At 44.4% G+C, this 72089-nt stretch overlaps 1 protein-coding gene and 1 non-coding gene across 3 annotated transcripts in view; both read left to right on the forward strand.

Annotated features, from left to right (window-relative positions):
• The first annotated feature begins 47847 nt into the window (after positions 1–47847).
• TRNAY-GUA (transfer RNA tyrosine (anticodon GUA)) lies at positions 47848–47919 on the forward strand. The gene has a single exon. It is a non-coding gene; the product is annotated as a tRNA-Tyr (tRNA).
• Positions 47920–63143: 15224 nt separating this feature from the next.
• EEF1E1 (eukaryotic translation elongation factor 1 epsilon 1) overlaps positions 63144–72089 on the forward strand; it is a 14741-nt gene continuing 5795 nt past the window's right edge. For both annotated transcript variants that reach the window (XM_088831442.1, XM_088831443.1), the window contains exons 1-2: positions 63144–63262; positions 67520–67720. In XM_088831442.1, the coding sequence (XP_088687568.1) occupies positions 63176–63262; positions 67520–67720 (288 nt within the window). In that variant the 5' untranslated portion in view covers positions 63144–63175. The remainder of the gene's footprint in view (positions 63263–67519; positions 67721–72089) is intronic.

A 72089-nucleotide genomic window follows, 5' to 3' on the forward strand; every position in this document is an offset into this window, starting at 1 on the left:
TATGCTCTGGTTGGCACTTCTTTATTTAAATAAATGATTTAAAACAAATCAGATTATTCAACCTTGTTTTACAGGAAGGACATGAATTATTATTCGTACTTTACCTATGATCAAACTGAGGCTCCAAACGATTATAATTTACTTACTCTCATGCTGCCCATCAGATTACAAACAAGCCTGATTTTCTGATTGCTAGTGGAGCACCAATTCTATCAGACCAGAGATGCCCTCCACTGTCACTAATGATCACACACAGGTGGTGAGCAAAGCGTTCCCCTGGATGCTGTGAGAGAGAAAAGGACCACCAGAAGGTCTCCATCCCAGAGCATCTGGAATCTAATTGAGAGAATAAGGCACTTCATTTGTAAGAAAAAAAAAAAAAATTTTAAGCATGTAATAGCTGTGAAGAGTTGACTCACTGGAAAAGACTCTGATGCTGGGAGGGATTGGGGGCAGGAGGAGAAGGGGATGACAGAGAATGAGATGGCTGGATGGCATCACCGACTCGATGGAGGTGAGTTTGAGTGAACTCCGGGAGTTGGTGATGGACAGGGAGGCCTGGCGTGCTGTGATTCATGGGGTCGCAGAGAGTCGGACACGACTGAGCGACTGAACTGAACTGCACTGACTGAATAGCTGTGTTAAATGTTGAAAAATAGATAATGAGAGACAGTCTCATAAATAAAAACCACAGGACCTGGTGTCTCAAGCTCAACAAAAGGGAAGATTCTTTCAACAAATACTTCTTTACTATATTTACTGAGCACCTGTTGTGTCTCAGCTACTTTTGTCCAAGACTGAAGACCCTGCACTTTTCCTAACTAGCTTCTCACAGCATTTGGAGAATCTGCATAGGAAAGAGACTCCAGAATGCACCCAGATGTCTTTGGAGGCCCCTGGGGTGCAGAATTGATGGGGTCTCTAGGGCCAGTATGTGGCAGTGGGCTGGGACCCAGGATGTCATGCCAAATTTCACGTGGCCAGATGGCTATCTCATCCCCCTACCCTGCCCCTGTCTTGTCAAGCAATCTGTACTTTGAGAAAACTACTGAAAAAAATCCTGGGACCATATTAGTTTTCAGATCTACCTAGTTCAGTTCAGTTGCTCAGTCGTATCCGACTTTTTGCGACCCCATGGACTGCAGCACGTCAGGCTTCCCTGTCCATCACCAACTCCCAGAGCTTGCTCAAGCTCATGTCAGATCTACCTAATGGGCCGTGAAATGTGTTGTGTTGGCTTCAGCCATCACAGGCCATGTAAACCACTCTGCTTTGTAGCCATGCTGACTGGTCAGGCTCTGGAGCACATTCTTCTGGCCTTTATCCTTTCGAGTCTTTGGGGGAAGAGAAATCTCCCCGCCGGTCCTTCTGGCTTGTCTTCCCTGTTCACTGGCTCACACACACGTCTTTGTTTTTCTGTTTTGCTGGGGAACTTTCTCCCACGCCCCAGTCTTAGCCAGCTCCCAACCAGAATAGCTAATGAGGGATATTATTTTTAAGAAGAACTGAGTTTATTTTTTAAAATATGTTTGATTTGTTTCTTGGTGATAAGACTTACTGCAGGGAGAGTTGCATGCTTCACACCGGCTGTAAACTGGTTTTGTTTTGTTGTTGTCTTGAGGGCTTTTTTTTTTTCACGATAATTTTTCTTTTTTCGGCCGCGCTGCACGGCACGATATTAGCTCCCCTTGTTATTGACGTTGTTCGGTTGTTCAGGCGTGTCCGACTCTTTGCAGTCCCGTGGACTGCAGCACATCAGGCTTCCCTGTCCTTCTCTATCACCTGGAGTTTGCTCAAAGTCATGTCCACTGAGTTGGTGATGCCATCCAGGGATCAAACCCATGCCCGCTGCAGTGGACGAGCATAGTCCTGGCAGTCTCTGGACTGCCAGGGAGTCTAGAGTGAAAGTCACTTAGTCACGTCCAACTCTTTGAGACCAACCCCGTAGACTGTAACCCACCAGGTTTCTCTGTCCGTGGGATTCTCCAGGCAAGAATACTGGAGTGGGCTGCCATTTCATTCTCCAGGGGATCTCCCCAACTAGGAGATTGAACTTGGGTCTCCTGCCTTGGAGGCAGATTCTTTACCGTCTGAGCTATAAGGAAAGCCCGGACTCCCAGGGAAGTCCCTTAATTTTTATTTGAATTGAAGTGTACTTGACTTATAATATTGTGCCGATCTCTGCTGTACAACAAAGTGACCCACTCACATACATGCATGCATTCTTTTATATGAGCATATTATTTTCCATTATGATTTATCCCAGGAGACTGGATATGATTCCCTGTGCTATACAGTAGACCTTGTTGTTTATCCTGAGCTGGTTTTACAGTTAATGAGTTACATTAACTCATTAATGTAATGAAACAACTGTCATCTGCCTACTATGTGCTAGAATTTCAGGAAGAAAAAACTGATATCTTTAACATACAGTAATTTTTCAAGGTGGTTATTACTAGATCCTTTTAAGCAGAGGCTTCCCCTGTGGCTCAGCTGGTAAAGAATCCACCTGTAATGCGGGAGACCTGGGTTCAATCCCTGGGTTGGGAAGATCCCCTGGAGAAGGGAACAGCTACCCACTCCAGGATTCTGGGCTGGAGAATTTCAGGGACTGATAGTCCATGGGGTCGAAGAGTCGGACACGGCTGAGAGACTTTCACTTTCACTTTAAGCAGATAGCAAAGAATGAAAGAGGCTGATCTCTGCTTTGGGTTTCATTACCCCGTTTTATCCTTACCTCCCACCACCTCAGCACAGACCCTCTGCTCTCCCAGGCCAGGCTCCTCGCACATGGCTCCTCGCCCCCTGAGTCCTGTCCATCACCCTGACCGCAGTGTCCTCTTAAATACTGATTCGTAGTCCACATACCCTTGTGGCCAAGGTGGTTCCCAAATACCACAAAAGTATTCCTGGCCACTCCATCCTCACAGCTCTGTCTCTCCTCAGAACTCCACTCTACAGCAGCCGTAGGTAGAATCTAACTGGTACCATTTCTTCAAAATGCGGGAACTTCGACAGCTGGTGTCAGATGCTACGGCTGGTGCCATTCCCAGCGTTGAGCGTGGAGGTGACGGAGTAGCTGACTCTGAACAGGTCTCCTGTGTTAGAGAATCTAGAAAGAAAAGGTGGGTCCTATAGGTGTTTGTTTTCCAATCAGTCTGCTTTTATATTTTTAGGTTAGAAGGCAGTAATTTAACCTGCCTCGTTTTTGCCCACCACCTTTCGGCACATTTCCCCCAGAAGCCTCAGTTCTAAATTATTCTTTGTTCTTATGTCCCTCTTTTCATGCCGTCAGTCAAAATTTAACCATTTTCATTTCTCAAGACAAAACATAAAAACTGAATTTGGTGATTCCAATTAATTAGAGGCTATTCTTACTAAACAAATCAGGAGCAAAAAGCTGGTTAAAAAAAAAAAAGTCTTAAAAATCTACCGAACAGATCTGCAGCTTCTTAGACCATGCAGTCCCTCATCTCATCTCAGCAACAGTCCGAACCGAATTGTCCCGGTTCCCTTGGAAACTGCCCGCTGACCCCTGTCAGAGGCGTTCACGTGTCCACAGCGTTAGGTAGAGCAGAACCTGGAAGATTTCTGCACGTGCCTCTTTGTGCAGCATACCTCTACATGATTTTCAAGATCTTAACCCACCTCTCCTTCTCCCTGCCCCCCAGAACTAATCTATATGCTAATTTGCACTTGATCATGCCGCCCCACAATATGGTAATTGCTATAATGTTTTCCAGAGAGAAAAAAAAAAGAAGAAATTGAGCCGTGCCTCCATCTCTGAAGTGTGCATTCATGAGGACCTCGGCCCAAATAGCAAGTGGAGAGCCTGAGTCCACGCGGGTGCTTTGCCCCATCCAGGTCAACGTGAAATTGCTCTGGAAAAATGGGAGATGTTCTCCTAGGCTGCCTTATTTGGAAACAATCCCCAGAAGTCCCAGGTGTCTGGGGAGGCAGTGACTTAAGGTGACTGCCTTCCCCTACCTGAGAGGGTCTCTAGATTTATAAGAAACCTGAAAGCTCTCACTTAACAGTGCGCCCTCTGAAGGCTGGCCAAGTGGCCCAGGCTTCCGGCCTCTCTGCTTCGCCTATGTCCATGCAGGGGTCCCTCCCTTCTTGTCCTGTTTCAGACCGTGTGCCCTCCGACGCTATTAAGATGTCAAATGCTGGAGTGACAACAAGAGAGCCCTAATTAAACAGCATCAAAGAGGGCCCTCGAAGGAACAGGCTGAGCCCAAACAAGAGGAGCTTGGGACCGGAAACGGGGAAGAAAGGCGATGGGGGCTTGGTAATCAGCTGGGTCTCAAGCCGCGGGTTTGTTGTGTGTATTTAAAGGGCCCAACGCCACAAAGAGCTCCCCGTGGTGTCAGGCCGGAGACCCAGTGCAGATGCGCCGAGACAGAAGGGGTAATGCTCCCTGAGTCCTGTGACCAGAATCGCATCGTAATCGGCCTCCGAGATCACTTATGGCAATCAGGGAAGTAATATACTTCTGAATAATTATGAATAATTAGGCACATTTATGAATAATTACACTGATAATAACTATCCGACTCATTCCATTTTAAAATTGTAATTCAGTCATTATGTGTGGGGTAGTCATCGCCTCCCTCCTGCCTTCTGCATATTCATGGTCTGATCCAACTGCCAATCTCGCAGAGTCTGGAGCTTCTCTGCAGGTCAGGGTGGTTACAGCAACAGCCAGATCCTGGACTCATCCTGGGGACCAGAGAACACACTGGTGGGCAGGGTCGGAGCCTCACAGCCTGCACGATTGACTTGGAAGCATCTGAACAGTAGAAAGCAGCAGAAAGGACACAGGAAACACATTCCTGAAACGCTGGAGCTCTGCCAGCCTGTGACTCATTTATCAGCCCAGGACTTCACAGAAACGGCCCGGAGCTCACCGGTGCTGTCAATGCTGACAGTAAAAAGAAGCTGTTGTTTCCACCACGTGTTATTGTAAAGAGCACTAGTAAACTGTACAAGAGCTGTCTCTTCATGGTATCTTCTGATCACGGTTCTAGGCTGCTTAGAAATCAGAAGTCCCAGCTGGAAGACGGAACTCAAATAACGGGCGTTTCCTCGGGTTAAAGCGAAATGTGCACTGGTGGTCTTGCCTTCCTCTTGCTTCCTCTCACCCTACTTTTTCTTTCTTTCTCTGTCTCTCTCTCCCTCCTGCATCTTTGCCAACTTCTCTGTCAGCTCCGTGCCTTTTTCTGTTCCAGTCTTAACAATGACAATCATAAAAGTAAGCTTGTTGTTGTTTCATTGCTCAGTCATGTCTGACTCTGTGTGACCCCATGGACTGTAGCCCACCAGGCTCCTCTGTCCATGGGATTCTCCAGGCAAGAATACTGGAGTCGGTTGCCATTTCCTCCTCCTGGGGATCTTCCCGACCCAGGAACTGGAATCACCTGAGTCTTCTGCACGGCAGGCAAGTTCTCTACCACTGAGCCACCAGGGAAGCCCCAAAAGTAAGCCTATTATTTCCCCAATGCCAAAAGTAATATGTGTTAACTCGGAAATTTGGAAAGGATTGGGGCATAAGGAAAATGGAATTTAAAAAGTCAATATTTCAACACCTGAGAGAACCAATATGAATTTAATATTATGAGGGGTTTTTTTATGCATATTTTATACAACCAAGGTTATATTACAAAACCTACTTTGCATTCCGAAATTTTCTTTAACATTTTGCATAGAATTGTATTCCCATATTATTAAACCATAAGCATTTTCTGTGTTATTAAAATTTATGTTTTAAGAGTTTCAAGTTTGATATGGCCAAATGAAATTATATGAAAATGTATATGACAGTCATTTACTGACGCTTTGGATATCCATACGTCCCATTTTTGCTAGTTTGCCATATAATCGTGTGGGGAAGTCTTTTCGTTCTTATTTCTCACCCTATTATTTCCATGTTCCCCTCCTCTTAGATTAAGACTTGATGTGGGCGTAAGGAAGTACAAGGCTCCAGAAATGAGACAGGGGAACAATGTCACTGGTTTAGCACCCAGACAGGCTTATAACAAACACACGATCTTCTGAGGGAGGAGCAACAATAATATCCTGCAGTTTAACTCTAAACAAAACTTTCTGTGCAGAATTAACCATAACAGGATTCGTCTTGGACCTTAACCAAGGGGACTTGGTAACTGAAACACCTTCTAACGCCTCCTTTCCTGAGACTTGATTACAGAAAAACAGAGGCCTGAATGGCATCTGTTGAGCTTCTGAACAGTCGCTTGCAAGGACGACTTCAGATGCATCAGCGCTGCCCGGTGAGCTTTGTGAAAATGCGTGTTCCTGGGTCCACCGTTGAGACCCTGATTGAGTGGAGCTGGGGGTGAGGATCAAAGTGGGAAGTGAAGCAGGCGGCAGAGGTGAGGTGTGTGTGTCATGCCAAGAGCCCTGGACTGCACCCTAGAAGCGACATGATTCATGTGAGCGACCCAGACAAGGGGTCACAAAAGAAGGAGAAGGCTGAGCCCGGTGCGAGGGAGCAGAACAAGCTGAGTGGCTGTGAGGCAGGCAGGCAGAGGTCCAGCCTGAGGGGGGCTTTTCTTTCCTTCGTGAGGCAGGCAGCACCCCTCTGTAAGCTGCCACCACGCACACCATCAGCCTCTCGGAAAACAGCTTGAGTCCCAAGTGTCAGCAAGCCCCCACCCCTTCCCCCTGCCTTCGCCCTCCACACAAAGAGGCCATTATCTCCCGCCACCCCCCCCGTTTTTTTTTTTTGAACGAGGTATTTGGATAATGATTCTGATGCCCAGCCAACCTCTCCTCCCCCACTTTCCCCGCTGCCAGCTAAATTCCAGTGATTGATGGGGGCAATACTTGGAAACTTTGAGATGTGGGGAGGGGTAGAGGGGAGGACCACCGTGGACGGGGGGACGGGGAGGAGCTGCTGGAGCACCCGGGGCATTAGAACGTTTGGGGGCTGGTAAATGCTTCATTGAGGTGATGATGATAAACATTTATCTCTGAGTACATACATGCGTTTTACCCAACGATCTCAGGCGTCCATAGGAAATCACAGGAACAGGCCCTACATGAGAATCTCTTAGGAGGGGGATCTGAATTGTAAATGCCTGCCAGAGTCTCGCACACCAAATTACAATAAGCAGAATGATATTTTAAGCAGCTTAGTACTTAAAGGATAGAAGGTGGGTCTTCCCTGGTGGCTCAGACAGGGAATTTAAAGAATCTCCTTGAAATGCTGGAGACCCCAGTTCGATCCCTGGGTCGGGAACATCCCCTGGAGAAAAAAATGGCCACCCACTCCAGTATTCTTACCTGGGAAATCCCATGGACAGAGGAGCCTGGCGGGCTACAGTCCACGGGGGTTGCAAAGAGTCGAACATAACTTAGCGACTAAACAACAACCACCACAAATAATCATACAATCCCTAATATCACTTTCTCTAAGAATTCAAGATTGAATCCCGGGCAGTCCAGTGGTTAGGACTCCACACTTCCACTGCAAGGGGCACACGTTCGCTCCCTGGTGAGGGAACTCAGTTCCCCCAAGCCACATGGTGTAGTCAACACAAAACAAAAAAGAATTCAAGATAGTTCAGCATTTTCCAATGCCCTGTGATCATTTAGGATGTCACTTATTTTAGGGAGAGGCGTCATTTTTCTGTGACAAACACTTACAGATGAACAATCTTGAATAACAGAGAGCTTGTCCAGTAGAGTAATACCAGGAATAATAAGAAACAACACGCGGTGACAGGAGGCCCAGCTCATCCTTCACTTTCTCCCCACACCCACCCTAACAGGCTCCTCCAGGTCCCCCTTTCACACTTGAATAGAGCTTTCAAGAGGCCAGGAAGCCTGCCCAGGTCAGGCAGCCTGTAAAAGGCAGAAACAGGAATTTGAACCCTGACCTACCTATCTGTTTACCCCTAAGCTCTTTTACTGAAGGCTCGGGAGCTTACACCAAGGTTCAACTTACCAAGAACTCAAAAAAGAAAAAAAAAAAAAAGAACACTATTGAGAAACAAGTAGAAAAATAGCCCATTTTATAAAAGGAAAACCACAAGGCTAAAACTTAGTATTAAAATACTTAGTGTAACAAGTATATATGTGTGTGTGCTTAGTCACTCAGTCGTGTCCGACTCTCGCAACCCCATAGACTGTAGCCCGCCAGGCTCCTCTGTCCATGGGATTCTCCAGGCAAGAATACTGGAGTGGGTTACCATTTCCTTCTCCAGGGGATCTTGCCAACCCAGAAATCAAACCCAGGTCACCTGCATTGCAGGCAAATTCTTTACCAACTGAGCTACGAGGGAACCCCCCAGAAAAATTATATAAAAATTTATTAAGAAAAAACAGCTAAAAGAAAACCAGGTTCTAATGGAAACAATGTTAAAAATAAAAGTATTTTATTATCAAGACATTAGGAACATAATGTGTTATTCAGTCTATTTGAAACTGATATGGAATTTATAATTTTATTTATTGTTAACAAACTGGAGATGAAATAGTGGTAACCACTCTTCAAGTTTATATGTATATATATTTTTGGCCCACCACGAAGCATGTGGGATCTTAGTTTCCCAACAGGGGTTCAAACCCACACCCCCTGCAGTGGAAGCATGGAGTCTTAACCACTAGACCTCCAGAGAAGTCCCTCGAGTTTGTATTTCTAATACAATGGCTAAACTTCATTTTCCTGTAACTTCTATCTTCCTATGTCCACAGGCTGATGGACTAAGATGAATTGTAATAGGATTGGTAGGGCTCCAAGTAATGTCAAATAAAACGTCTTATGTGTTGTTTCTGTTTTAATTGTACAGCATCTTATAGGTTTTGGTCTCTACCAGAATGATCAACCTGTCACTTGCATTGTTTGACTATTGATTAAGTTTCAGAACTGTGTTGACATAAGTCTGACTGTAAAAAGAAAGTCAGCTCCCCTGCCTCCTGCCTCCAGGATTCCCAGTCTCATGCCGTTGCCTTTTTGCATGATTAATGTTGTTCTGAAATAGCTACAGAATCAATAAACATTTTCTGAAGCAGAGATATCTACATCCCTGAAGAGGGGTGCCTATTTAGTTTCCCACTCAACCTACAAAATGCATTACCCTTTGGAGTGGAAGGGTCAGTCTTAGCTGCTGGATAAGAATCAGGAATTTTGCTTAGATTTATTTCTTCTTTTCAGAGTGAAAGTCCTATGGCTAGGAGGACACCAAATAGTCTCCCGAGTGGCCGGGAGGACTAACCACACTTACTCTGGTTTACGAACACCCCTGAATGACCCAAGTTAGACACAGGAGGGATCAGATCCTTTGGAGCTTCTGCTTTGAATGCTTCTTGAAAGAACAAAGCTGAGGGCTTCCCAGGTGGCTCAGTGGTAATGAATCCTCCTGCCAATGCAGGAGACTCCGATTCGACCCCTGATCCGGGAAGATCCCACAAGGCCCGGATCAACTGAGCCTGCCATGCCCCACAACTACTAAGGCTGTGTTCTAGAGCCTGAGATCCGCAACTACTGAGCGTACAGGCCTTAACTACTGAAGCCCAAGCACTCTAGAGCCCGTGCTCCAGAACAAAAGAAGCCAGCACAATTGGAAGCCCGTGCACTGCAGCTAGAGAATAGCCCCTACTCACCACGACTACCAGAAAGCCCACAGAGCAGCGAAGACCCAGCACAGCCAACAATAAATAAATATATTTTAGAAAACCTCTTTATTAAAAAAAAATTGTCTCTATCTCTCTCTCCTACCCCTCACCTCCTGCACCCTTTCCCTCTCTCTCTCTCTGGAATATAAGATTCTTGGGAATAAACAGCATCATCTCCAAGTGTTTAGAAACCTACCTTGTTCTGCCAGACATCATTCCATTAGGCTGAGAAAAATCCTCTTCTCTACTGAGGCTGTATAGTGTGATGCCCCTGCCCCCTTCCACTGGGGAAAGATGTCCACAAACCCAGCTGCTGCAGACAAACCCAACTGCGTCCAACACACACAGGTCCAGGGAGGCACGGAGCTGTCAGAGCAGCAGACGTGGACGAGATTCAGGTTCTCTGGAATCCTCTTTCTCCCACGCCATTACATAGCATTGCCATCAAGGAGAAAGTCTTGACTTCAGGTCTTTTCAAGGTAAGGGCTCCTTTCTAAGTAAAATGAATGAAATAATTTGGAACCAAGGTTCAACTGTATAAAGGGAAAAAAAGAACTCCCTACCGAGGTCAGGTACTCCTGGCTCTCCCCCGCCCAACCCACCGCCTTCCACGTACTCAATCCCCCTGCCCCATGGCCAGGAGGTCCCGCCTTGAGTCACATCTGACACTGAGCCCCTGTCTTGCTACATGTCACTCCGGAACCACGGAAGGATAAGGAAGAATGGATGGAAGGTGGAAGGCCTTTGTCTCATACTGATGGGATTCTTGTTGGGATTCTGGTCTATTGAGTCAGAGCTGACTCGAAAAAATAAAGCCAAACCAGGCGATGCCATGTGACAAGCTGAGAAATGACTGCCAGTTCCCCCAGCCTCAGGGAGGCTCCTTCAGGACCCTGTCCACACAGGGTCAACATGCTGGATCTTATCTCAGGGTTGCAACAAAATCTTTCCCCGTGCTCAGTCACGCTCACCAGCTCAGAGAGGAAGAATGGGAAGACTAAATCTTCCTGAAGAGGACACCGTGGCCCTTCCTTCCATGCAGCAAGGATTCCCCAATCAGCAAGCTTCTGAGGCTATTTGGGGCACAGGTCTTCAGTGAGAATTCTCTCCGTGCCTGGAAAGAATGAAAATCAGCAGTCCAACCACGTCATGGAAACAACCTGGGACATTACTGAATAGATCTAATTACATGAGAATAATTTCATTAGCACCAGCTTTCAGTTGAATATGCTACAAATGGTCCCCAAAATGTGTGCCTCCTTCCTGGAACCTATCCATAATGAGACTTTTGTGGCTGAGAGTTTATTCCATACCAAGGCACCCAATTTTGAGCTAGATGTACACATTGATCAACCAGGCGTGCTCGGGTTTGTATCTGTCATTATTTACAAAGTCTTCCTATAAACACCAGGATAATGTCATTGAAGTCATGTGGGCAGTGTTAGAGAGACTGTCTAAGTGGTGGACACATTTGCAGAGGCCAGGAATTCTGGCTCCTCATTGACCATCCTTCTCTCCCGAGGTGGGAAATAGGGGAGCCCCAGGCATCCTCCAGGGCCCCTCACAGGGCCAGGGAGCACTTCCTCTCATTAGGATGCAATGACCTGAGTTTCCCGCTATGAACAGGCTTCAGATGAAACCTAACCAATAAGATCTTTCTTCCTCTCCTTCCTCTTCCCTCCTTTCATATCTTCCTTCTTCTTTTCAATTTCTCCCTTCCTTTTTTTTCCCTTTCTTTCACTACCTCTCTCCCTCTCCTGCCCTCCAACTCTCAACATATTGGAGATTAAACATTCAATAATGAATCTTGTACATATATATATATATATATAATGGAATATTAGTCATAAAAAAGAATGAAACGGTGTCAAACATCAACATGGATGGACCCAAAGATGATCATATTAAGTGAAGTAAGTCAGACAAAGGCAAATGTCATATAACACCACTTATGTGTGGGATCGAAAAAAACAAATACAAATCAACTTATTTATAAAACAGAAACAGAGTCGCAGATGTAGAAAACAAACATGGCTACCAAAGAGCAATGGGAAGGAAAGGAGAAACTGGGAGGCTGGGATGGGCATACACATAGCACTACATATAGAATAGGTAACAAATAAGGACCTACTGCAGACTACAGGGAACGTAACTCAATACTCTGCAATGACCCCTATGGGGAAAGAATCTAAAACACAGTGGCTATCCTTTTATGTATAACTGATTCACTTTGCTATACAGCAGAAACTAACACAACATTGTAAATCCAATATGCTCCAATAAAGTAAATTTTAAAGTGATACCCCAAAAATGAATCTTACTATCTGATAATAAAAGATTTTTATTTCAATTTCAGCCCAGTCCAGAGTCTTCAAAGATGTAGCAAAGACTTACTTATGGAGAATCAGATCATCCCAAGACTCCTTAAAGATTGATCAATAAATGTGAAAATACAGCTTCTACAGCATCAAATTGCCAGCCGAGGAAATCGGCACTAGCATCACCTTCCTTTAACTTTCTGTGATTCCTCTGAGCTGCCATCGGCCTCTTCTGTTACCAGCATTCCTCTGTGTTTTACTTTGCTTTTGCACCAGCTAGAAGCACGGGCCTCTGTAAACTGCCACCAAGTCCCTAATTACTAAACCGTGTCCGGTCTCCAGTAACAGTGAAATGCCACTCTGCTGGAATCAGCAGGAAGGGGTTGATGTTCCGGATGAAAGCGGGCCACCAATACAACCTCATTAATACCTGCAGCTTTAGAGAAAGAACACGGGCCACCGCCACGCTTCGAGAATGTCCAGAGTAGAGAATGACAAACGACGCCTCCCCCCTGCTCCCCAAGCCCACCCCCCAAGGACAGACAGTGTTCTAACCAGGCTGAGAGAGGACAAGGCATTCCCAAAAAGAAGCCCAAGAGGGGAAAAATGCACTAAATTCAGTCTTTTCCCCTCCGTAAGTCAACTGCCTCCAGAAGTATGTTCGTCCCCGCAGTCTCTCGTAGAGCAAAAAAATAGAGAGCTTCAGGTGAAAGGTTACCTACATTTATAATGTCAGGCACGGGGCCTGCCAAGGTAAAAGGTAAATGGTAATTTTATCATTAGCATGCCTGACCCCTGGCCGCCCCATATCTCACAGGAAACGTTACCAACAGCTCACCTGTCAAGACGCAAATGCTTAAAGGTCAATGAGCACAGAAATCTTCCAGAGCTCACAGCTGAATTGCTGACACCTTTTTATTATTGCCGCTTAAATAAATGATTCAAGGAGCAAGATAAGGAAAGACCAGCTTCCTGGGGAGGTTCCATGATGGCTTCTTGGGGGTTTTGTTTCAAAACTCTAAAACTCTTTGCTGTGCATTGGCATCGTGGAGCAAGCCAGGCTTCAAGGCTTCATAAACATTCCTGGACTTGAAGGATTTTCAGTATTCCTCAAAAAGACACCATCCATTTGTAATGGAATTTGGCAAGGAAGTTCCCTTCGTGTTTTGCTTTTTATTCTATAGAAATTCAACATTTTCTCCTCCTTTCTATTAGCAGTAGCAGGACAGATAGTAAGTCTGCTTTTCACAGTGTCGTGTGAATATTGCCCAGTTGGAAAAGCAAGAGGGGTGAATGGAGATTTGAAAGGTTGTTCACTTATTTTTTCACAATTAAAATCATGGGTAAAAATACATTGTTTAAAAGTAAGCATGGCAGTCCCTCATATGGTTCCAAATGGAGCTGCCAAGTGGTTCAGCAACACATACCACTTCCGGGGTTCTACCCAAGAGAATCAAAAGCTAAGACTCGAACAGACACTGCTACACCGTGTTCACAGCAGCATTATTCACAGTAGTCACAAGGTAGAAATAGCTCAAGTGTCCGTTCGTGAACAAATGGACAAACGCAACCTGATATGCACATTCAATGGAATATTATTCAGCCTTAAAAAGCAGCTCAATCAGTTCAGTTCAGTCGCTCAGTCTTGTCCGACTCTTTGCAACCCCATGGACTGCAGCAAAGCAGGCCTCCCTGTCCATCACCAACTCCCGGAGTTTACTCAAACTCATGTTCATCGAGTTGGTGATGCCATCTAACCGTCTCATCCTCTGTTGGCCCTTTCTCCTCCTGCCTTCAATCTAAGTCATTTCTTCGCATCAGGTGGCCAAAGTATTGGAGTTTCAGCTTCAGCATCAGTCCTTCCAATGAATATTCGGGGCTGATTTCCTTTAGAAGTTAAATTCTGATAAATGATACAACATGGATGAATCTTGAAAACATGTAAAGTGAAAGAAGTCAGACACAGGACAGACCCTGTTATCACTCCACTTGTATGAGATGTCCAGAAGAGGGCGCGCCATAGGGACAAAAGTAGGCTGGTAGTAACCTCAGACTCAGGAAGAGGGAGGGAATTGGGGAGGGGGTCACTCACGGGAGGGGAGCACTCTCTTGGGCTGACCAAAACGCGCTATGTCATCACAGAGCACCGAGCTGAGCTCCCTGTGCTATACGGCAGGTTCCCAGGAGCTATCTGTTTTACGCATGGTAATATATTTACAGGCTTCCTTGGTAAGCTCAGCTGATAAAGAATCTGCCTGCAATGTAGGAAACCCAGGTTCGACTCAGATGATCCCCAGAAGGAATAGGCTACCCACTCCAGTATTCTTGGGCTCCCCTGATGGCTCAGCTGGTAAAGAATCTGCCTGTAACGTGGGAGAACTCAGTTCCATCCCTGGGTTGGGAAGATGCCCCAGAGAAGGGAAAGGCTACCCACTCCAGGATTCTGGCCTGGAGAATTCCATGGACTATATAGTCCATGGGGTCGCCAAGAGTCGGACATGACTGAGCGACTTGCACTTTCCAGTATTCTTGGGCTTCCCTGGGGGCTCAGACAGTAAAGAATACGCCTGCAATGTGGGAGACCTGGGTTTGACCCTGGGTTGGGGAGATCCCCTGGAAATGGCAACCCACTCCAGTATTCTTGCCTGGGAAATCCCATGGACAGAGGAGCCTGGCGGGCTACAGTCCGTGGGGTCGCAAAGAATCGGACGTGACTGAGCAAGTGAGCACAGCACGGTGTATATTTGTCAAACTTCACCTCCCAGCGCATCCCACCCTCCCCTTCCTCCTCCGTGCCCACTTGTCCATTCCCTATGCCTGTGTCTCTTCCTGCCCTGGACATGGGGGGTGGAGGGAGGGGGTACATGTACACATATAACCGATTCCCTTTGCTGTGCAGCAGAAACTAACACAACATTATGAAGCAATTATACTCCAATAAAAAAATTAAAATAAATTTCAGATTGCTACATACTATCTTAATGCTCTAAAACTGAATGTGGTGATGAATGTACAATTCCTTAGCATAATAAAATCCCAGAATTCTGTATTTTAAATGGGTGAATTGTCTGATATGTGAGTCTTATCTCAATAAAACTTTTTAAAAAGAAAACAAGATGTATTTGGATGTAAATGCTAATGTCAGTGATGGAATAAAGATAGAACTGCAAGATAAAACACTGGTCCTTTTGATCTGATAAATCTCATTTCCCTATGCTGTTCTAAGCACTGCCAAAAAATACCTTGAAATTATATCCTATGTACTATGTACACAGTACTATGCCTGTTTGATTCATTCAACACAAGGATCAGCATTTAGAATAACTGACAATCCCTCTGAACTTGTGCTTGCTCAGGTAGACCAACCATGGCCGTCACATGTTTCCAGCTCTCCACCAGGGCCAAGCTGCAGGCTCGAGTTAGGGGTTTCCCTTTGAAATGTTCCTGATGAGCCCCCAAAATTTGGGCTTTCTACCCTTCTGGAATTTGAGGGGAACCTGAGCTCCCTTTCCCTGGTCCCACGAAAGAAGGAGTGACATCTAAATGAGGAGCTTAGGGAGGGGTTCTGAGCATTTCAGCGCTGTCTGGGCCCACTTTCTCAGTCTTAACTTGCCTACAGCCCACGCACCTTCTTCCCCAGTAGAAAGCAACCTGTACCTGCCAGGAGGCCCATAGATCCCCAGCTGGCCGGCACACAACTAGCTAGTTAAACCCATGCAATTCAAACAGGAAAAACAGAAAATTTTCCTTCCGGCTTTCCACTGGGTGATCTTTATCAGACCCTTCGTCTCAACTGATTCAGAACCCATGTGGGAAAGGACAGTCACCACTTGTTTCCTCCAAAACCCAACAGACTTTCAGCTCAGTTCAGTTGCTCAGTCATGTCCGACTTTTTGTGACCCCATAGACTGTAGTATGCCAGGCTTCCCTGTCCATCACCAATTCCTAGAGTTTACTCAAACTCATGTCCATTGAGTCAGTGATGCCATCCAATCATCTCATCCTCTGTCGTCCCCTTCTCCTCCTGCCTTCGATCTTTCCCAGCACCAGGGTCTTTTCAAATGAGTCAGCTCTTCGCATCAGGTGGCCAAAGGATTGGAGTTTCAACTTCAACATCAGTACTTCCAACAGACTTTACTGGTCAGGAAAAATAGCCATCACACTTGGAGCAGTCCCCTGCCTTGTATTTAAATAAAACCTCACTCTCTTTCAAGCTGCTTTATCACAGCCACATTGCTGGAGCCCGAGGCCATGCTAACAAAAAGATCACCAGAATGCCAAGTGAAAGATGGGGTTGGTCATTCCAAGCTTTATTTTTCAAGCTTCAGAGGATCATAAAAATGGGCTCAAGGAAAGAAAATACACAGAAGGGAAATCTACAAATGGTCTTAAATATAAAGTTACTAAAAATTGATTTTTAAGGCCATCAGAATTTTATCTTCTAATTTTATCTTGAAAAACTAACATAAGTTTTAGTTGCTCAGACGTGTCCGACTCTTTGCAACCCCATGGACTGCAGCCTGCTGGGCTCCTCTGTCCATGGGATTCTCCAGGCAAGAATACTGGAGTGGGTTGCCATGTCCTTCTCCAGGGGATCTTCCTGACTCAGGGATGGAACCCAGGTCTCTTGCACAGCAGGCAGATTCTTTACCTTCTGAGACTTCAGGGAATTTTGTCTTAAAAAATTAAAAGCAGAAGAAAATATCAACCATAAAACTTCCATCTGAGCACCTTTTCACAAATCTAGTGGCAGCGTCTACCTTCATAGACCTCAGTGGCCATTCCATGGTGCATCGTCTGGATGCACGACCATCTAGATGATGGGGAGAAAGGACACTTGTGTGTGGTTTTGTATGTTCATTTTTTTAAACTGAAGTATAGTTTATTCACAGTGTTGTATTAATCTCTGCTGCACAGCAAAGTGATTCAGTTATATATATATATATATATATTCTATTTTATAGTCTTTCCATTATGGTTTATCCCAGGACATTGAATATAGTTCTCTGTGCTGTACAGTAGGACCTGCTATCCATCCATTCTATATGTAATGGTTTGCATCTGCCAACCCCAGACCCCCAGTGCATCCCTCCCCCACCCCTCACCCCTTTGGCAACCACAAGTCTATTCTCTACGTCTGTGAGTCTGTTTCTGCCTTGGAGATGGGGTCATTTGTGTCATATTTTAGATTTCGCATGTAAGTGATGTCATATAGTAGTTGTCTTTCTCTTTCTGACTTATTTCACGTTGTACAATAATCTTTAGGTCCATCCATGTTGTCGAAAATGGTATTATTCCATCCTTTTTTTGTAGCCAAGTGCTGTTCGACTTGTGTGTTTTTGAGGGGGGAATGATCCCAATAAACAAGGCATCAGCCTAAGTCTTCTCAGGGATTTCCCCCCCAGAACAGTAGCTTTTTGCTCTAATAACTGTTTCACCTTCATCTACCAGACGGTCCCTTGGTCTTAGAGCTTCCACTGGACCTTCCCATTGGTTATGCACTGGAAGTGACTCAGGTCATTTCTAGAACTAAACTGAAGACTCCTACCACCCCACGACTGCAGGATCCAGAGAGAGACTCCAGCAGGAACTGGGGCTGCAGGCCAGCTGTCCTCTCCCTGACTCCCCTCCTTTTTCCTTCCCCTCATCATCCATCATTCTCCCCTTTCTCTCCCTGTCCAGCCCTCCACCCTACCAACCCAAATTCCCACATGAGTTATATTGTTCCTCGAGGACCGTTGGTCAAGAAGCTCCTGGATGAAGTGGCAGTTAGGACAAGCGTGTGTGTTAGTTGCTCAGTTCAGTTCAGTCGCTCAGTCGTGTCCGACTCTTTGCGACCCCATGAATCACAGCACTCCAGGCCTCCCTGTCCATCACCAACTCCCGGAGTTTACCCAAATCCATGTCCATCGAGTCGGTGATGCCATCCAGCCATCTCATCCTCTGTCGTCCCCTTCTCCTCCCACCCCTAATCCCTCCCAGCATCAGAGTCTTTTCCAGTGAGTCAACTCTTCACATGAGGTGGCCACAGTATTGCAGTTTCAGCTTTAGCATCAGTCTTTCCAAGGAACACCCAGGACTGATCTCCCTTAGAATGGACTGGTTGGATCTCCTTGCAGTCCAAGGGACTCTCAAGAGTCTTCTCCAACACCACACTTCAAAAGCATCAATTCTTCGGCGCTCAGCTTTCTTCACAGTCCAACTCTCACATCCATACATGACCACGGGAAAAACCATAGCCTTGACTAGATGGACCTTGGTTGGCAAAGTATCTAGGTTGGTCATAACTTGCCTTCCAAGGAGAAAGCGTCTTTTAATTTCCTGGCTGCAATCAGCATCTACAGTGATTTTGGAGCCCAAAAAAATAAAGTCTGACACTGTTTCCACTGTTTCCCCTTCTATTTCCCATGAAGTGATGGGACCAGATGCCATGATCTTCGTTTTCTGAATGTTGAGCTTCAAGCCAACTTTTTCACGCTCCTCTTTCACTTTCATCAAGAGGGTTTTGAGTTCCTCTTCTATTTCTGCTATAAGGGTGGTGTCATCTGCACATCTGAGGTTATTGATATTTCTCCCGGCAATCTTGATTCCAGCTTGTGTTTCTTCCAGCCCAGCGTTCCTCGTGATGTACTCTGCATAGAAGTTAAATAAGCAGTGTGACAATATACAACCTTGACGTACTCCTTTTCCTATTTGGAACCAGTCTGTTGTTCCATGTCCAGTTCTAACTGTTGCTTCCTGACCTGTATATGTTTCTCAAGAGGCAGGTCAGGTGGTGTGGTGTTCCCATCTCTTTCAGAATTTTCCACAGTTTATTGTGATCCACACAATCAAAGCCTTTGGCATAGTCAATAAAACATAAATAGATGTTTTTCTGGAACTCTCTTGCTTTTTTGATGATCCAGCGGATGTTGGCAATTTGATCTCCGGTTCCTCTGCCTTTTCTAAAACCAGCTTGAATATCTGGAAGTTCACGGTTCACGTATTGCTGAAGCCTGCTCAGTTGTGTTCAACTCTTGGCAACCCCATGGACTGTAGCCTGCCAGGCTCCTCTGTCCAGGGGATTCTCCAGGCAAGAATACTGGAGTGGGTTGCCATTCCCTTCTCCAGGGGATCCTCCGAATCCAGGGATTGAACCCATGTCTCCTGAATTACAGGCAGATTCTTTACCATCTTAGCCACCAGGGAAACCCCATAGTTAGGACAAGACCCTTCAACAACTAGCATTCTTCCTAAATTCTTACTGCTCTTGGGGTACCAAGAGCCTATGAATAAGATGAATTTTCTATGGACCCTCTCAAGAGCGTCCTTGCTTTGTTAGCTGTGTGATTAATCATCAGGCACCGAGAAATGGGAGGCCTGATTGTAAGCAGCAGCGGCAAGTTCAGGCTCTTTAAAGTTTTGCCCTTTGCTGTGGGTGTGGGGAAGCTGGAGGTGGGCTTGCAAGAAGTGGGGCAACCCCTGTGATTGGGTAGGGGTGCATTTTTTTTTTTTTTTTTGGCTTGGCTCTAAGTTGGAGGTGGGGACAAAAATTAGGGAAGCTGTCAGTTATTCAGTTCTGACCATTTGGGGATGATCGTCACAGGGGTTATTGTTCAGCTTCCTGGATAGTAGTCTGACATAAACCTGTCTTAGAGACAGCAGGCTGGCAGCCAGGGCTGACTACTGCAGATAATGGATGGATTTCCTGGGCTGGTTGCTGCAGCTCTGTTTTCCTATATGCCCTGGAGACCATCCACTTGTATTTACCAGCTCTCCGTCCATATACGTGAAATAAGAACTGACTTCTGGATTCCTGGCTGGCACTAAGAGTAAGGTCTGTTCGGTAAACACACAAGCGTTTGGGATGAAAAGGTGCAGGAGGAGTTGCATGAGGGTGGACATGTGCAAGGTCAAGGTCGGCCAGGTGCTCACAGCGGCGTTAACAGGCTGGAGCGGGGCGGAGGTCCAGGCTGCTGCCCCGAGGGACTGAACCCTCTGGAGGAAAGGACACCTTTTCAAGGTTCAGGGTGTGGATGGGACATCCTTGGACGTGTCCTATAGAGTGTTGGCCTCTACGTGCCTTTGATAGACAGTCGTATAGACACCACCTCAATCTCTGATAGTCGTGCGGACACCATCTCAATAAAATGCCTGGCTTCTCTCATGTGGGAGCCAGGAGCAGAATCCCTTATAGAAGCTATTGGAAATAAAGCATGAGAAGCAAAGAGACTTAAAATTTTATTTTTTAGGGACTTCCCCAGCGAGCCAGTGGTTAAGACTCCATGCTTCCAATGCAGGGGGCACGGGTTCAATTCCTGGTCAGGGAACTAAGATCCCACATACTACACCGCATGGCCAAAAAATAAAAAATAAATTAAATCAAGTTCAGGTATGCAGCACATCAGTTTAACATTAGCCTGCACTACAGAATGCTCCCCGCTGCGAAGACTCTGCTCTGACAAAACAGACGTGACCCTCGTGTCACTTTAATAAAAAAGAGACTTGTTTCTTCCCAACCCTCCGCTGGATTCTAAAAGGCTTGACTGGAAAGGCAAATCTTCCCCCCCGCCCCTTGACTAGTATCAGGTGTCCTACTCAGGTAGTTGGGTAAAATAGTCAAAATATTTTTATAAAGGCTATAAATGGTTTTACAATATACTTACTCTTTATGAGAGAGGCCGACGTACTGGGAGTTTTCACAGCTGTGACAGACACACAGCAAAACGGCCAGGGTTTCTTATGGAGTTTTGTTAAAATGCATTAATCCTACCCACAAAGCCAAGTGTAAAATTTTAGTGGCTTCTGAAACTGTCACCTTATTTTATGTTCCTCGTCTGAAGCTCTCTGGAAAACAATGGAATCTGACACAGCCAAACATATTTGCTTCTGTGAAACGTGTTCACCAGGTTGCATTCGCTTACTGACACAGGGAAGATGACCGGGGGAATGGAGGTGTAAATGTCACCTTTTAAATAATTACAGCACGAAATAAAACAGTATTATGAATGTCTTGAAAAACTTTTTCACTTAACCTGAAAGCCTTTTCCCCCGATTAAATGGTCTCTGTTTACACAGAAAAGTTCAACTGAAAACTTGAAAAAATTATTGGAAGATAAGGATGTCCAGTTTTTAAAAAGGCGAGAATGAAAGTAAAATGAACTGGGACACATCAACCTTTTTTTTTTTTTCAGAATCAGAGAGTAAGTTTAAGTTATTAGCATTCTCTTTAATAGACAATAGCAAATAAACAGAGTTTAATGGTCTTAATGATATAAATTCTTTTGAATTAACAATGTGCTAGAAAATTATAAGGAGATTCTCATTAGACTCCCACAACCAATATTGAGAGATGACTACAATTTGGCAGATGTTCTTTTTTTTAATTGAAATACAGTTAATTTACAATTCGTGTTAGTTTCAAGTGTACAGCAAAGTGATTCCGTTATCTGCCTGTCCTCTTTTCCATTATATGTGAATGTGTGTGTGAACGCAGTCATGCCTGTCTGTGACCCCATGGACTGTATGTAGCCCACCCGGCTCCTCTGTCCACGGAATTCCCCAGGCAAGAATACTAGAGTGGGCTGCCAGTTTTTCCTGCAGGGATCTTCCATCCCCTGCATTGGCAAGAAAGTTCTTTATCACTGAGCCATCTGGGAAGCCCCTTTCCATTATCAGTCAGTTCAGTCGCTCAGTCGTGTCTGACTCTCCGCGACCCCGTGAATCACAGCACGCCAGGCCTCCCTGTCCATCACCAACTCCCGGAGTTCACTCAAACTCATGTCCATCGAGTCAGTGATGCCATCCAGCCATCTCATTCTCTGTTGTCCCCGTCTCCTCCCGCCCTCAATCCTTCCTAGCATCAGACTCTTTTCCAGTGAGTCAACTCATCGCATGAGGTGGCCAAAGTATTGCAGTTTCAGCTTTAGCATCAGTCCTTCCAATGAACACCCAGGATTGACCTCCTTTAGAATGGACTGGTTGGATCTCCTTGCAGTCCAAGGGACTCTCAAGAGTCTTCTCCAACACCACACTTCAAAAGCATCAATTCTTCGGCGATCAGCTTTCTTCACAGTCCAACTCTCACATCCATACATGACCACGGGAAAAACCATAGCCTTGACTAGGCGGACCTTTGTTGGCAAAATAATGTCTCTGCTTTTTAAGATGCTATCTAGGTTGGTCATAACTTTCCTTCCAAGGAGTAAGTGTCTTTTAATTTCATGGCTGCAATCAGCATCTGCAGTGATTTTGGAGCCCAAAAAAATAAAGTCTGACACTCTTTCCCCATCTGTTTCCCATGAAGTGACGGGACCAGATGCCATGATCTTCGTTTTCCATTATAGGTTATTACAAAATATTGAGCCTAGCTCCCTGTGCTCTCCAGGAGGTTAAGGAGGGAGGGAAGACGGAAGTCTTTGTATCAGTTGTTTCCTGCATAAACCCTCTCTCTTTCGGGTGCCATTTCTGTTCAGACACACCTAATAACTCTGCAGTCAGATTCCAGGGCATATAAACTGCCCCTAATAGAACCGAATGAGCCTGCTTCCCCAAATCAGTAGGACAGCCACCCTTCTTCTTAGCGCAGTAGCCGGGCGGTCATACCTAGATTAAAACTCAACACTGTCCTGTGCTCCTCTCGAAACCCCCTGAACCCTCCCTCGGCCTCTGTCACAGAACAAGGACACCCACTCAGAGGACCATTTGTTGCGCTTGTTCAGTCGCTCAGCCGTGGCTGACTCCCTGCGACCCCATGGATGGTAGCCCTCCAGGCTCCTCCGTCATGGGCTTCTCCGGCCAAGAACACTGGAGTGGGTTGCCCATTTCCTCCTCCAGGGGATCTTCCCGATCTAGGGATTGAACCTGCATCTCGTGCACTGGTGAGCGGGTGCTTTTCCACTGAGCCACCGGGAGAGCCCCCAGAGGGCCGTGAGTGCACATCTGAATGAGACAAGTAGGTCAAATTCTGCCACATAAGGGGCAGTTCATTTTTTCCTCCACATTGATTTTCTCATTTTATTTGGGCATCTGAGATCAGAATCCAGCAGCCCTGGTTGGGTAGGTTCTGCATCGCCGCAAGCACCCAGTCACACAAATTAGTGATCATTCTTCCTCTAGAGGAGGCCAGAGTTTAAAAGCTTTGATATTTTTGATCATTGACGACTCCAAAATAGGAAGTTACATTCTCAGGCAAATCCATTACCACGGAGATGCTCGGAGAGGAAACCCTGCTCAGGGCTGTAGCCTTAGAAACACACTTCTCCTCCGATCTTGGTGTCCCCTCATCCATCCTCCCCTACTCCTCTCTCCATGTTGGGACAAAGGTGGCCCAGACACAGCTGGACAGACACAAGCCTCTGAAAGAGCTGCTCTGCATTCCAGGGAGCTGAAAGAGCTGCTCAGCATTCTGCTTTTTCTTCCAGTAAAAGCAGAAACATTGCCCGAGGTAAGGATAAGAGCAAAGAGTCATGGGGGCAGGAAAGAGGCTGTTCATATGACTTCCAGAGAAGAGAGAACCCAGGGTTCAAAGGGCAGCTTCTGTGACCTCGCCCCTCTCCTGCAGGTCCTGCCTGCTCCCTGGCTTTACTTACAGTGGCCGCCATCAAAGCAAAGGATGACAAGTGGTTTTCAGCAGTTTGGGAGGCGGGGAGGGGGCAGGAAAGTAGGAGGGAGAGAGAGGAGAGGTAGTACCAGTGGAGAGAAAAAGAGTTAAAATTGCATAAAATCAGACAGGGGGGAACTCTACCAGGAAACCATAGGACTGAGAGCCATGAAGGCTCCAGAGAGAAGCTCGATGTTAATCTGAGCAGGTGAGGTTCACCTGGTGCCCTTTCCAAACTCTCCGTGTGGGGTTATCGTCCATGGAATGAGCTCAGCAAGGCAGAAAGACCGAGGGCTGGAAGGAGCCGTGATCACAGGTCACTGAACACCAGCGTCAGTCTCTCTGACATTTGCACACCTGGGAGCAGAGCTGCAAAGATGCGAGCAGGCTTCTTTAAAGACCGAAGAAGTGTGGTGTGAAATCTATCAGCTTCCACCCTGAGACTGCCTTCCTCCCACCCTCTCCTGGAAGGGGGCACAGACGCAAGCTCAGACAGAGCCCCTCTGGTTCAGCTTAGGCTGACTTCATTTGCAGACTCTCCCCAGGACTGATATACATAGCAGTCCCAGCAGGCGGAGGCAGCAAACCATCTCACTTGGATTCTGAGCCAGTGGACTCTGCAGGGAAAGGGACCCAAAGTTGTCAACACAACACCAAGCACAGCCAGAGACTCACAAGCCTCCAGGAACCCTGGCCAAGATCCTGTGTCACCTTTTGAAGCCTGACTTGACCCAGCAGAGCCAAATCTTCTCCCTTCTGTGTCCCCACACCCTGTAATTCATACCCAAATTATATCATGGTGGTGGTTTAGTCACTAAGTCGCTAAGTCTGACTCTTTGTGACCCCATGGACTGTAGCCCACCAGGCTCCTCTGTCCATGGGATTTCCCAGGCAAGAATACTGGAGCGGGTTGCCATTTCCTTCTCCAGGGGATCTTCCCAACCCAGGGATCAAACCCAAATCTCCTGGATTGGCACGCAGATTCTTTACTGTTGGGCCATCAGGGAAGCCCCTATTACATCATAAATCATGTTTATTAGACTCTGTAGACATACATCTCTGTCTGCCCAATACACTGTGAGCCGCTCAAAGGCAGGGAGCAAGCCTCGTTCAGTGTTTATACCTTTAGAGTTTAACACAGTGTCTGATACGCTATAGATACTCAGCCAATGTCTGGTGTGTAAATGGATTAAATTTAACAAATTCTAAAAGAGAGAATCTTCCGTGGCGGATTCACGTCAATGTATGGCAAAACCACGACAATACTGTAAAGTAATTAGCCTCCAGTTAAATAAATGTATGAAAAAAAAAAAAGAAGAGAATCTTCCTCAATTGGTCCCCACCGACACCAAAAGTGATAGGAATGAAGAAACCAATAATCAATCCACTTTCACATTTCCCCCTTACAACTTGTGTTATACTGACTAAAGGCTTCCAACATAATTTTTAAAGTAAACTGCAAATATCAACAAGTTTTCAAAAGAGATAGTAAATTTTTTCACTTTTTATTCTTGCTGCTCCCCAAAGCATCTGGGATTTCTAGAACTTTAATCAAGAATCCCAGGGTGGGTAGATGGATGAAATGAATGAGGAAGATTAAAAGGTACAAACTTCCAGTTATAAAATGAATAAGTCACAGCATGTTAGGTTCAGCACAAGAAATACAGTCAATAACTTTGTAATAACTTTGCATGACAGATGGTAGCGTGATTTATCAGGCTGATTATTTTGTAATATATAAAAAGTATTGAATCACTATGTTGTACACATGAAACTAATATAATGTCAATTATACTTCGATTTTTTAAAAAGTCAAAGATAATTTTCAGATACAAAAGTCTCTACTAATTTTCTAAAAGGCTGGTCTTGAAACTACAGAGTCTGGGTACTGCCTTAGAGTTGACAAGAGAATGACTTAGGAATACATGTTTTTAAAAAGACCAGCCAGCAGAGCCATTGTTAGGATCAGAGGCAAAGCTATAAGAAAGTGATAACGTGCTGGAAAAGCGTCATTCTTATGATGAATTCTGTCTCAATTCTAATCATCCAGCTTATTCAGAAATGTACCTTTGGGGACTTCCCTGGTGGTCCAGTGGTTAAATTCTGAGCTTCCACTGCAGGGGGCATTGGTTTGATCCCTGGTCCAGGAACTGAGATCCCGATAGCTACACGGTTCAACCAAGAAAAAAAAAAAAGAAAAGAAATACAACTTCTTCTGGTTCCAAGCGAGCATAATCTCTCCAAGAGCCCAAAGACCAATAAGTGGGCTTGTAAATCTCAATAACACAGAAAGAGGACAGAAGCAGCAGACCAGTGAGAGGCCTTGCCCTTCTAGAACCTTCCCAAGGCCTGCCCAGCTGAGCAGTGAGGGGCCAGCTCTGCCGTGATGGAAAGTGCAGCCATCTGTGCTCTGCAGGCGCGGGGTGAGGGGCAGAGGTTCCTTCTCTGTTCACACACTGGCCATCTGTGGCGCATTCCAACTGGGAATTACCCGAGTAAGTCACTGCACTTGGTCTGGTTGGGGAACATGTGAAACAAGGTGATCGTCCTCCTCACCTTCGGTTTCAGCTGAGCTGCAGATAAACTGTTGATACAGTGGGTCAGTCTCTCCATCTTTGACTCTCCATGCAGTTCTCCAAAGTCCGTTTCAGTGGCTTGTTCCTAGGTCTGCTTGCGGCTGACACCCAGTGAAGTTGAGTGCGTTTTGCTGTATCGGCACCAGGAGTTTCAGTTCTGAGAAAGCTGTTTTCCGGGAACAGTTAGGGCTGCACAAGCAGCTAGAGGGACTGGAGCACAGCTAGGGTGACACTGCACAGGACAGGTGTCACAGGCAGGGATAAAAGTCACTGCAGACAGAGATCCTAACAAGGTTAGCCTGTGAGGAGTAATTTTATAGCAACTAGATTTGCCAGATACAGCAAATAAAAATACGGGACACTCGTGAAATCTGAATTTCTGATAAATTTGTAATTATTTAGCTTGTGTATGCTCCAAGTAATATTTGGTATACAGAATTTTACTAAAATTATTCATCAGCTACCAGATTTAACTGAGTCCTGGATTTTATCCAGACAATCTCGATAGTAACAGTGAGTTCTATTTCTTTCTCTGGTGGCTCTCAGCTTTGATTGCCCATTAGTAGCATCTAAAGAAAAATATCTATTTCTGCTTCATTGACTATGCCAAAGCCTTTGACTGTGTGGATCACAATAAACTGTGGAAAATTCTGAGAGAGATGGGAATACCAGACCACCCGACCTGCCTCTTGAGAAACCTGTATGCAGGTCAGGAAGCAACAATTAGAACTGGACATGGAACAACAGACTGGTTCCAAATAGGAAAAGGAGTACGTCAAGGCTGTATATTGTCACCCTGCTTATTTAACTTATATGCAGAGTACATCATGAGGAACGCTGGGCTGGAAGAAGCACAAGCTGGAATCAAGATTGACAGAGAAATATCAATAACCTCAGATATGCAGATGACACCACCCTTATGGCAGAAAGTGAAGAGGAACTAAAGAGCCTCTTGATGAAAGTGAAAGAGGAGAGTGAAAAGGTTGGCTTGAAGCTCAACATTCAGAAAACTAAGATCACGGCATCTGGTCCTATCACTTCATGGGAAATAGATGAGGAAACAGTGGAAACAGTGTCAGACTTTATTTTTTTGGGCTCCAAAATCACTGCAGATGCTGATTGCAGCCAGGAAATTAAAAGACGCTTACTCCTTGGAAGGAAAGTTATGACCAACCTTGATAGCATATTAAAAAGCAGAGACATTACTTTGCCAACAAAGGTCCATCTTGTCAAGGCTATGGTTTTTCTAGTGGTCATGTATGGATGTGAGAGTTGGACTATGAAGAAAACTGATCGCTGAAGAATTGACGTTTTTGAACTGTGGTGTTGGAGAAGACTCTTGAGAGTCCCTTGGACTGCAAGGAGATCCAACCAGTCCATCCTAAAGGAGACCAGTCCTGGGTGTTCATTGGAAGGACTGATGCTGAAGCTGAAACTCCAATACTTTGGCCACCTCATGCGAAGAGTTGACTCACTGGAAAAGACTCTGACGCTGGGAGTGATTGGGGGAGGGAGGAGGTGGGGACGACAGAGAATGAGATGGCTGGATGGCATCAGCAACTCGATGGACGTGAGTTTGAGTGAACTCCGGGAGTTGGTGATGGACAGGGAGGCCTGGAGTGCTATGATTCATGGGGTCGCAAAGAGTCGGACACGACTGAGTGACTGAACTGAACTGAAAGAAATTTGAAAAAAATTCCTGAGGCCAGATCAGTGAAACAGAATCCTTACACATGGGATCCAGGAAACTTCTGTGTTTTTAAAACTTCCACGGAATCACAAACCTCAGCCAAAGTTGACTGCCACTGTCAGACTTTTATTTTTTAACTAAAGAAGGATACACTATCACTGCTAATATTTCTTTCGAGCTTTCTCGAATTGTGATAAAGTTTGAGCACCTCATCGAAGTCCTTATTACCAGGAAGCTATGAGCTGTGAGCTCTTCAATAAGCAAGCACTAATTGAGTGCCATGCACAGAACTAGAGAAGCAGAAATGGGCACGACACAGCTCCTGCCATCCTATAGTAGACTTTTACCAGAAACCTTCCCAGAAAAAGCTCTTTCTTTTCAAGGAAGAACTAAGTAAAGAAGTTCAGAGCGGAATCTGAAGCATGGTAGAATGATGTCCTCAAGTATTTGTGGACACGTTTCATCGGAAGCAGGAGGTCTTGGTTGCTCAGCATGTGGGATCTTAGGTCCCCAACCAGGGACCAAACCTGTGTCTCCTACATTTCAAGGTGGATTCTTAACCACTGGACCACCAGGGAAGAACTCAGGTCTACTCGTGTTTCAATGCCACATTCACCAGTAACTTTTTTTTGCCTAACACTTTAGCCTAAAATTAGCCTAACATTTAGCCTGTCATTTCACCAAGAATCATGAAAATGAAAGTGTTCCTAGAAATTACACATTCTAGTTCAACCGTTTTATTGTATTAAGGAGGATGTTGGAGCCCAAAGAGGTGACAGGGTTCCCCTGACACCTACCAGAGAATAATCTGGTAACCAAGCCAGCACCAAGCCCATGGATCCTGATTCCCTCCCAAATGAACGTTTTGGCTTCAGTGTAAATAAGTTGAATGAGGTATTTCCTAAGAGCGGAGTGAGAGAGATGCCAAGAAGGTATTGGATTCCTGAAATAGGCAGAGAGTCACAGAGAGAAAATGAGTAGACCCAATTCACAAATTCTGCCTCGGGCTAGACCTTTATACATTTAATATATGATCATCATAATAATAGATCTGCTCAGTCGTTCTTTTCTTCCAAGGGACTAAATTCGCCAGTTCTTTCCGATGGTCAGATAGGAATGACATTCGGGGGCAATGACATTCTATATACATCCTGCCCTTGACGTCCCAGGGTGCATCTTCCTTGAGGGTTATAATTCTTTAGCTGACTTCTAGTCTACTCCTGGTTCTCACACCAATGACTTACACCCAAGAGTGTATATCTATTATAATTGCTACCTAAAGAGAATAAGAATTACAGATAAGTAATTTTCTTTTTCTAGTCTAACCCCCTGGAGGCATTTTAGCAGCTGATACGGGTGATGACAGGCATTTCTGCTATAATTTATACAATTTCATTTTTCTTAATCACGGGTTTTAGTTCTCTTACGTCACTCGCTTGAAATGGAAGCCAGATTTTTTTTTTTACTGCTTCTACACTTGTAGTCTCTTCAGCAAAGTGCTTAAAATGTCCACACAATTATGAGAAATTTAGATTAACATCATCTCGAAAACAGCTTCCCTCTAATTACTTGGAAATCCTCTGAAAAACAATTTATAAGGCATGAATTTAGGTGCTTCAGTGGGACACCATATTTTCAATACTTAAGACTACATGAGAAAAGTAAATAAGCGGGCCTAAAGATCCACTTATAAACAGCTGTTTACCTTTGCAAAGAAAATGGTGATTAAGAACGTATGTTTAATAATATTTGTATGGTGCAACATAGAAGAAAATTTAGGGAATGCCTGGTGTGGGCTTGAATAATTCATTTTTGTGGTTCTCATATTTAACACAATGCTAGGTGCATGGAAAGATGTCAATAAATACTGATAACTTGCATTTAATACAGTTTAGTGCCATCAAGTCGGAGAAGGCAATGGCACGCCACTCCAGTATTTTTGCCTAGAAAATCCCATGGATGGAGCAGCCTGGTAGGCTGCAGTCCGTGGGGTCGCTAAGGGTCGGACACGACTGAGCGACTTCACTTTCACTTTTCACTTTCACAGATTGGAGAAGGAAATGGCAACCCACTCCAGTGTTCTTGCCTGGAGAATCCCAGGGACGGGGGAGCCTGGTGGGCTTCCGTCTAGGGGGTCACACAGAGTCGGACACGACTGAAGTGACTTAGCAGCAGCAGCAGTGTCATCAAGTAGTATTCTGATCACACCCTTAACTTCCCCATCCATTCCTTCAAAGCCAATTCACTTCAGCCAGCCTGACAAATCCAAGACAAGCTAGTGATCTCCATTCAAGTCTAGACCATGATCATCTGAGATCTAGAATTGTGGGCAGAACCACCATTAATGGGTCATGAGATCAATTTAGTAGCTCACCAAAGAGGATTTTGTTGGAGTGGAATGAGATGTTATAGAACATAATGGGACAGATTGCATCTCACTCTGATAAGAGAAAGCACTCTTTTGTACAATTTTGTTTCCCTGGATACATGGGAGCTAAGTTGTGTTGTAACAGTATTTCTTCCTGTAGTTAAAACAAGCTTGAGAGCCACGGTAGTAAGTTGAATGGAGGCTCCCCAAAAGATATGTTCATACCCTAATCCCCAGAACCTGTGAACTGTTATTTGAAGAAAGGGTCTTTGAAGATGTAATAAAGTTGAGGATATCAGGATGAAGACATCATTCTGGATTACACAGGTGGGTTCAAATTCCAATGACAAGTGTCCCTATAAGAAAAAGTGGGACTTCCCTGGAGGTCTGGGCTTCCCTGATAGCTCAGTTGGTAAAGATTCTGCCTGCAATGCAGGAGACCCCGATTGGATTCCTGTGTTGGGAAGATCTGCTGGAAAAGGGATAGGCTACCCACTCCAGTATTCTTGGACTTCCCTTGTGGCTCAGCTGGTAAAGAATCTGTCTGCAATACTGGAGACCAGGGTTTGATCCCTGGGTTGGGAAGATCCCCTGGAGAAGGAAAGGCTATCCACTCCAGTATTCTGGCCTGGAGAATTCCATGAACTGTATAGTCTGTGGGGTCACAAAGAGTTGGACATGACTGAGAGATTTTCACTTTCACTTTCCATGGCAGTCCAGTGGTTAAGACTCCTAGCTTCCAGAGAAAGGGTCTCGCATTCGATCCCAGGTTGGGGAACTAATAGCCCGCATGCCACGTGGCACAGTCAAAAAAAAAGAAAAAAGGCAAGGGAAAGGCAGAGGGAAATTTGAGACAGAATCAAGAGGAGGAGGCAATGTGACCACGTAGGCAGAGGCTGGAGTGGTCTGGCCAGTGATCTGGTCAGTGAACACCTAGAACCACCAGAAGGGGAAGGAATGGATTCTCCCTGGAGACTGCAGGGAGCAGAGCTCTCCTGATAAATCAGTTTCAGAATTCCGGCCTCCAGAACATTGACAGAATAATACCTGTTGTTTTGAGCTACCCAGTTAGTGAAAGATTGTTAACAGCAGCCACAGGAAACAAATACAGCCCTTGATCTAAAACTTGCAATGTCCTGGGTTTTTCAGCAACTCTAGAATCAGTTTTGTCCACTCCTGGTCTTCACAGAAAATGCAAAGTTACCCAAAGAATTAAGTTTATTCTTTGGTTCACCAACTCAAAGGACATGAGGTTGAGCAAGCTCCGAGAGTTGGTGATGGACAGGGAGGCCTGGGGTGCTGCAGTCCATGGGGTCACAAAGAGTTGAACACAACTTAGCTACTGAACAACAAAAACCACCAAACACATACCAGCATCTCTCTGTTCCAGAATATGCTTCTTGTCAGCTCTCCCTGGGACATAATCAGACCAACTATATATATACACACACACTTATATATATACACTTATATATATATATACACACACTTATATATATATATACACTTATATATATACTTTAATATACTTGTAACAACAGCAAAGCACTTCCAGGTTATGATGCAAAAAGTATAAGTCAGAAATCACTCCAGATTTATTTACTATGCTGTCGTTTACCGTCACGTGGTACTTTCCTTTGCTACCGGGATTGTAGCAGTATGTCTTTCTTAGGCAGATTTCCTACTTCAAATATGCTTCACCAGGTTCTTGTTGTTATATGGTGTCATTCCTCTGGTCTTCCCACTGTCTGAGATCTCACATGAAAAATAGTGAGTCTAACCCAAGACATTATGCTTCTACCTTGTGATCTCTTCTGGTGTCTGCCTGAGATAAAATTGAAATACAGTGTTTTTTTAATGTGAATCTGTACATCTATGTTCTTCACTATACACATTTTTAAACTTACTTGTGTTGTTCAGATGCTGACGACAGTGCCATGCCTGACCATATTGAGGCAAATGGAAAAATCAATAACACTGATCCTGTCTTCAGAATTTTAATATTTTGTTCATCATAGATTTTTTGCATTAATTTTAAAAATATATTGTCTTAGGATATTATTTATCATAATTAGAGTGTTTTCGCAGCTCCTTATAGTTTGCAGCTGAGGAAAATGACTTACCTTAACCTGGTCCCAGTACAGAAATAAAATGTTAATGGCATGTAAGGGAATCTCCTTAAGAAAAAAATTCAAGACTAAAAAGTATAGCTTATTGATTCTGCCGTTCAGAATTGCGTTCTACCCACTGTGTTCATTTCCTAACGCTGCCATTACAAAGTACTGTAAACTGCGTAGTTTAAAAACAAGAGAAATGGGGACTTCCCTGGTGGTCCCGTGGTTAAGAATCCACCTGCCAATGCTGGGGACAGAGTTTCCACCCCTGCTTGGGACGATTCCACACACCGAGAAGCAACTAAGCCTGTGAGCCACAACTCTGGAGCCCGTGCGCGGCGACACGAGAAGCCACCACAGTGAGAAGGGCAAGCAGCACAGCTAGAGAGCGGCCCGCACCAGCAAGGAGGACCCGGCACCAGCAAACACAAATCAGCAACACACAAAACAGAGCCACAGTGTGTCACAGTTCTAGAGGCCGGGGTGGCCGCATCGCCTGGCCCTCTCCGGAGGATTCCTGCGGTGAGTCCTGTCTTCCTGACTCGTGGTGGGGCCGCACTCGAGCTTGCAGCCGTCTCGCTTCGCTTTCTGTCCACCATCACCTGGCCTTCTCCCTCCGTGCCTTCCCGACGTCTCCCTGAAAGACCCCAGACATAAGGCCCTACCCTTCCCCAGGATGACCTCATCTGACCGAGGCCTTGAGGGTTAAGGCTGCAACACACCTTCTTTGGGGAACGCAATCCAACCTCTAATACCCAGCAGAGCAGGTGATAACTCTTCTTTAAATTCTTGGCCTGCCCGCGTGCCAAGCCGCTTGCGCGGGGGTGTGACCCCGTGTTGGGGACCGACCGGCTGACCAAGGTCTCCGGGCCGCCCGGGGGCCCCGCCCCCTGTCCGTCACTCAGGGCCCTCCAGTCAGGCCCCGCCCACTCACACACCCCGCCTCCTCTGCTCTGACCGGCTGTGTGTTGACACCGGCCCTCTCTCACTAGGTCCCTACCCCTGGCACAGCTTCCTGACCTCCGGCGTCCTCCCAGTTCCACTCCACATCCCCCTGCCCCGTGGATGAAGAGCCTGTGGTCTTCACAGTCCGTCACTGACCAGTTGCATCTGTTCTCATTCAGTGAATCTGAGCCTCCTAATTTTGCTACAGTTGGGTTGTGAAGACCTCATGCATTTCCACCTTCTGGAGGCTTATTTTCCTTCCTCCATGGAGAAAACTTCCAAAACTCCAGATGTGACCTACCTTCAGACTTCACGAGGAGGAAAAGAGAAAGGACAAAAACTTGGAAAGCCAGAATCTATCAACCCCACACCCCGGCTCTCCATTCTTCCTGGACAGCCATCATCACCTTTGAACGGTAAACCATTTGCTTAATCACTTTGCTTTTCCCTGACTGCTGGTAATGAAATGCTGCACTCTCTAAAATAATTTCCTGACTATTTGCTAAGATTCATCTCTGACATTTCATTAAATATGATCATTTAACTGTACAAGTACAAATGCATTTTTAATTTAGCTTACCGCAGATATTACAGATGTGGGGAAATGAATTCACATTGCTCTAGGACAAATATATCATTCACATATGCAAGCGACAAAAGAACAAATTATTAAAAATTACTGAAACTTCCACGAAGATTTATATTTAACTTTTCCATTTTCAACCTCCACGTCACTGGGAAAACATATCGCATGTCACCCTGTCAGCCATGATTCTGTGAAGAATGTGGGCGGCATTCTGAAAGGCTCTCGATCACCAACAGCCTTGTCTCTGTCATCGACACACTGAGGCAGGGAAGAGATGGAGACGATTTCAAGAGCAAAGTTATGTGGTTGGCAGTCTTAGCCCTAAAGCAGTCACTAATTTGCCTTCCCTGCAGAGACAAAGCAGCAACAGGAAGCATGTCTTCTCTGCCAGGTGCTATAATCCAATCAGAATAAATGCAAAAGTTTTATTGAATAGGAACGTGCTCACATACAGACTGACATTCTTGAGGGTCTTCTTGGGATCTATTGTCATTGAATTCAAAGCTGACTGAGGAAAGAACAAGCTTGGTTTGGGGCCTTGAGCTATAAAATCGAGAACTTAACAAGTCATGAGCTAACCATTACAATCTCATAGGTTGTCAAGTGTTTCTACAGACTGTGCTTTTATTACTGTGGAAAAAAATAGGATTCTTTTCCAAAATCTTAAGATATGGTATGGCGGCTCAGCAGTAGAGAACCTGCCTGCTGACAGGAGACACGAGTTCAGTCCCTGAGTTGGGAAGATCCCCTGGAGAAGGAAATGACAACCCACTCCAGTATTCTTGCCTGGGAAATCCTACAGACAGAGGAGCCTGGTGGGCCACAGTCCATGGGGTCACAAAGAGTCAGACACGACTTAACGACTAAACCACAACAACAACAATTGGTGTGGTATGGCAGTCAGGTGGCAGCCTGAACAGAACAAGAAGGTTGACCCTCCTCTTAGTTACAGGGAATCCTCCTGCCTGGCTGCTTTTGAACCAGGACATTGGCATTTTCCGGCCTTCAGACTCAAACTGAAATATGAGCTCTCCCTTCCATCTCAGCCTAGAACGTTGTCATTGGCTTTCCTGGGTCTCCAGCTTGGTGACTGCAGATCTTATCCCATAATCCCATGAGCCTGTTCTGTACAATAAATCTCTTTCTCTATGAAAATGCATCCCATTGGCTCCGTCTCTCTGGAGAACCAATAATAACCCTGGCATGTCTTAACACCATTTAGAACTGCTTTTTAAAATTTCCCAGCAGTCCAGTGGTTAGGACTTGGTGCTTTCACTGCCGTGAACCAGGTTCAATTCCTGGTCAGGGAACTAAGATTCTACAAGCCATGTGGCAAGACCAAAAAAAAAGAAAAAAAATCTTTCCAACTCTCCACTCAGGAAAAACTTTAACTTAGGCAAATATTGTACACACCCAAAGCCTAAAAGCAATTTCAGAAATAGAAAACTTGGGGACTTCCCTGGTGGTACAGTGGCTAAAACTCCATGCTCCTAATTAAGAGGACCCAGGTTCGATCCCTTGCCAGGGAACTAGATCCCACATGTTGCAACTAAGATCTGGTGCAGCCAAATAAATATTAAAAAAAAAAAAAAACAAAACCGAAAACTTGCCTGCCAGAGCTACTGGATAATAGCTCTAAAATTGATGCCACATAAATATCATGCATTAAAATCCTCTCACTGTGTAACAATAAGAAAAGTGTCATTCCCAGGCTCAGTTCACTGTGAAGCTTACCAACTCAACCATCTCTTCCCTACATAGGTGGTTTTGAAACATCACACTGAGTGGTCACACCACTTGCAGGATGCCTGGCACTCCTTCAGTCATTCACATCTGGTTTGGATTTTCTCTCTTCTGATGAATCACGTGTCTTTCTCCCTCACCAAGCTGTGAAGGGGGCTGTTTCTAGGCACGGCATGTTAAAATACAAGTAGGGAGAGGCAGTGACCCCCAAGTTCTCTTACTTTTGACTGGTGAATAGGATCGCCTTGCTGTGTGATGAGGCAATTAGGCCAGCCAGTAAGAGCTCTGATTCCTGTGCCCCGGGCCTGTAAAATCCCACCGCTCACAAGCGTCACTGTTCTGCTGCTGTCACAAGTGATGGCGCTGAGTGAGGCTGCATGCCTGTAGGGATTCTGCTCATTCTCCATGAAGGGGATTGAGGGGTGTCTAAACTTCCCAAAATGATGAGATGACCATTGACAAAGTTTTTGTTTATTTTTCAACCATAGGAGAAAACGTGCCATTTGTCAAAAGCTGAACCTTGATCTGCTAATCCAAAGAGATTTTGAATGCAATGTGTTGACATGTTAAGAGACTAATTCTGTCTCTTAGCAAACAGCTGGACCCAGGATAGAAGTGGACGTGTCTCCTCCCATCAGTGTTTGCTTTCCAGTTTCATAGATTTGCATCACACCTTTAATTTCAGAAGCTTGGCAGCAGGCGCTTTTTTGTCGTCTGGGAGAATCAGTCGCCTCTGGTGCACAGGGAGAAACATCAGCCCTCTGTTGGTTCCAAGAAATGTTTTCCCTTCTATCGTGAGCAGCAAGGAAGGAGCAGCTGTACTCTGAAGGCAGCGGGAATGACAGGAGGGTCTGCTCACCTGCAATGAGACAGAGCTTCTGGCTCCCCCAGCAATCCCCCAAGGAGAAGTGCAGATAGGTTTATCTCGACTGCACCCCCAGCCCCTCCCCAGCCCCTCCTCCTGGGAAGTTTCAGTGCTTGTATCCGGAATGTCCAGCTGGACCGCTTCACCAACCCCGCTCAGCCGCGAACCAGGCTCGGGTAAAAGGAATGCCTGCCAGTTTTCCAGCCTTGATGCACTTTGGTCCAGAACAGCCACACTTACTCAGCTGCACCTGTTCCCTTTCTTGTCTGTTCCGGATCGCCGCTCATTCATCGGTTGCCCTCTCTGGCCCATCCCTCTGCCCCAAGCTTGACGTCGAAAATGGCCATCACCCCAGCCCTTTGCCTTCTGGTCTCCCATCTCCCCCAGCACAAACTAAGACCGATAATGACCTCACTGTTTAAAATCAACTACCCGACTCACCTACTAAGCTTGCGGGTAGCTCCTTTCAGAAGTCACTCAGCCTTTGGACAGTAGATGATGTGCCTGGTCACACAGTGGAAAGCCATGGACTATCAGGAAGAGAAAAGTTATTTTTCCAACCAAGCATAAATCCACACAACAGGGGCTTCCCTGGTGGTCCAGTGGCTGAGACTTTGCCTTCCAAAGCAGAGGGTGCAGGTTCATTTCCTGGTTGGGGAGCTCAGATCCCACAAGCCTCGTGGCCAAAAAAACGAAACGTTAGACAGAAGCAATACAGTAAAAATTCAATAAAGATCCACATCCAAAAAAAAAGCTTTAAAATAAATAAATCCGCACAAGGTTTCCCCACCCACTTAATTAGCCAGGCCAACCTGGAAAACATGCAGACTCAGCAAAACTTACCTCCATGGGCCCAGCCTCCCCCTTCCATGCTTCTCCGAAGCCCTGCCTCTCCCCACCTCTCTTGCGGGCACCAAACTCTCATTGCCTTACTGCCGATCCTTCAACTTTCTATCCTCTTCTACTTTCAAGAAAGGATGTGCTATCAATTCTTCACAGCCCCGTGTGAAACCAAGTTGTGCTTTGTCTAGTGACCAAACAATTATTCAGTGCCCAGTAAGTGCATGGCTCCACCTAGAAAGAGAAGCAGGGAGGAAAACAGAGCACCCCAGGCTGAGTCCAGAAACCTGCACACAGGCTCGTCTACTCCAACCAGCTCGGTGACTTTTGCCATCAAGGACGTCAGTTTCCACAACAACATCTGCACTGGATTGGGTGGAGTCTACGAGCTCTGCCACTCCTGTGCACCTGCTGACTTAAATTTGCATAGTATTTTATGCTTTTCAGCATACTTTCATTCACCCATTCAGTACATATTATCTCATCTTTAGCTTCAGCACAGCCTGTGGGGTAGGTCAGGAAGCTATTTTTCCTAGCTCCCATATCTTAGATGGGAATGCTAAAGCTCAGTGAGATGAAACTATTCCACCAAGTCCTGTGACTCTGAAGGGATTTAATATGTGTTTAGAATTCATACCAAAAAAAAAAAGTGGGGGGGGCGGCGGAGGGAACATGATAAAAAAGTAATCATTGCTTTGTAAGGTAAGTACTATGGGAATTCAGAAGGACCATTCCACCCTCCCAAACCCCAAACTGGGAGGACTTAGCTAAAAAAAAAAAAAAAAAAAAACCTCCCCATGGAGGGGCCAGACCAGAATAAAAAAGCAAATTTTAGTAAATGATGGTGACCCCAAAGCTCTCTGCAGTGAGGAAAATAGTGTGAGCAAAGATCTCACACGTGATGATCATTTACTCAGATCTCCACTGGGCACAGGACCTTGCTTTCAATTCTACTGGGAAACAAGTTGATTTCAGAAAGGTAAAGGGTAACTTTTTTTTCAGAAAAGAAAAACAAATAATGGAAAAAAATTAATAATAACAACCCAATTCTAATTTGCGTCTCAGTTTTTCTCAGCTCTTTTTAAAAATTGAAGTGTAGTTGATTTACAGTGTTGTGTTAGTTTCTGATGTACAGCAAAGTGAGTCAGATATATATATATTACTTTTCAGATTCTTCTTCATTATAGGTTATCAAAGGTATAGAATCTAGTTCCCTTGCTATACAGTAAGACCTTGTTTCTTACATAAGAGGTAACTGTTTGATTGCTGGACCATAAATAAGAAATGCGTCCAGTGAGTTCCAAAATCAGTCGGGACTTAGGATAACTAAGTACAGGTGTTCCAAATGTTCAAGCTGGTTTTAGAAAAGGCAGAGGAACCAGAGATCAAATTGCCAAAATCCACTGGATCATCTAAAAAGCAACAGAGTTCCAGAAAAACATCTATTTCTGCTTTACTGACTATGTCAAAGCCTTTGACTGTGTGGATCACAACAAACCATGGAAAATTCTTCAAGAGATGGAAATACCAAACCACCTGACCTGCCTCTTGAGAAATCTGTATGCAGGTCAGGAAGCAGCAGTTAGAACTGGACATGGAACAACAAACTGGTTCCAAATCGGGAAAGGAGTATGTCAAGGTTGTATATTGTCACCTGCTTATTTAACTTAGATTCAGAGTACATCATGAGAAACACTGGGTTGGATGAAACACAAGCTGGAATCAAGATTGCCAGGAGAAATATCAATAACCTCAGATATGCAGATGACACCACCCTTATGGCAGAAAGCGAAGAAGAACCAAAGAGCCTCTTGATGAAAGTGAAAGAGGAGAGTGAAAAAGCTGGCTTGAAGCTCAACATTCAGAAAACTAAGATCATGGCATCTGGTCCCATCACTTCATGGCAGACAGAAGGGAAAAGAGTGGAAACAGTGACAGACTTAAATTTCTTGGGCTCCAGAATCACTGTAGATGGTGACTGCAGCCATGAAATTAAAAGACGCTGCTTGCTCCTGGAAGAAAAGTTATGACAAAGATAGACAGCTTATTAAAAAGAAGAGACATTACTTTGTCAACCAAGGTCCGTCTAGTCAAAGCTATGGTTTTTCCAGTAGTCATGTATGGTTGTGAGAGTTGGACTATAAAGAAAGCTGATTGCCGAAGAACTGATTCTTTTGAACTGTGGTGTTGGAGAAGACTCTTGAGAGTCTCTTGTACTGCAAGGAGATCCAACCAGTCCATCCTAAAGGAGATCAGTCCTGGATGTTCATTGGAAGGACTGATGCTGAAGCTGAAACTCCAATACTTTGGCCACCTCATGCGAAGAACTGATTCATTTGAAAAGACCCTGATACTGGGAAAGATTGGGGGCAGGAGGAGAAGGGGACGACAGAGGATGAGATGGTTGGATGGCATCACCAACTCAATGGACATGGGTTTGGGTGGACTCTAGGAGTTGGTGATGGACAGGGAGGCCTGGCATGCTGCAGTCCATGAGGTAGCAAAGAGTTGGATACGACTGAACTGAACTGAACTGAACTTAGGATAAATAGAAATCATCAGGAGGAGAGAAATCTCTCACTTTACCTTGTCATGTATCCAGGGCTACTTGTGATCACCAAGGAAATGACTATCCCATTCCTAATACTGCTTCTCATTACTACTAGGAATCAAACAAAATACTCCTAATTTTATAAAAATTACTAGGATAATTTTAGTGAAAGTCAGTAGAGCTGAAATACCCTATCAAGCAAGACAAGACTTTTCTAAAGTAATTCCTAAAATAATATCCCACCTCTTCCCTAATTCTCTCTCTGACAAATAAGAGGAGGCAGTAAAAATATTTTTGTGACCCTGCTCTGGATGAAATACACAGCATTTGCAGCTTTCCTTCACTTCTAATATATTTTTTAGAAAGTGTTATATGTAAAAGCAGTGTTTCAATTATTTTTGCAATCCAAGCTCTTATTTATTTTTCACTTGTTTTCATATTTTAGTTTATTTTAATATTTGTTTGAATCATAGTTCCCTTACATTGGATGACTTAGAGAAGCAAGCCTGTACCTTTAATTCCATTTTTATAGCATTCTCATGCTGCTTCACATAAGAACTTAATGGCAGTGAAAAGGAGGATGCTGCAAAGATGCTGTTGATTAAGATGATGATGATAGTGATTGTTGTTTAGTTGCTAAGTCATGTCCATCTCTATTGCAACCCCATGGACTGTAACCCACCAGGCTTCTCTGTCCATGGGATTCTCCAGGCAAGAATACTGGAGTGGGTTGTCATTTCCTCCCAGAGGGGATCTTCCCGATACAGGGTTGAACCCATACCTCCTGCGTTGGCAGGCAGATTTTTTACCATTGAGCCACCAGGGAAGCCTTGATGATGGTGATGGCGAGGATGAAGATGCTGACGAGGTTCACCACAATTAATGAAAAATCCTTCCTCTCCAATGACTTCCACAAGCCATTTTCCTATGGCTTTCAAGTGTCTTTCCTCCTCAGAGACACCACGTTTCCCTTAAAGACTTTTACCAGCTCTTCAGCATGATTTAGCGGGATAAAAGAAAATGAGGAATTTTCTGTAACTCAGAAAAACTCTTGCTTTATCACAAGGAAGTTCAGCAATCTAATGTCAGGTGGGGGAAAGAAGAAATTGCGGAAGAAAAGGAAATCATAATAAGCCTCAGATGATCCCCTCTGAGTAGGAAGACTGCAAAATAGAGCAGAGAAATGAGAAAGTTAGGTTGTGCCAATAAATGTTTGAAACTGGAGGGCATCTAAGGAGATGCCGGAGGCGAAGATGCCATCTGATAGCAGAACTTGGTCTGAGAAGGCAGGGCTGGGCTACCTCTTCCATCAGGCAGTCAGAGCTGATGAGCCCTGACAGGCAGCTCTGAATAATTGCTCTAATCGCTTCAGTGAGCCCTCTACTTTATCTTAGGAAAGGAGTCATGCCTCAGCCAGCTTCAGAAGCCAGCCACCCCTAACCTGACATCTCTAACAAAGATGTATTTATTTCCAGGGAAGCATTATTTGATGTTGCTCATCGGAAGCAGAGATGGTGGGGAGCTCAACAGAAAGTTGGCTGTAGATCAGGACCTCGTTAAACCACTCTGGAATTTGTATTTGCAGGCTGCCTTGATGTGATGGCCAGTTAGTAGAGACTGATAATCCCAAGAAGGGCCGAAATATGTCACCCGGAATTGGGTTGTAGATTCCACTCTCCCAGAGAGTAGGAGATAATTAGGGCAGTGAGTCATCAAAACTTTTCATGTCAAGTGTAGAACACACTCTCTCTAAATAAGAAACTGTCAGATCTGCTTAAAGCTGTGAGCGACAGGGACCTCTTTCCAGTCTGGACCTTCTCATCGGAGATGCCAGCTTACTTTAGAGGGCAAAGGGCTGAGACGCTTCACTTGAGCCTCAGTCTCCTGTGCGTTTGTTTGTTTTGCTGCAGAATGAAACTTAAATGATAAAATTTCTCAGCCCTTGAGGCAATTACGTGTTTGTAGCTTTCCCTGATACTCAAGCATTTTTGCCTCACTACTCAAGTAATTTCTACAGAAGACAAAGTAATTGATTCTGATACTGAACAATGAATTATCCCACCTGTCCATCTAAAGGGAAGGAATTTTCATGGGAAGAAAATATTGCAAAAATTCCCCGTAATGCGTTAGAAACTATGGGAGCCCATAGGTGTCAATCCAAGTAACCTTTTAGAGTAACGACATCAACCATTTGCTCACCAGTGTGCACGCTTCTCTGTTACTGATTGTAGCATATCTTATTTGAGATAATTACTTTTGTGTCTGTGCCCCCACATGAATTTGAGCTTCGAGAGGGCTGGAATCACCCTGTTCACCATAGAATCCCAGGGTTTATCCTCAGTTCAGTCGCTCAGTCGTGTCCGGGGCTTATCCTAGTCCCTGGCAATTTAACAGGTGCTCAGTGAATGTTGCACAATCAATCTTTGTTCTTGGCCATGCCATGAGGCATGTGAGATCATAGCTCCCCAACCAGAAATCAAACCCACACCCCTGCAGTGAAAGCACAGAGTCTTAACCACTGGACTGCAGGGAAGTCCGGGCAACCCATTTTCCTAAACGCTGAGTTAATTCTTTCCGTTAGCACAATCCCAAATAATCATCCTAACGAAAGCTGTGCTTCTACACCAACTTTCATGTTGTGTGGACACCATTCCTTTACTCTTTTTGGTTGTTCTCTTTGTCACTTTCTTTTCCCATCCATTCATCCTATTTCATTTACTATGAGGCTAATGTAGGGTTTTCCTGAAGAGTGTGTCAGGAAAAAAAAAGTGAAAGAGAATGGATGTTTATTGAGTGACTAGGGTAGTGCTAAGGAGAGAGACAAAATAGATAAAATAGTTAACCCCACTAGGGGATTGTAAGTAAAAAATATGAGACCCCCCCATAAGCCAATCCAACAGGCATTCCAATGAATTGACCCTAAATGTGCCCAATCTTGTTTGATCTTGAAGCTAAGCAGGGTCTGGCCTGGTTTGAGCTTGGATGGGAGACCAAAGAGTGGACTGCAAGATGTTATTCAGTTTGTTCAAATTCATATCCATTGAGTCCATGATGCTATCTAACCATCTCATGCTCTGTCACCCTCTTCTCCTTTTGCCTTCAACGTTTCTTCCTTTTAAAGGTAGCATTTGGCTGTATTCATCTATGGATGAGAACCCTAGGCAAATCCCATTAACATTTGAAATTATACTGATGTACCTTCTGTGCATACATTGAGTGGCGAAAGCTGATTGAATAAGGCAGCAGTTTGGAAAGTCTGGATCCTCATTTCTAATTCTCATGCCACAATCATGCAGAGTTGCTTTTTTAAAAAATCTATAGACCCAGTATTCATAAACTGCTTTAGATAGTTTAGCAACGGTAAATAGATAAATAAATGGGACATCTAAAGTGGAAATACAATGGAAAGCAAGATCTCTGGGAGAAAACCTGCTTCTCTGTGATACGGGAAAGACGATTCCTTGAAGACCATGTTTCCATTTCATAAATTTAACTGTAGACTTCCCTCTCAAGAGTTTAAGGAAACCATTCAATCTCCCATATAAATTTAGGTAATTATAACATGTAGCAGTAAACATCATTCCTCTAATTTACTATTTTACTTACTGAGACTAGTGACATTTGCAGCAAAAACAACTAAGCCTTTCTCCTTGTGTAAGGAATCATGATCCCGAATCCTCTTTGCTGATTCTTCAGCAATAAATGTTTCGGCTTCTTTTGTGCCCACCTTCCCTGTCTTTCTGATCAATATGCCAGTTGTGCAGACCTTGCTTTATAAACTCACAGTTATTGCTATCGTAAGAACTAGACCTATGTCACATGATCAAAACCTATTTCTTTAGCGGCTGCTCCCTTCAATAACTATTCCATTAGCATTCTACAGATAGAACAGCACAGCACGAGGATGCATGCAAAGAAATAAAAAAGCATAAAGTAAGGGGGAAGCATTTTATAATCACCGTGTGTGTGTGTGTGTGTGTGTGTGTGCGCGCGCGTGCACACTCAGTAGTAGCCAACTCTTTGTGACTACAGGGACAAAGCCAGACTCCTCTCTCCATGGGACTCTCCAGGCGAGAATACTGGAGTGGGTTGCCATTTCCTTCTCCAGGGGATCTTCTCCACCCAGGGACTGAACCCACGTCTCTTGAGTCTCCTGCATTGGCAGGCAGATTCTTTTACCATCTGAACCATCAGGGGAGCCCTTTGATAATCACTGTCAAGAACTAACACACATAAGATAGTAAAGAGTAGCATGATGGGAATTTTAACAAACAGGCATCCAGAGCGTACTGACACCAGTTAGATAACAGAATCTAAATGTTACAACTCCATAAATAGGACAAATATATTGATACAGTGCTACTTAAAAAAAATTTTTTTGTTTGCATGAGTTTTTGTAGACTTTTACTGAGCTTTCTGTGCGGTGTCACAAAATGACATGATGATGTCGTCCAAGCTCCTTTTAACCAGTTTCAGAGATTCCTCCCTGCATACCGCACAGAATTTGTACGAGCTCAAGTTGATAAGCATCTTAAAACAAACTGTCCAGGTGCTCAATTCATCTCAATCTATTTATTGGAAAGTAAAAGGCAGAGGCACCAGAGATCAAATTGCCAACATCCACCGGATTATGGAGAAAGCAAGAGAGTTCCAGAAAAACATCTATTTCTGCTTCATTGACTATGCCAAGGCCTTTGACTGTGTGGATCACAATAAACTGTGGAACATTCTGAAAGAGATGGGAATAGCAGATCACCTGACCTGCCTCTTGAGAAACCTGTATGCAGGTCAGGAAGCAACAGTTAGAACTGTACATGGAACAACAGACTGGTTCCAAATAGGAAAAGGAGTACGTCAAGGTTGTATATTGTCACCCTGCTTATTTAACTTATATGCAGAGTACATCATGAGAACGCTGGGCTGGAAGAAGCACAAGCTGGAATCAAGATTGCTGGGAGAAATATCAATAAGCTCAGATATGCAGATGACACCACCCTTATGGCAGAAAGTGAAGAGGAACTCAAAAGCCTCTTGATGAAAGTGAAAGAGGAGAGTGAAAAGGTTGGCTTGAAGCTCAACATTCAGAAAAGGAAGATCATGGCATCTGGTCCCATCACTTCTTGGGAAATAGATGGGGAAACAGTGGAAACCATGTCAGACTTTATTTTTTGGGGCTCCAAAATCACTTCAGATGCTGATTGCAGCCATGAAATTAAAAGACGCGTACTCCTTGGAAGGAAAGTTATGAATAACCTAGAAAGCATATTAAAAAGCAGAGACATTACTTTGCCAACCAAGGTCCGTCTAGTCAAGGCTATGGTCTGTCCCGTGGTCATGTATGGATGTGAGAGTTGGACTGTGAAGAAAGCTGATCGCCAAAGAATTGATGCTTTTGAACTGTGGTGCTGGAGAAGACTCTTGAGAGTCCCTTGGACTGCAAGGAGATCCAACCAGTCCATTCTAGAGGAGATCAATCCTGGGTGTTCATTGGAAGAACTTATGCTAAAGTTGAAACTCCAATACTTTGGCCACCTCATGAGACGAGTTGACTCACTGGAAAAGACTCTGATGCTGGGAGGGATTGGGGGTAGGAGGAGACGGGGACGACAGAGAATGAGGTGGCTGGATGGCATCACCGACTCGATGGACATGAGTTGAGTGAACTCCGGGAGTTGGTGATGGACAGGGAGGCCTGGCACGCTGTGGTTCATGGGGTCGCTAAGAGTCGGACACGACTGAGCGACTGAACTGAACTGAACTGAACTGAATGAATTTATTCATCTTTAAGGGAGGTTCTTGATGTCTCGCACTGAGCTTAATGAAGGTGAAATAGAAAATCGGAGAAGGGGATAGGGTCAAATACAAGAAGAGCTCTGAGAGGAAAGTTCCCCGGATCAGATCTCCATCTGGAGAAAGTCCTCTCTGCTTTTTCTCTTTGGCTGCCTCCTCATCCTCAGTTTTCTTATCTAAAAGCCCGGGAAGTATCCATTTTCATCCAGATCACTTGGATGAAAACCAAATTAATTATTGTTTTCAAGTTTTCCATTGTCATGAGAAGTTGAGATATTTTTAAATCCCGTGTTTGGTATAATATTATTTTATGACATCATAGACTTCTAGTTATCAGACCAGGTTATGCTGGGTAACAAAATATCTCCCACATTTCAGTGTCTTAAAGTATCATATGTGCCTTCTGGTCATTTTTATTGTCCAAACCATGTCACATGAACATGGGCGATTAGGATTCCACCCCCAGAAGGGCCATGCATAATTGTAAACAATAACAAGATCTACAGCAGTGATGAACCAGTTGACCATATTTCAAATGGATGTGTTTTAATTTTTAAGTCACTAACTCACTGAGATATTTTTATATCATAATTTACTCTTTAGTGGAGTGTCACTAGGAAAGAAGCCATAGGATATACACAATTCTCCGTGACATTAAAATAGAATTTTTTGAGATAAAATTTTATATTTTATAGTTTATTATAAAATTTATAAATTTTATATATTTATAGTTTATATTTTATAGTATATTTATTATATAAAATATATTTATAAAATTATTTATATATATATATATATTTAAAGTCTGCATAATGATCTGGACACCAACCCATGGCATAAAAAAAGGGATTTTGCTGGAACTTCACTGATGGTCCCGTGGCTATGACTCTGTGCTCCCAGTGCAGGGGCCTGAGTCAGGGAACTAGATCCCACATGCTGCAATGAAGATTGAAGATCTCCTATGCTGAGAGTAAGACCTGGTACAGTCAAATAAATAAACACATGGTTTTTTTTTAAGAAAAGAGAGAGAGGGACTTCCCCGGTGGTCCAGTACTTAAGAATCCCCCTGCTAATGCAGGCAACGCGGGTTCAGTCTGTGTTCTGGGAAGACCCCACGTGCTGTAGGACAACTAAGCTGACGGGCCACAACTACCAAGCCCGCGTGCCCAGAGCCTGTGCTCTGGAGCGGGAGAAGCCGCCACAACAAGAGGCCCTCGCCCACAATTAGAGAGCAGCAGCAGGGGAACATATTTCAGTCAGATAAATCAACATCTCAGACCGGTCAGCTCATTTCTAGACCAGGGAGGGGGTGGAAGAGGCGTTATGGACTGAATCGTGACCCCACCCCAATTGTGTGCTGAAGTCCTATACCCCCAGCACCTCCAAATGCTTCTGCCTTTGGAGATGGGTCTTTAGAGGTGATTAAATTAAAATGATGTCCTTAGGGTGGGTCCTAATCCAATCTGACTAGTGTCCTTTTGTGAAAAGGAAATGCATACAGAGAGGCAGATGCCAGGATGCACACAAGCCCAGGGGGTGGTCATGTGAGGACGCCCGGCGAAGACGGCCTTCCACAAGCTGGGGAAGACAGGAGCCTCAGAAGGAACCAATCCTGCTGACACCTTCCGCCACCTCGGTCTTGAACTTCCAGCCTTCAGAATTGTGAGAAAATGAACTTCCGTTGCTTAAGCCACCCAGTCCTGATATTTTATTACGGCAGCCTGAGCAGACCAATGTAGGGAACACAGTTAGTGACCCCAAGTCAGCAGGTCTGTCCTTCAAACACTTTATTTTTTTGTTTTAAGCAACCGTGTGTACTTTTATGATTCCAAATAAACTGTTTTGTATATGTGCGTGTGTGCATTTAATTGAAGTATTTTTTTTTTTTTTGATTAGCAATGTTTCGGTTTAACACAACTTTAACCTTTAAACTTGGGAAGGCTTATCTGTGGCCTCTGAGAACCTGTGCATGATAGTAACCAGTGGCAACCTTCTACCCACAGAAATGTTCAAGGTTCTTATTAGGTCTTACTCCTAATCTTCCCCCTGTACCACACCTCCAAGATTTGCAAAAAACTGTGACCAAGAGACTGACCTGAAATCTCAAGTCCAGCTGGGACTCTATGACAGCCCGCCCAGATCAAGAGCAGGCACAGAAAAGGACACAGCGAATAAGAAGTCTAGAAAATACGCCACCCAGTTAATCCCCGTTAGAGGTCGTTCTAAGTTAGTTGTAGGGCTTCCCTGGTGGCTCAGACAGTAGAGCGTCTGCCTGTAATGCAGGAGACCCGGGTTCAATCCCTGGGTTGGGAAGATCCCCTGGAGAAGGAAATGGCAGCTCACTCCAGTACTCTTGTCTGGAGAATCCCATAGATGGAGGAGCCTGGTGGTGTCGCAAAGAGTCAGACACAACTGAGCGACTTCACTTTCACTTTTCAAGTTAGTTGTGCTGAAGAAAACGGAAGCAAGAAGAAACTGACGGATTATTAGCCTGACCCTCACCATTTGCAAAACAGAGATAATAGATTCATTATCTCAGCCCCACTCTCCTTAACAGTATGGGTTTGATTGCCCTCTTGCCTACAGGTAATTCTCCATTAAAATTAAATCTGTCAGCTCGTTCTCAATTTTATAAACTACGCAGGCAGTGGGAGAGAGGAGGTTGGGCGGAGGCTGGCACTGGGTGGGGGGAGGTTGTCTGTCCCAAGGCTGCCAGGATGCCAGTCCAAAGTTCCTCTAAGCCAAGGACTTGGAACCACGCCTGCATTCACGGTCCCATAGTGACATCAGCTGGTCAGTTCCCAAACAACAACCCAGCCGGGGAGGAACAGGCTTGAAAGCCTTTAAAAGTCAGCTACAGACAAGAATCATCTGGTAAAGGTATTTTTCAACACCTGCACAATAACTCTATTTTCAAAGTCATTTATAATGATTCTTCCAACTAGCTAATATCAATGACTGGTAGTAATAACAAATTTAGAAATAAGCTTTCAGTAATGGGAATTTAAAACCTTCCAGGGACAACAAGTATAATAATCAGCCCAAATAAAGTGCGTGACTTTTGTAGATCAAGAATGGATTTTAACATATAAAGTGGAAACCAAGCACAGTTTGAGATGGATTCTCAGACAATATTAAAACAAAAAGTGACTCCTTTTGGAGAGTTACAGCTTTGCCAACTAGCCCAGGCCCAGCATGAATGGGGCTTCCCAGATGGCCTGCCAATGCAAGAAACGTGGGTTCGTTTTCTGGGGCCGGGAAGATCCCCTGGAGTAGGATTCTTGCCGGAGAATCCCATGGACGGAGGAACCTGGCGGGCTACAGTCCATGGGGCTGCAAAGAGTTGGATACAACTGAGCAACAGAGAACACACAGCGTGAAGTACAAGAAAATGAACAATTCAGGGGAATGGTCATAAGAGAACCGAGTCTAGTCTATCTTAGTTAGACCTCTTTTATTGGGTTACCAGAAAGAGGTCTTTGGGCAGGAATTTTAGTGTGGTGCTGATGGCTCCTTAACCCTGCTGTTTGCTTTTTTTTTTTTTTAGCCATGCAGGAGATTCTGTGGATGAAGCAGAACAAGAATGTGGGCACAGAGGATTGAGAGGAGGGTTGGAAGAAGGCTCTGAGCATCAAGCCTCTGCGTGGAGCAGAGCGGAGGTGAAGAAATATTTTTGGGATTCACAGAGCACAGTTTCGAAAGGGAAAGTCCCTCAGTCATGTCTGATTCTTTGCGACTCTGTGGACTATACAGTCCATGGAATTCTCCAGGCCAGAATTCTGAGGTGGGTAACCTTTCACTTCTCCAGGGGATCTTCCCAAGGGATCTAACCCAGGTCTCCCGCATTTCAGGCAAAGTCTTTACCAACTGAGCTTGGAAGCAACTGTCTGTAATGTAGCAATGTTCTGAAGAGGAGAAACTGGATGAGCAAGGATTGAATGACATAACCGAGGCACTCAGAGAATGATTTCTCTTTTTTTGTTATTTCTAAATTACTTTTTATTGGAGTAGAGTTGCTTTACAATGCTGTGTAACTTCTTTCTTGATTCAAGGTAAACTCATTTTACAGGTAAAGGAAATATGGTGGTTTAGTTGCTAAGTCGTGTCCAACTCTTGCAACCCCATGGACTGTAGCCCTCCAGGCTCCTCTGTCCATGGGATTCTCCAGGCAAGAATACTGGAGTGGGTTGCCATTTCCTTCTCCAAAAGAAAATACACTGGTAAAGAAAGAATAAGAAGACTAATTAAAATGGAAGAAGCCTTAAAAATTTAGACCCTAGAATTAGATATTGGCAGTTGGAATGTGTTATTATAAAAACACAACCAATGACTCGATATTTCTAGTTTAGTTTCTCACGTATGGAGAAGTGCTTCCATGTAACTACTGCCCACAATAACAAGGATTTCTTGCTCATTATGCATTTAAGCTGCAGGTCAGCAATTGTTTTATGTGCCTTGTTTGTTCAGATTTGGGCTGAAGAAATGCCCCGTGTCTGGGACACAGAAATCTAGTGGCAAAGAAAAGAGCTAAGACCAAACCATACAGCAGCTCTTAAAGCTTCCACTCACCAATCACTGACCAAAACAAGTTAAGCGTCCACCCCTGAGATCTGCGGGCAGAGAAGTATTCATATAATCCTCACGTAGGGAGACACTGCAATCCATGCGGGTAGGACTGAGTAATATTAACACCAAGGACAATAATGCTAATACAATCTTGCCAGTGGTGGTGAAGAATCCACCTGCCAATGCAGGAGATGCAAGAGACTTCAGGTTCAATCCCTGGGTTGGGACGATCCCCTGGAGGAGGGAATGGCAACCCACCCCGGTATTCTTGCCAGGGAAAACCCATGGACAGAAGAGCCTGGTGGACCACAGTTTGTGGAGTTGCAGAGTGGGACATGACTGGGCACACACGCGTCGATACACACGGTAGCGAGCCTACGTCTCAAAATAACGAAGGGCAATGAAAGACCAGAAAAGGGGCACATTCTGTACGATCCCATTTACATAAAATTCTCGGAAATGCAAACTAATCCGTGATGACAGAACGTGGTGGCCTGGGGAGAGGAGAGGTCGGGGTGGTGGAGAGAGTAGATAAGGGAACTTTGGGGGCAAGGAATATGTTAATTATCTTGATCGTGGTGATGATTTCATGGGTGTATTCATCTGTCAAACCGCATCAAATTGTAACTCCAAATGCATGCAATTTATTGTGTGTCAATTATGCCTCAATGAAACATTGAAAGTACTTTTTAAAGAGTGCTTGAAAGTGAAAGTGAAGTCTCTCAGTGGTGTCCGATTCTTTTCAACCACGTGCACTGTAGCCTACCAGGCTTCTCTGTCCAAGGGATTTCCCAGGCAAGAATACTGGAGTGGGTTGCTATTGCCTTCTCCGCATAAGGGAGCACTCATTTCAAATAGACAAGTCTAAGAGTCTTAAAGCCTCAGTTCCTCGGACGCTGCCTTATAGGCAATCTAAGCTTCAGAAAGGTTTAGTGAAGAGATTTCAAGTGTTTCTTTTAGACAATGGAAGGGGTTACAGATGAATTCACACACACACACAAACTACGAATTTTTAAAGGAATTACATTAGCTTGAATTCAGAGCGCAGTAAACATGAAACGATGCCTTTGAATGCTCAGATTTCTACGGTTAGAAACTGGATTGAGAAATTATTCAGCTTCAAACAAGGGCACATTTCATGGAAAAGGAAGCCTATTTCAGAGGGTGAAGCCGAGAGCCACTGGGAATCGTTCCCAGGCATCGGAATTGCGCCCTAATCACGGACCTGGCAACACATGCCCCGTTGAACTCCAGAATTTTACAAACCTGTAACTGCTGTGTGTCTTCACCTTTTTTGAATACAGATGTCTCTAATGGCAGATGCTAGGAGCCCCTGCCACAATTGTGGAGGCTGGATGGCATCACCGACTCGATGGACATGAGTTTGAGTGAACTCCGGGGGTTGGTGATGGACAGGGAGGCCTGGCATGCTGTGATTCATGGGGTCACGGAGAGTCGGACACGACTGAGCGACTGAACTGAAAGTGTGGACTCATAGAAGGAGCTGGGAGAAACTCAGCATCTTAAGAACATAGAGGGTGTATGGATTTCCCAGGCGGTACAGGAGAGAAGAATCTGCCTGCCAATGCAGGAGACGTGGGTGTGATCCCCAGTTGGGGAAGAGTCCACATGCCTCAGAGCAACTAAGCCCGTGTGCCAACAACTACTGAGCCAAAGTGCTGCAGCTGCTGAAGTCCATGTGTCCACGCCCCTCAGCAAGAGGAGCCACACCGTGGGAGGCCTGCTCATTGAGATGAAGAGTGGCCCCGCTCACAGCAACTAGAGAAAGCCTACTCGAAGCAACAGAGATAATGCAGGGCAAATAAATACATAATTTTTTTTAAAAAGCCCGAAATCTGGATTTTTAAGTAAAATTTCTTGATTTTTAAATGTTGGCTACTAATTCAACATTTGGCTACTAATTCATCCTCTGAAACTGTGTACAGTTCAACATCCTGCTGGATAAACCGGCACATCTATTGACTAAGGCAGATCTGCTGGCTGCAAATTTGTGGCCCTTCTGTTTCCCCTATACAGCTTACACCTTACATTTACAGGATGCAAGTTTGGCCTTAGGAAATGGATCATTGTATTTGCTTTAGCAGCAACTCACTGGACAAAATGGAGAATAAAGATGTGTAGTGGACAACCTGGTAAGTATTGAACTTGGAGCCCCCCAGAATGCCTCCATGGAATGAGCCATGCAAATGTAGGATCCTCCTGGAGCCCTTCCCCTTGGAATCATGTCTTAGACTGAATAACTCAGTCTCTGGGAAATACACCAGTCAGAAGAGAGAGGCCAGTCTCAGTGCATACAGGATGGAGTTTCTGGGAGGTCGATGGACAGCCACATCATGGAAGTTTAAAAGTTGGGGGGAGGGGGAGTACCTTTGCACACTTATATAAATGTGCGGGTGGCACAAATGAGATTAGGATCTGGGAATATCCATGAGGGTATCCCAACCATCCTTCTCCGAAGGGCATAGCTTCTGGGATACAGACCTGTTCTTGAAGCAAATGAAACAAATTTGCAACATGATTTTAGGCTTCTTTAGTTGTAATTTACTGTTGTTGCCTCGACCCTTCAGGCAATGTGCAAGAAAACAAAGGAAGAAGGCAGAAGTGGGTGTGAAGCCTGCCCATCCTTACTTCTCCACAGGCATGTGACAGCAAACAATGCTCATTGCAGCCAGCAGAGAAATGAGCGATACCAGTCCATGCCAAAGCTGTGGGACTTCCCTGATGGCTCAGACAGTAAAGAATCCACCCGCAATGCGGGAGACCTGGGTCCCATCCCTGGGTTGGGAAGATTCCCCTAGAGGAGGGCATGGCAACCCACTTCAATATTCTTACCTAGAGAATCCCCACGGATAGAGGAGCCTGGCGGGCTGCAGTCCATGGGGTCACAAAGAGTCGGCTGTGACTGAGCTACTAAGCACAGCACACCAAAGCTATGAGAAGAGATAAAGAGGTCCAGCGGCTAGAAGGACACCTCAGGAAGAGCACACATCAAAGTCTTCTCTTTCAATTTGGAGAGGGATTTCCCTAAAGGTCCAGTGGCTAAGATTTCGCACTCCCAGTGCATGGGGGCCGGTTGATCCCTGGTCAGGGAACTAGATCCCACGTGCCAAAATTAAAAGTTGCATGCTACAACTAAAGATCTGGTGTGCTGCAGCTAAGACCCAGCACAGCCAAATACATAGATATTTAAAAAAAAAAAAAAAATAGCATTGGAAGGACTGATGCTGAAGCTGAAACTCCAATACTTGGGCCACCTGATAGGAAGAGCTGACTCATTGGAAAAGACCCTGATGCTGGGAAAGATTGAAGGCAGGAGGAGAAGGGGATGACAGAGGATGAGATGGTTGGATGGTATCACTGACTCATTGGACATGAGTTTGAGCAAGCTCTGGGAGTTGGTGATGGACAGGGAGGCCTGGTGTGCTGCAGTCCATGGGGTCGCAAAGAGTCAGACACGACTGAGTGACAGAACTGAATACAGAGAGAATGACCCTTCAAGTGACGGAGGCATACCTTACCTATAAAATGGAATTGTAGAACCCTCGGACATTATCCATCAGTTTCTACATTCATTTTTCAAAGTTCAGTTTGGTTCAGTTCAGTCACTCAGTCGTATCCAACTCTTTCCAACCCCATGGACTGCAGCACGCCAGGCCTCCCTGTCTTCCACCAACTCCTGGAGTTTACCCAAACGCACTTCTCAAAAGAAATTTTATGTGTTGAAACCGTGTGATCATTAATAAGGATTTGTCATATTACTCTGTCTACTTGTGTGTATGTCTGAAATGTTCCTTATTAACTCTTTTTAAAGAAAGATTGCACTGAAATTGAACAGACGAAACAAACTGAATGCATGCAGTTGAAACACAGCCAAATTAATTCTGTCAATATTCTACATGCTTGCTGAGAATCATTTCCAAGGAACACTTGGTAGATGGTCTGGCACCGCTTCAATGCTTATGATGACAAGAAGCATACTCACTGTGGCCAGAGTCGGATGGCTCTGCTGGTGAGGAAATAATGTTGAACTGGACCAAAAATAGGACCCCTTATAACTTCCAATGAAAATCAGACAATTCCTCCACCAAGAAAGTATAGTTATCGTTTTTGTTTTATTCAGTGCAGTTGCAAATAATCCCCCCACACTGGCACCATTCAGTATTCAGGATCACATCTGTATATGCTGCCGAGTCTGCTGGAGAGCTGCTCAGGGCTGTGTTTCCATCCTCTGGGCTCAAAAAGATGTGAGCCAAATATTTAAGTAAAATTAAGATACCTACAGGCAAAACCTGACGAAGTGTTGCGCACCGCACTACATAATAGATTGAGAATTTTTAACATCATAGCTCTCCATGTCTTCAGCTACCTGTCAGCTCCACATCATTTGTTATTAATTTAACACCAGAGAGGCTGGAGAGAGCTCCAAGCTAGGGAGAGCACACAAATCAGGAGCAAAGACAGCAGACCTCCTTGGAGGTTCCTGTTCACAAACTTTAAGGGAAGTTGAAAAACGCCTCTCAATTGGGAGGATGCTGGATATGCAATCAAACAAAGTAGAGCAACATGAGTTTCGGTTGCCTCATTTCAACCAAAAACTGAGACTAACATACGGGCAGCCAGGTCATCTATGGAGTTCCAAGCAGCAAGTGAGGTGTAGTTGATTTACAATGTGGTGGTGGTTTCTGATGTACAGCAAAGTGGCTCGGTTATATGTGAACATGCATTCTTTTTCCTATTCTTTTCCATTGTAGGTTATTACAAGGTTATTTAATATGGTCCCCTGTGCTATACCGTAGGACCTTGTTATCTATCTATAGTAGCATTAATCCCAAACTCCTAATTTATCCCTCTAATTTATCCCCATTTATGGTAACTATAAATTTGTTTCCTACATCTGTGAGTTTATTTCTGCTTTGTAAATAAGTTCATTTGTATCTCTGTCTCTTCTTTTGGAGGGGCGGGGTAGGGGGGTGCGGGGCACTGCAGCACGACTTCCAAGAACTCAGTTCCACGACCAGGGATGGAACCCAGGCCCTCACAGTGAAAATGCCAAGTCCTAACCACTGGACTGCCAGGAAATTTCCCAGGTATGATAACCTTGAGGTTCATCCATTAGTGATGCTTCATTACTTCATCCTCTGTGGCTGAATGATACTCTACCATATGTAGAATATCTTCTTTAACCATTCACCTCTTGATGGACACTTGGGTTGCTTCCATGTCCTGACTATTGTAAATATGAGTGCTGCAGTGAACATTGGGGCACATGTATCGTTTTGAATTAGACTTTTCTCCAGATATATGCCCAGCAGGGGGATTGCTGGATTATATGGCAATTCTTTTTCAGTTTTCTGAGGGACCTCCATATTCTTCTCCATGGAGGCTGCACCGATTTACATTCCCACCAATACTGTCAGCAGGTTCCCTTGAAGCAAAGATTTCTTAACACAGTTGACGAGACACCTTCTGGTCCAGCCCCTGCTTGCTTGCCCAGCTTCCCTCTCCCCCATTGAACCAGAATAGCTCCTGCCAGAATAGTGTTCTGCTCGATGTACAGCCTCTGTATGTATGATCCCCAGGCTTCCCTGGTGGCTCGGTGGTAAAGAATCCACCTGCCAAGCAGGAAACGCAGGCTCGATCCCTGTGTCAGGAAGATCCCCTGCAGGAGGGCATGGCAACCCATGCCAGTATTCTTGCCTGGAGAATTCCACGGACAGAGGAGCCTGGCAGGCTGCAGTCCACGGGGTCGCAGAGAGTCGAACACAACTGATCAAGTAAGCAGCAGCCTGTGCAATCTCCAGCCCCCCAACCTCTCCACCACCGCTCCATCTCACCTGTCACCTGAAAAACACCTTTTCCTCCCTCCAGTCTCAGCTCAGACACCTTGACCTCCAGGAACCCTTCGCTGACCTTCCCCAGTTGCAGAGGCAGGGCTTCTGTATTCACGCCTTTCTCTCTGTGTCCTGCTCCTTGTCTCTCACAGATTCTTTTATCCTTCCCACGCAATTCTAATGGCCTGTGTTCAAGCCTCTTCCCTCAAGGCTCCCTACACGGGACCTACTGTTTGTCCATGTAACCCTAGCGCTTCATTCAGGGCTGGTGTGTAGTAATGGCTTAGTGAACCCTTGAGATAAACACAAGGCGGACGTGGATGTGGGCGTTACCTGCACGATATCACAGCAGGCACTGCACCTGCACTACCTTATTTACTACCCGGTTGATGGCGATGAAATGTGGGTTTAAACACGGGTTTAAGGTCCCAGCGTCTTCTGCAACAGAAGGTGAAGTTCTAGAACTGAACATTTTCAGACAGGCACCGCTAAGAGCGATCTGATACAGTAACGGTCTCTGGCACATGCAGCTCCTTTTAACAGATGCTGAGATGACAGACAGAAAGCTGTCAGGCCTGCTCCAGAAAAGAAAATCAGCCGGCTCATGTTCCACTTGACAAATTAATTTCCTTTGACATTTAATTTGTATCCTCAGGTACTGTAGATTTAAAACTTGACTAGGACAGCAGCAGATTAGAGAAGGGTTCCATTTCACAAAATCAAATTGTCAAGTTTTTTTTTTTTTTTTTTTTTATGAGCAATGTGGTCCCTGCATGGATATTTCCAAGTCAGATATCCAGATTATTGACTATTGCAAGTAAAATACAACCTCTCATCATTCTGAGGCTTAATGTTGACAGCATGTATCCACTCACCATAAAAACAGGGGAAAGGACAGTGGGAAGCTACAAGTGTGTGGGCTTCAGAACTGGAAAGTTGACTCAAAAGTCCAGATTCTCCATCTATTACAGGAGGGACTCAACCCTGACTTTGCATTAAAATCACCAGGGAAGTTTTTTTCCTTTTCTTTAATTCAAGTATAACCAATTTACAATGTTGTATTCTGTACACTTTTGAAGCATATAGAAAAGCGATGCAGATAAACAGACATACATGTTCTTTTTCAGATTCTTTTTATTTATAGATTATGACAAGACACTGAGCGTTGTCCCTTGTTCCATACAGGAGGTCCTTTCTGTATGCTATATATATATATTGTGTATGTTAATCCCAATCTCCTATTTATCACCCCCCACCTCTCCCCTTTGATAACCATAAATTTGTTTTCTGTGTCCATGAGTCTATCTCTGTTTTGTAAATAAGCTCATTAGTATCATTTTTTCAGATTCAACATGTAAGCAGTATCGTATGCCATCTTTGTCTTACGTCACTTAGTATAATCATCTCTGGGTTCATCCAGGTTGCTGTAATTCAGGTTGCATTATTTCATCCTTTTTTATGGCTAATATGCCATTGTATGTATGAACCACATCTTCTTATCTGTTCCTCTGTTGATGGGCAGTTAGGTGGCTTCCGTGTCTTAGCTATTCTAAACAGTGCTTCAGTGAACATTTGAGTGCATGTATCTTTTCCATATCCTTAAAAGCACCAGAGGACACTTTTTAAAATACCAGTGCCTATTCCCACCTCAGACAAAGTAAATCAGGATCTCCAAGGAGTATGGCATGACATCTGCAATTTTAAATCCTTCAGGTGATTCAGGTATAGATCTATTAGCCATATGGATTTTTTTTTTTTACTTTTTTAAATTGAAGGGTAACTGCTTTACAGAATTTTGAGGTTTTCTGTCAGACATCAACAAGAATCAGCCACAGGTACACCCATGTCCCGTCCCACCTGAACTTCCCTCCTCCTCCCTCCCCATCCCTCCCTTCAGCCTGTCACAGAGCCCCTGTTTGAGTTCCCCGAGTCACACAGCAGATTCCCATTGGCATCTATTTCACAGATAGTATTGTAAATTTCCACGTTACTCTCTCCATACATCTAGCCATGTGGATTTGGGCACCTTAACTTAATATTCCTGGCGTATAAATGGAGTGTCATAGACACCTACCTGTCACTGTCATAACTGACCATCAACATTTTTCTTATTTAATAACAGCTTTTTTTTTGTTTTTAGAATTAAGTTTGGAAAAAAGAGTCATACATTGTAATTTATTGATATGTCCTCATAAGTCTTTACATCTCCCCTCTGCCTTTTCTTTTCTTCTTTGCAAATTACTTACTAATTGTCTGAAATGATCAGACCACTCACTTGTCCTATAGAGTTTCCTGTGGTTTAGAATTTGCTGATTGCCTATCCATGGTTTCACGTAATTAGTTCTTCTTTCCTGTTATTATTTCCTGTGAACTGATTGTTTGATAAAAGGCTTAATCAGATTCAGACTCAGTTGGCAGGACTACCTCCTAGGTGATGAATGTACGTCTCTCAGAAGCTCGTTCTGTCTCTCTGCCTCTGTCTGTGTGATGTGAAGTTGCTGATGATCATTGCCTGGATCCATTATTTCACTGGGATATGCAAAACAATATCATCAATAGCCTCAGACACGCAGATGACACCACCCTTATGGGGGAAAGCAAAGAACTAAAGAGCCTCTGATGAAAGTGAAAGAGGAGAGTGAAAAACTTGGCTTAAAACTCAACATTCAGAAAACTAAGATCATGGTATCTGGTCCCATCACTTCATGGCAAATAGATGGGGAAACAACGGAAACAGTGAGGGACTTTATTGTTTTGGGCTCCAACATCACTGCAGATGGTGACTGTAGCCATGCAGTTAAAAGACACTTGCTCCCTGGAAGAAAAGTTATGACCAATATAGACAGCATATTAAAAAGCAGAAACATTACTTTGCCAGGAAAGATCAATCTAGCCAAAGCTATGTTTTTTTTTTTCCAGTAGTCATGTATGGATGTGAGAATTGGACTACAAAGAAAGCTGAATGCCAAAGAATTGATCCTTTTGAACTGTGGGGTTGGAGAAGACTCTTGAGAGTCCCTTGGACTGCAAAGAGATCCACCAGTCCATCCTAAAGGAAGTCAGTCCTGAACATTCATTGGAAGGACTGATGCTGAAGTTGAAACTCCGATACTTTGGCCACCTGATACGAAAAACTGACTCCTTGGAAAAGACCCTGATGCTGGGAAAGATTAAAGGTGGGAGGAGAAGGGGACGACAGAGGATGAGATGGTTGGATGGCAACACTGATGTGATGGACATGAGTTTGAGTAAACTCCAGGAGTTGGTGATGGACAGGGAAGCCTGGCGTGCTGCAATCCACGGGGTCAAAAAGAGTCGGACACGACTGAGCGACTGAACTGAACTGATGCAAAACAGTGATATTCTGTTGTTTTATCTTCATTTATTAGCTGGAACACTTCTATATAGAGAAACTTCTTGAACTTCCCTGGTGGTCTAGTAGTTAAGATTCTGCACTCCCATTATAGGGGGCTCGGTTCAATTCATGGTCAGGAAACTAGATCCCACATCTGTTGGTAGTAAGAAGGTATGAGAGGAACGTTAGACACCCCCTTCCATGGCCAGCCCCCAAATATGTTCAAACAAGTAAGCATTTTATTTATATACCACAGTCAGCCCCAACAAAAGGCCCTTCCAGGCAACAGTACAAAACTGCATTAGTAGCACAGTCAAGTTACAAAATTACAATGACAAAATTTCAGTGATACGAAAATATACGTTCACTTTAAGGCAAAATTCTTGGAATACTGAAAAACTGGATGTCAGCACCAAAAGAAACCAGAGAGGATATCTAACCCCAGCCCTTTGTATTATACTTGGGGAAACTGAGTCCCAGTAGGGTTATTTGCCTTCCCGGAGTGACACAACTAGTTCATGCTAATTAGAAACCTGCGTCTCTGACTCCTGAAGTCTGGTTTAAATGTGGCACCACCTGCTTTATGTTCCATCTTAGAAGCACTGCAGTGGTCAACCAATTTTATTCCCCAGGTACACACATTCACAACAAAAGTAAGACTGCCAGGGAAGAAAAGGAAATTCGAGGTTAAAAATCTTCAGAATTTGAAGGGAAGAAATAAACTTATAACTCCTCTAAAACAAACAGCTTTCTTTTACAGTACAAAATCTATCCATAATATTTCAAATCAAAGTGCATAAATTACAAAGGGATATTTCACCCATGTATCTAATCTACTCCTTATTTGGGTGCTGTCCTTTCTGATACTGTGTGTGTGTGTGTGTGTGTGTGTGCACACACGCACTAAGTCATTTCAGTTGTGTCTGACTCTTGGTAACCCTATGGAGCCTGCCAGGCTCCTCAGCCCATGGGATTATCTAGGCAAGAATACTGGAGTGGGTTTTTGTGCCCTCCTCCAAGGAATCTTCCTGACCCAGGGAGTGAACCCACATCTCTTATGTCTCCTGATTGGTAGGCAGGTTCTTCATCACTAGCACCACCTGGGAAGCCCCTGATACTTTATACTAGAATTCAAATCAAACCTTTTAAAAATATGTTCATTTACTTGATTGCTCTAGGTCTTCCTCGAGGCATTCAAGATCTTTAGTTGCAGCCTGTGGGGTCTAGTTCCCTAACCAGTAATCAAACTCAGGTCCTCTACATTGAGAGAGCAGAGTCTTAACCACTGGACCACCAGAAAAGACCCTCGAATCTTAGATCAGGTGATTTGGATCTAGTCTTATTTTAAATATAGCGCCCATTGGAATTAGATAATTGTAGAAATGTTCTAAATGTTTCATTACAAGCAGTATACTTAAACACTGAAAAGTACATGAGTGAATTTTATCAGAGGACTGGCCTTTTTGGAAGTAGAGAAATACTCATTCAAGTCTCTGTATAAGGAAAATAAGGATAATTAATGCCTAATACACTTCAGTACTGTTGCCTGGGGTTCCCTTGTGGCTTAGCTGGTAAAGAATCCGCCTGCAGTGCAGGAGACCCGAGTTCGATCCTTGGGTTGGGAAGATCTCCTGGAGAAGGGAAAGGCTACCCACTCCAGTATTCTGGCCTGGAGAATTCCATGGACTGTACAGTCCATGGCGTTGCAAAGAGTCAGACACGACTGAGCAACTTTCACTTTCACTCTTGCCTGGAGGATCCTATGGATGGAGGAGCTTGGTAGGCTGCAGTCCATGGGGTCACTAAGAGTCGGACACTACTGAGTGACTTCACTTTCCACTTTCACTTTTCACTTTCAGGCATTGGAGAAGGAAATGGCAACCCACTCCAGTGTTCTTGCCTGGAGAATCCCAGGGACAGGGGAGCCTGGTGGGCTGCCATCTATGGGGTCGCACAGAGTCGGACACGACTGAAGCAACTTAGCAGCAGCAGCAGCAGAATGCCCAATAATCCACTTACACTGGAATTTCCTTTGTCTTTTGTTTCTGTCTTTTGGGCCAAATTTTCTTTTCCTTACCTTTATTTCTGCTGCCAGAAGTAAATTAATATTTTAGGATAGGGAGCATGTCACACAGTGACAGCATTCCCCACTAAACTTCTGTGTTTCTGACTTAGTGATCAACTATCTTGTAGTTCTTTTCCACTTCTCTCAGACTAATATACACATTGTTTATTTACTCCATAGTGTGGAAATTATCTTCGGTAATATTTTGGCAATATTCGAGATTCAACATATACTACCCCATTTTCTACTTTGAAAATGTAAGACTATAGTAACTTAGGAAGAGTAGGTTATGTGCATTGTTTATTTATATACCAGAAGCTTCATAAATTGTATCACCACTGAATACATACACATAAGTTAAACATAAATATACACGTGCATGCTGTGCTCACTCAGTGGTGTCCAACTCTTGGGCCCCACGGACTCTGTAGCTTTCCAGGACATAACCCATGAAATTAAAAGACGCTTACTCCTTGGAAGAAAAGCTATCATCAACCTAGATAGTATATTAAAAAGCAGAGACATTACTTTGTTGACCAAGGTCCGTCTAGTCAAAGCTATGGTTTTTCCAGTAGTCATGTATGGATGTGAGAGCACCAAAGAATTGATGCTTTTGAACTGTGCTGTTGGAGAAGACTCTTGGAAGTCCCTTGGACTGCAAGGAGATCCAACCAGTCAATCCTAAAGGAAACCAGTTCTGAGTATTCATTGGAAGGACAGATACTGAAGCTGAAACTCCAATACTTTGGCCACCTGATGCGAAGAACTGACCCATTGGAAAAGACCCTGATGCTGGGAGAAGGGGACGACAGAGGATGAGATGGTTGTATGGCATCACCTACTCGATGGACATGAGTTTGATTAAACTCCGGGAGTTGGTGATGGACAGGGAAGCCTGGCGTGCTGCAGTTCACGGGGTCGCAAAGAGTCGGACACAACTGAGCAACTGAACTGAACTGTCCATGGGATTTCTCAGGCAAGAATATTGGAGCAGGTACCACTTCCTCCCCCAGGGGACCGTTCCCACTAGGGATCCAACCCAGGTCTCTTGCATCTCCTTCATTGGCAGGTGGATTCTTTACCACTCGGGCCATCTGGAAACCATAAATATACATCATACACATAAATATATGAGTGAGTGAGTGAGTGAAGTCGCTCAGTCGTGTCCGACTCTTTGCGACCCCGTGGACTGTAGCCCACCAGTCTCCTCTATCCATGGGATTCTCCAGGCAAGATACTGGAGTGGGTTGCCATTTCCTTCTCCAGGGGATCTTCCAGACCCAGGGATCGAACCCGGGTCTCCCGCATTGCGGGCAGATGCGTTAACCTCCGAGCCACGAAGGAAGCCCACATAAAATATATACATAAATTGCATCACTATTATATCTTAGAGGTATTGTAAGTAAAGATCATTAAAACAAGTAAAGGCTGACTTAATTGGGCTACGCAAATTACTGGACACTAACATACCCAGCGCTCTCTGAATAATCTTTAAATTCAGAATTCTGCTGCTACCCCGGCTGCATCTCTGAGGCTGGCCAGCCTCTCTCCACCTGTCACACACCCCGCCTTCGGCCCCGCCCTCATTAACCCCGTCTCCTGCGTGTTGACACGCCCCCCTGCGTTCAGCCAATAGGCGGTGACGCTTGAGGGAGCGGGCCGTCCCTCTCAGCCAATGCAGGAGATCCTTGCTGACTCGGTCCCGCCCCTTGCCGGGAGCTCTGCCGGAAGATGGCGGCGGCCGCGGAGCTGACGCTGCTGGAGAAGTCTCTGGGGCTGAGTAAAGGGAACAAGTACAGCGCTCAGGGCGAGCGCCAGGTGAGAAGCGGAGGCGGCGCGGAGCGGGAGAGGGGGGCGGGCGCGCGGCCGGCTGGGGCCGGGCGGGGGAGGCGGCGGAGCGGGGATGCCGCCCGGCTTCTCACGTGTCTGCGCTCCCGGTCTTCAGCGGCCCTGGCTCCCGGAGGGAGTTGAGGCAGCGGGAGGAACCTGCTCCGCTCGCCGCGAACATTTCCTCCTGCCACACTGTCATCATCGCGCCCTGGGGAAGCGAGCGGGTCCTCAGAGAGCCCGCAGGGAGAGCAGGCGGGAGGCCCCGCGAGTGCGTTCAGTGACAGCATTTATTGTAAACGGTCTGTGGACACGAGTTTGAGTGAACTCCGGGAGTTGGTGATGGACAGGGAGGCCTGGCGTGCTGTGGTTCATGGGGTCGCGGAGAGTCGGACACGACTGAGCGACTGAACTGAACTGAACCTTTCATTCAAATTCCGCATCGACCTCAGAGAGCAAACGGACTGCGGAGTCCGCCGTGCCAGGCCGGGGGGTCCGGCGGTGGTCGAGGCGGCCGTGCCCCTCCCGTCCCCTCCGGAGGCTTGGTTTTCAGCTGAGTGGACTCACATTGCAGCTGTTGCGGTTACAATACTGAAAAGTGCTGCATTGCGGCGTGGACGGCCGCACGGTCCCTTCGTGGAATCCTGTTCTAAGGTCTGGTCAGGTTCCTTGTGCAGCGTGCTGAGATCTGGGAGGAAGTTCCGCAGTCTGAGGTGACCTAGTGAGGCATAGGAACTCAGATTTCTAAGGGCTTCGAAGGGCTTCTGTGTTTTATAAAGCTAAGTGGTTGCGGAGGACTGTTAGAGGAGAGGACTGTACGGAAACAACTTTGGATTATATAAGGTTTTTGCCACTTGGAGATTTTTTTCTAGAAGAACTTTTTTTTTTTCTTTCTGACTTCTTCGGAAGAACCGAAGACTGCTTCATCTCCAAAGCCGTCGTGTTATAGTTTTTACAAGTTAGACTGAAGTCTAGAAAGGGTTTCCCAGGTGACTCAGTGGTAAAGAACCCGCCTGCTAATGCAGGAGACTCGGGTTGGATCCCTGGGTTAGGAAGATCCCCTGTGATAGGAAATGGCAACCTATTTCTTGCCTGGAAAAATCTGTGAACAGAAAAGCCTGGCAGGCTACGGTCCATGGGATTGCAGAGAATCACACACAGCTGAACACACTCACACAGGGTCGGACATAGCTGAATACACACACACACAGAGTTGGACACAGCTGAACACACACACAGACACACACACGAAAAGATGTGTGACTTGCAGAGGACCGCCCACTGACTGGAGCCAGAGAGACCTGCTTTTTCCTTTTTCTCCGGCCTCCAGCTGATTCTTCTCCTGCTGCTGCTTCCTTCTCCTGCTGCTGCTTCCCTCTCCTTTGGTTTTTTTTTTCCCCCCACACGTTTGTCAAACATGAGTCCTGCCTTCAGGGAGATTACCATCCAGCATGAGAAGAGTCATGTGGGCTCTTTTTAAGCTGAACAGAATAGTCACTAATTGGAGGAAAGCGCTGTTGATGAGTGTGAAACAGAAAGTTAATTCTATTAAAAATGAGTTTGGAAACTTCATGGAAAGTTGGTGCTTAAAGTGTGTAAGAGTCAGACACGACTGAGCGACAGAACTGAACTGAACTGAAAGTGTATAAAACTAATAAATTATGTAAGATTGGGTAATTTGAGGTAACAAGTAGAGCAGCATGATGGATGATGCAATATAAGGTAAACCCAGAATTATAGTTGGAGTCCCAGTTGTGAGGGTTGTGGAGTTCAAGGTATGGTTTCTTATTTTAATTTAAACTTTTTTCTTTTTTTCAAGCAGAGGGCAGCTACTGAAGGTTTCTATTGATGTGTTTGGGGAAAGGGATGATGACCTATGATAAGATTCATTCATTTTTTGGGGAAGACAACTGACAGCAATTAGCCAGCAGTAAGGCATTCTCTGCAATAATATCAATAATAATTAAAATTTGAAAACAATCCCGAAATGCCACTCTGGGAGAACCATTGTTAAATTATAGTACATCAGCACACTGAGATATTATTTATGTAGCCATTGAAAGTGATTGCTTTCAAGATCATGGAAGCTTAAGATGAATGTGAAATAGTGCGTGTCCCATGACTGCAACTGTGTAAGGTTTGTCTGCTTAGACTGTGAACGAAAGAAAATGAACTTTCCAGCCAGTTGTACTTTATTGAAACCCCGACTCACCCGTCACAAACCTGGTGACCTTGGTTCTGCATCTGTGAACTGAGGATGAAATTGCTTGCCTCTTACGCCCTGGAGAAGGAAATGGTAACCCACTCCAGTATTCTTGCCTGGAGAATCCCATGGACAGAGAAGCCTGGTAGGCTGCAGTCCGTGGTGTCGCTAAGGGTCGGACACAACTGAGCGACTTCACTTCCCTCACTGCGTCTCAGAAGGTGTAACGATTGGATGAGAAAGTAACCGGGACTTTTTTGACTTCCTGTGGTGGGGTTGTGGATGACTTATTTTTACAAGTAGCTCTCTTTAGAATTGTCCTTTCCCTCCCACGCTCAGCAGTTGTGAGTTCCTTTCTTTCCTCTTTCTCTCCTCTCTGTTCCTTCCTTCCTCCCTCCCTCCCTCCCGGCCTCTTCCTCTTTCTCTCTTTTCCTCTTTCTTCCCTCCCTACCTCCCTCTCTCCCTGGACCTACCATCAAGTGCTGGAGAGGGAGATGACAACCCACTCCAGCATTCTTGCCTGGAGAATCCCATGGACAGAGGAGCCTGGCGGGCTACAGTCCACGGGGTCGCAAGAGTCAGACACGACTTAGTGACTCAGCCACCACCATAAAGGGCACACAGTCACAGCCAGGCAGTGGAGCGCTGGCAGCACCCTGAGCGAGTTTCATGTTTACTGTTTTATTATTGGTGATCTTGGAAGTGATGGTGTCACTTGAGGGTAAAGGCAGAAGTGAGAGTTCGGGGAGCTAGGCAGTGAATGGAAATAGCTGGTGAGGAAGTGGAAAGCTGAGACCACCTCTGGTTACTTCCTTTATTTTTTCAGAGGTGACCTTTGAATCTGTATCCATAAAATGTTAATCTTCCCATATACTTCACATGGTCTTGTTGACCCAGGTTTGAGTGTGAAAGGGCCCTGCATAGAGTAAGTCACTTTCTGAGTTCAGGAGACTGAAAAGAGCAGGAAAGAGCAGCTGTCTTCTGAAAATGTTCTCTTGCGGTTTCCTGGAGTTTAGATTGTTTACTTGTTCTTTATAATTGTTTAGTCTCCCTATTGGTGATACTTTCCATTTTCTTTTAAATTTCTCAAAATACTTTGCCTAGCTGTGCATCAAAAACTTTTAAATTAATTAGCAGTTTCTTATAATCTGATCCTTTGTATTGCTGTTATAATCAGGAAAACATTAAAAAGTAGAATTGTTTTTCAGATGATTACCTGAAGCCCTGACTTTATTATAGACTTTTATTATCAGTGTATTCATTCAGAGTTACCCCAGAATTGATGAATATACAATCCATGGCAGCAAAATCACCATCACAGTTCATACCATATAATGAGTTAACTAATTGGTTAATGAGATAACTAATTTTATCATAGCATGTCTCTTAAACCAGGCTACAACTCATTTGGTGGTTCTCCCTGTATCAACATGAATTCAGTGTTCACTACAACTGTTTCTTGTTTTTGTTATTACAAAGCTGGGTTTATTTAAGCATATTCGTTCACCTTGCTAAATAGGGTGTGGGTAATCTTGATCAAAATTAATGTGGTATTATTAGGATTTCCATTTTCTACTTTTGTACATGTGTAGTTATAAATTAGGTAGAAATATCATTACTCATTTTTGCAATGTTACTACCAGTTTCATGACATCAAGCAACTCTTATCAAATGTAAATTAATATAACTGTTACTTTCCTGACTTTGATTTGTATATAGTTTAATATCTTCGTGCTTGCTTGCTTACTTGCTCAGTTGAGTCCAACTCTTTGGGACCCCGTGGGACTCTAGCCCACCAGACTTCTCTGCTCATGGGATTTTCCAGGCAAGAAAACTGGAGTGGGTTGCTATTTCCTTCTTCAGGGAATCTTCTAGACCTAGGGATCAAACCTGTGTCTCCTGCATTGTCAGGTGGATTCTTTACCACTGAGCCACCAGAGAAGCCTATTTAATATCTTAAGAGTATTTAAAAAAAAAGTTTAGGATTTAGAACTTATCCGTTGTGATGGTATTTTAAGATTTCTTTTTTTTTTTTTCTGTTTAAGATTCCAGTTCTTCAGACAAACAATGGTCCAAGTCTAACGGGACTGACTACCATAGCAGCTCACCTAGTCAAGCAGGCCAACAAGGAATATTTGCTGGGGAGCACGGCGGAGGAGAAAGCCGTGGTTCAGCAGTGGTTAGAGTACAGGGTAACTCGAGTGGACGGACACTCCAGTAAAGACGGCATCCACACTGTCCTGAAGGTGCGGCGAGATTTCTTTTTACGGGTGATGTGCATGAACTGGTAATAGCCGGGACCTGTTTTCCCTGAGATGCGGTAACTGAAGCTGTTGGTCTCTTTACTGTTTCCTCTGCCTTGAGATACTTTGTCCCTGATACTGCCTTTCCCTGGAACAGACTCTGCGCACCCCTCAGCTCCGACCTCAGCTCAGATACCCTTCCTCAGTCACATCCTTGGCTACTACCTCTCTCTCACAGATGCACTTTCTTGTTTAAATGCTTTTCTTTACTAACATCCTGTGCTTTTCCTTTGTAGCACTCATCACAGTCAATAATTATAGGTTTTTATGATTTTTTTCTTTTATATGATTGCTTGATACTTATTTCCCCCAGTCAGCAGTTCTGATTCTCTAAGCAGCAAAGTATTTCCTTAAAGGAAAGAAGGAATCAGAGTTTGACAGGGTTGTAGTTTGAGAGAAGCCTGTCCGATTCATGTGAGAATTCCCGTTTCCCTCCCTTGACACGTAATGCCTTCAGTTCAGTTCAGTTCAGTCGCTCAGTCATGTCCGACTCTTTGTGACCCCATGAATCACAGCACGCCAGGCCTCCCTGTCCATCACCAACTCCCAGAGTTCACTCAAACTCATGTCCATCGAGTCGGTGATGCCATCCAGTCATCTCATTCTCTGTCGTCCCCTTCTCCTCATGCCCCCAATCCTTCCCAGCAGAATTTGTATTTTCTTTCTAAAGAAATCAAATTAGAATTCAAGAAGCTATTGATATAAAATATAAACCAAATATGGCTCTAGAGTCACCAAGAATGAAAGTTTCTAAATAAAATTATTTTTGTTACCTATATAAAAATAAAGCATTTTTTCTTTTTTTTAAAGCTTAAAATTTCAAAGACCCTTAGACATCACCCAGACAACCACATCATTGTAGGAATCCTTTCTGTTTCCTAATTTTATGCCAATTATAAATTGGTAATGTAAGTTGTACGAGAAGAATTCCTAGTACTGAAAGCTTTTCATTTATCATTCTGGGGGAAACGGTTTAAATTCTGTTCCTGACAGATACCAGCAACAGAACTGGCAGAAAATAAACTCCAGGTCTTTTTCCTTTATGGGTCTGTCACGATCAGCTGTCCTCTTTTTAAGCGTTTTTGTTTGTTTGCTGTTGTTTTAGTGCCATTATTTACTTTTTTATGGCTGGGCTGGGTATTCGTTGCTGCACCGGCTTTCTCTGGTTGCATCGAGCGTGAGCGTCGCTCTCGTTTTCGTGAGGCTTCTCGTTGCAGTCATTTCTCTTGTTATGGAGCACGGGCCTGGGGACTCAGTAGTTGCGGCTTCCAGGCTCTAGAGCACAAGCTCAATTGGGGTGGTGCACGGGCTCAGTTGCTCCAAGGCATGTGGGATCTTCCCAGATCAGGGATTGAACCCATGTCTCCTGCATTGGCAAGTGGGTTCTTTACCACTCTGCTACCAGGGAAGCCCTTTCAAGTCCATAAATATTCACTTATATTATCTCTGATGACCCTCTTAGTATTCTGTCATATAGTTGTGCCAGCATTTAGTCTGTCCCCATGTAATTACCAGACTGTGGCTAAATATTTTAATGCATTCCTTAGGCTAAACTCCTGCAAGGGAAATTGTTGGACCAAAGTTATATACATTTCTAAGGCTATGTTGCTCATTTGCCTTCCAGGAAAGTGTTTTATTGTAGTTTGGCAGTATATGATAGCCGTGGCCTCTTCCACAAAACCCCTGCTGACATAGATGTTACCCCTTTTCCTCCTATACCACCCCAATTTCATGACAAAGCCAAAAAGTGATCTCTTTGTTTACTTTGCTGTTTTTGTGTGTGTGATATTATTAATGCTGTGGCATTTTTTTCATAACACGAGCATTTTCATCATTTTTTTAAAAAAATTTGCTTACATATCTTCTTTGCCTATTTTTATACTCGGCTGTTTCTGTTGTTATTACTTCTTTAAAAAAATCTTGCTATAAGGATATTGTAAAAGGATTTAATTTATTTGCTAAAGTTAAAACCACAGTGGCTCAGAGCTAAGGTAATATGTAATTAAAAACAGGCATTGGGCTTCCTCCGTGGCTCAGTGGTGAAGAATCCACCTGCTGTTGCAGGAGAAACAGGTTGGATCCCTGGTCCAGGTAGATCCCTGGAGTAGGAAATGGAAATCCACTCCAGTATTGTTGCCTGGAAAATTCCATGGACAGAGGAGCTTGGTGGGCTACAGTCCACAGGGTCGCAAACAGTCGGACATGACTAAGCACGCCCAGGAAGATCGCTCATGCTGAGCAGCAGCTAAGCCCATGCTCCTGAGCCCACATGCCGCAACTACTGCAGACTGCATGCCCTAGAGCCCATGCGCCACACCCAGAGAGTAGCCCCCACTCTCTGTAACTAGAGAAGAGCCCTCACAGCACAGCCAAAAATAAATAAAATTATTTTTTTTAAAAAAAAGCAGGTGTTAGGATACACTAACATTTGGATCCAGATGAAGGATGTGTAAAAGTCTCTCAGTTGTGTCCAAAAGTTTGCGACCTTATGGACTGTACAGTCCATGGAATTCTCCAGGCCAGGATAATGGAGTGGGTAATCTTTCCCTTCTCCAGGGGATCTTCCCAAAGAATCGTCACTATTAATCTATTTGGCAGCCCTTTGAGAGCAATATCTAACCAAATAGAGAATATCAATGAAGTGAAGTGAAGAAGTGAAAGTCCCTCAGTCGTGTCTGACTCCTTGCGACCCCATGAACTATACAGTCCATGGAATTCCCTAGGCCAGAATACTGGAGTAAGTTTAATAATAGTTAAACAGAAAAATCAGATAGAACTCTGATGCCAGTTTGGCAGTGATATCAGAAATACTTGTTTAAAATATATATATATATAATGAACATCAGTCTTTAGTTCTTTTCCTTGAATATTTTGAGTATGAAATTCTGTGTTTTAAATTTCAGAATTTCTGAAAAATCATAATTTAATTTCTGAACATTTTGGTTTATATCACTAATCAGAAAAATATTACCTCTTCATAGTTTTTGAAACTCCATTTTAAAGGTTTTATAAGTAAAGAGTATAATCTTAAAAGAGTCTTTATAACAAACACATGCTGTGCTGTGCTTGGTCGCTTAGTTGTGTCATTGTGACTTTTGAGACCCTATGGACTGGAGCCCGCCAGGCTTGGCTCCTCTGTGCTTGGGATTCTCTGGGTAAGAACACTGAAGTGGGTTGCCATGCCTTCTTCCAGGGGATCTTCCCAACCCAGGGATCGAACCCAGGTCTTCTGCATTGCTGATGGATTCTTTACCAACTGAGCCACCAGGGAAGCCCTAACTAAAACTTAGATTTGGAATATTTTAAGAATATATATACTATACAAAGCGGTGTTAAATGATTATTTCAGATTCTTTTAGAGATGGTTCTTAAAATTAATTGTAGATATATTTATTTTATTCTTATGCTGTATCAAACTTGTTTGATATGAAGACATTTGGAGGAAAAAATATTTCCGTCCCACAGATTGCTAGGGAATTTAAGTGATAGCCTGTATATACCATTGTGTTTTACCTTCTCTGCCCAGTTTTATTTTGATGCTTATGCATTTGTTTCCTTGTCTATGAACATGTTTCTTTATGTCATCATCTGTACCACCCCTTACAATCCCATATTCATATTCAGTTTTGAAAATTACTGTCTTTAAATGAAGGCTTGGACAAATTCAAAGAGTTCAGATTCAATTCAGCTAACATTTACTGATTACTGAACCACTGGGTGCCAAGCATGTGGCATATGATTAGAGAATGAAAACAGACTGCTCTCTCTGCAGCTTAAGAAGTTTTTCTAGAATGATTACATGGGAACGTTAATCAGCCTTAATAAAGAAGGGAATGCTGGCACAGGCTGCATCATGGATAAACCTTAAGAATATTATGCTAAGTGAAATAAGCCAGTCACAAAAAGACAGATAACAGTGCATGATTCTGCTTATATACAGCATATACGACATTCTGTGAATAGAGTTCATAGAAATAGAAAGCAGAAGAGTGACTGCCAGGGCCTTGGGGATGAGAGAAAGGGGAAGTTGTTTTAAAAAGTCCAGACCGGTAGTTTTCTGAGATGAAAAAGTTCTGAACGTTGATTGCACCACAGTGTGGATACCCTTAACATTAAGTGAATTATGCACCTACAAATGGTTGTGGTGGTAAATAAAAATTTGATTAATTTTAATGTGCTACATGTATTTATTCTCAATTAAGAAGTTAAAAATATACATATATAAAAAATCTAACAAAGTAATACATTATAATTCTCTTAAGACGTAGGAATTGTTGAGGAGCTTTTTATATTTCAGTGGAGAAAATAAATT

The sequence above is a fragment of the Moschus berezovskii genome, chromosome 23 (genome assembly GCF_049115385.1).
Source record: "Moschus berezovskii isolate FMDL1 chromosome 23, NW_MosBer_1.0, whole genome shotgun sequence".
Classification (NCBI taxonomy): Eukaryota; Metazoa; Chordata; class Mammalia; order Artiodactyla; family Moschidae; genus Moschus; species Moschus berezovskii.